Raw genomic sequence first — 72,089 nt, 5'->3', positions numbered from 1 at the left:
GGAGTGGCAAGATGGCGAAGTCAGCATCAGTGGTGCTAGTGTTGTCGGTGTTGTGGCGTCAGCTGTCTGTAAACACTGATCTGATCTGATCTGATCTGACTGGTGAGACGAGGCCCGAGGTGTGTTTGATCATTTCCCCGTTAGGACTATCGTGTGGAGGGTGTTCACTGCGTCACTCAAGGATAGACACCACCAGTAAGTTACTGTGTTATCCATGTATGATGTGCTAAATTAGAATTGTAGGGATAACCAACGTTACCAATTTTCATTGTATTACGTCCCTGAACTGTTCAAACTAAGACTTAACTTTTAAGCCTACCGGTAGTTTGAGTTGGGGGAGCAAATTTTGTAGGGTTAGTCATATAGTGGCTTAGGTTAGGCAGTCGCTCAGTAACGGATGAATGTTACGCCATATTGGCTGGTGCAGGCGTGTGCATTCGGTCTATGTCAGGCCCTAGATTAGGCCTAGGTTAGGTTAGGTTAGGTTAGTTTGGGTTAGTTTAATGCAAAATAGTGTGTTATTAATTAATCTTGATTTTGGGGTATAAACCCACTTTTGGAAATCTTACTCAAAATTCCAAAAAGGGGATTTTCCCCCAAAAATGAGGGTCAAAACTAATTAAAGCACAGTATTTTGCATTGGAAACCATAAAAATAATAATAAAAAACAACGTTAGTTCTAAAAATTTACCAAATTGTATACACAACTAATTAATTCTTTACCAAACGGGCGCCGCCTTTCTATATTTTCTGTTGAATGTTTTTCACAGGTTACTTATTCCTGGATTACCACAGCTACTGAGGATTTTTATAAGCCTGCCTCTAAAAGATATAAATGAGGATTTAGAAAGTGTAAATATTTCGCCATGTGCTGGTAGCCGGCCGTATTTAACATTCATGATGCGCACTTTTAGATTTGAAAGCTGGCTGTCAGATGCAAGTGATGTTAGGCTTGGCTGGGTTAGGTTTGGTTAAATAATTAAGTTTGCCGTCGCTTTGACACGGGATACATTGACGTGTCTAGTCAGAGAGATGGTTGGCAACGCCGGCAGTTGCAGAGACCATTGGTAAATATTGCCACGGATGACCTGGCCGCTCTTTAGTTAACTACCTGTGTTGCATGTATACCAAAATTACTTGAGATTGTGAGTTTGTTATAATACAGGTGGAATCACTGTGCCCAATTGGTAAAGAATTACCCTGTACGTTTGTTTGGATCAGGTTTGTGTTAATGTTTTGTTCCTTTTTAAAGAATTTTTAAGCTGTTGTCAATTTTTGTGTGGTGTAGCTAGTAATTATCCAGTTAAACATACGCTTTACTTGAACCAGTAGAAGGACCTTATCAGTTCAGTTCATAAACCTCCAGTTTGTTTTCTGTTTTATTATGACTGTTTTCATGGTGGTAAATTACCTTTTACTGCTGAAAAAGTTCCCACTGTTTTTATCATGGTCCTAAAGCTGTACCTACGATTCTTTGTCTTACGGTACTCTACCTGCTCAAAGGTGGTTTTCATTTCCTAACTTTCCAACTGGAGGCTGGGTTAGGTTAGGTTAGATTAATTAGATTATGGTAGGTTAGATTAAATTAAATTATTAGGTAAAATTTAGGTAGGTTAGGTTAGGTCAGATTAGATTAAATTAAATTATTAGGTACAATTAAGGGAGGTTAGGTTAGGTGAGATTAACCTGAGGCATTCCGTCGACGTATGGTTACCTTGCAACATTTTGCATTTGCCAGTCCCGTCGACATACTGGTACAGCGCGCAATTGCAAGGTTCATAATTTGCACAATTTTTAATTTTTGCGCGTGATTTTTCGTACGTATACACGGGACACCTTCCTCTATTCCTCTACAAGATGCCAAGCAGGGACAATACCTCACACCGCATAACCTCCCCCCCCCCCACTGCACGCCATTGTCTTGGCAATTCACCTGTTACCAACGGCCATACCACGTTGAGTACACCGCTTCCCGTCCGATCAGCGAAGTTAAGCAACGTTGGGTCTGGTTAGTACTTGGATGGGTGACCGCCTGGGAACACCAGATGCTGTTGGCATCCCTACGTGTCAAGTGGGGTTGGTGGAGGATTAGTGCCCCTCCCTGTAAAACAATTAACTCTAAGCCCTTGGCCACCCCGTTTGGGATACATGGCGTCTGGCAATGAATGAAAAAATGAAAAACAAGTGACACGGCCAATAATGACATTCGGGGCCAGAGTGATTCCTCAATCGATGACAATGTGGAGGACAAAGTTTATATAGCATTAGAGGAAGAAACAGTCAGAAATGATGATCAGGTAATGTAGCAATAGAAGGTCAGGTATGGTGATGAGTTAGTGAGTGAAACAATGCTTATAATGCCTATATTACTGTTTGAAAACCAATATACTCTCGTACTACATATAGATTTGTACCAAGTAAATAAATAAATACCATTTATGAGTGGTGTGAAATAGTTACCCTCCCATAGAACTCGTTTTCTTTGGTGCCAGCTTGTTAGAAAACCCAGTCAGGTAAGGAGGTACTGCTACCTGGATCGACTATTTTAAACCTCAGGGAAGCGATTTCTCTATGAAATTTCAATGTTTCTCACAAAAAGCGGAGGTTTTAGCCAAAATTTTTTTTTCGATAATACCTCAGGATTGGGGGGTGTCAGAGGTGCGAAATAGCTCGGGACATGACGGGTTAAATTAAATTAAACTGCATTATTAGGCAGACGTGGGGCAATCATAATCTGTAATCGCAGTCAATTGTAATTGATTACAGACTTTCATGTAATTGTAATCGTAATTGATTACTTAGGTATTTTTTTCTAAGTAATCTTAATTGATTACTGTCATATTCTATCTATCTATCTATCTGTATATTACCAGATGCCTCAATCCCGTATGGGGTGGCCACAAACAAATCGCCTCCACGTCGCCCTGTCCCCCGCCATTTCACGGACCTGCTCCCAACTCACACTCCCCTCTCTCATATACCTCTCCATCTCATCCTCGGCCTCCCCCTCCTTCTTCCCCCCTCCACCTCACTCACATACACTCTCTTCGTCAGTCTCTCACCCTCCATCCTCTCCACATGGCCAAACCACCTCAGTGTGTTCCTCATAATGCTTCCTGTCACATCAACATCCACACCACAACGCTCTTTTATATCCTCATTTGTCAGCCTGTCTCTCCATGTGACTCCACAGGCTCCTCGTAAATAACTCATTTCCACTGCTCTCACTCTTCACTTGTGTCCTTCCAACAACGTCCAAGCTTCACTTCCATACGTTAGAGTTGGTATCACAATATTGTCATGTAGTAACTTTTTCACTTCCATGCTCACTTCCCTGTTTCTTATCACTGCTTTCAAAGAACCAGCAACCTTTCTTCCCTGCTGTACCCTTTCAAGCACTTCACTCTCCAAACCTCCATCCTTACTCATCACACTACCCAAGTACGGTACTTAAACGTACTCACATTTTCCAATTCCTCACCATCCAACCTCGCTGTACATTCACTGACTTCACCTCTCTCAAAGACCATCACTTTACTCTTCCCTACATTCACCTTTAAATTCCTTTTCTTACACACTCTCCCAAACTCATCCACCAAGCCTTGCAGCTTTCCTTCATCTTCACTCAGCAACACAGAGTCATCTGCAAACAACAGTACAGGGAGTTTCCAAACACTATCCTCTCTCACCAGGGCCAGTGTAGTGTGATGAGTAAGGATGGAGGTTTGGAGGGTGAAGTGCTTGAAAGGGTACAGCAGGGAAGAAAGGTTGCTGGTTCTTTGAAAGCAGTGATAAGAAACAGGGAAGTGAGCATGGAAGTGAAAAAGTTACTACATGACAGTATTGTGATACCAACTCTAACGTATGGAAGTGAAGCTTGGACGTTGTTGGAAGGACACAAGTCAAGAGTGAGAGCAGTGGAAATGAGTTATTTAAGAGGAGCCTGTGGAGATGAGAGGAGGGAGGAAGAGATCAGTAGGTCGGAAGTAGTGGAAGCGATGAAGATTAAGCTGGGAAAGGCCCCAGGAATTGATGGAGTGTGTGGTGAAATGCTTAGGTATGGGGGTGAGATTGTTGTGGAGTGGATATGGAAGTTGTGTAGATTGGCTTGGGAAGAGGGAAGGGTTCCAGAGGACTGGAAATCAGGTATAATTGTTCCTCTGTACAAAGGAAAAGGGGAGAGAGAAGTATGTGGTAATCATAGGGGTATTTGCCTTCTTAGTGTGACTGGTAAAATATATGGTAGAATACTCATTGATAGGGTTAGGCATATGACAGAGGAGCTACTTGGAGAAGAACAAGGGGGATTTAGGAAGGGAAAAGGGTGTGTAGACCAGATATTTGTTCTAAGATGTTTAGTGGAGAAGTATCTAGAGAAGGGAAGGAAAGTGTATGCTGCCTTCATGGACTTGGAGAAAGCTTATGACAGAATAGATAGGCAAGGTATGTGGAAGGTATTAAGAATATATGGAGTGGAGGGGAAATTGTTGAGTGCTGTGAAGAGTATGTATGAGGGAGCTAGGGCTACGTTGCGAGTGGATGGTGAGCTGAGTGAGTTCTTTGATCTCAATGTGGGACTGAAACAGGGGTGTGTAATGTCTCCATGGCTGTTTAATATATATATGGATGGGGTTGTAAAGGAGGTTCAAGGTAGGGCAGTGGATGTGGGGGTGGCCCTAATGAATGAGGGTGAGATTTGGAAGCTTCCGGTGTTGCTGTTTGCTGATGATACAGTATTGTTGAGTGAAGATGAATGGGAGTTGCAAGGTTTGGTGAATGAATTTGGGACAGTGTGTAGGAGGAGGAAGCTGAAAGTTAATGTAAACAAAAGTAAAGTTATGGTGTTTGAGAGGAATGAAGTCACAGAGTGTGCAATGAGGTTGGATGGTGAGGATATGGAGAATGTGAATGCATTCAAGTACTTGGGTAGTGTGATGAGTAAGGATGGAACTTTGGGGGATGAAGTAAATGAAAGGGTACAGCAGGGAAGGAAGGTTGTTGGTACACTGAAAGCAGTGATGAGAAATAGGGAGGTGAGTATGGAAGTTAAGAAGTCACTGCATGATGGTATTGTGATCCCTACCCTGACGTATGGAAGCGAGGCGTGGACCTTGCAAGAAGGGAACAAGTCAAGAGTGAGAGCAGTGGAAATGAGTTACTTGAGAGGAGCATGTGGAGTGACGTGGAGGGACAGGTTGACGAATGAAGAAGTGAAGGAACGTTGTGGGGTAGATGTGGATGTGGTTGAAAAGATTAGGAGAAATACACTGAGGTGGTTTGGACATGTGGAGAGGATGGAGAATGAAAGACTGACTAAGAGGGTGTATGTAGGTGAGGTGGAGGGAGGGAGAGGGAGGGGTAGACCGAGGATAAGGTGGAGGGATGGAGTTGAGAGGTATATGAGGGAGGGGGGGGTGAGTTGGGGGGAGGGGAGTCAAATGGTGGGTGACAGAGTGACCTGGAGGCGTTTTGTCTGCGGCCACCCTTTGCGGGATTAGGGCGTTGGGCTATAGATAGATAGATAGACTGTGGAGTCACATGGAGAGACAGGCTGACGAATGAGGATATAATGGACCGTTGTGGTGTGGATGTGGATGTGATAGGAAGCGTTATGAGGAACACACTGAGGTGGTTTGGCCATGTTGAGAGGATGGAGGGTGAAAGACTGATGAAGAGAGTTTATGTGAGTGAGGTGGAGGGGGGAAGAGGGAGAGGGAGGCCGAGGATGAGATGGAGGGATGGGGTGGAGAGGTATATGAAAGAGGGGGGCGTGAGCTGGGAGCAGGGGAGTGAAATGGCGGGGGACAGGACAACGTGGAGGCGATTTGTTTTTGGCCACCCCAAACGGGATTGAGGCGTCTGGCAATAGATTTTTTTTTTTTTTTTTATGTGTCCGACTCTGGGCATAGGCTTCACAGCCTGCTGTCAAGGCCCAGCAGTCCTTCTACATACCATACACCTCAACATGTCACCACTTCGGCGCTAATACCCACTGTCCATATTGAATACATGCTAGGGCTGTCTCGTACAGGACTGGTGTATTGGTATTAGCGGGGGTATTTTTACGACATGTTGGCGGGTCTTCTGGTAGATCAGTAAAGCCTGATTTAATGAAATTCAAATCCTTAAACTGTTCCCTGCCCCAGCCGGGATTCGTTAGGACTACAGGCCACCTCTCTACCGATTGAGCCAGATAGATAGTAGGTGCAAGTGAACCTGGTAATAATAATAAGAAAGGTTCCTATACCAATGGATTTCCCCTGATGGAGACAGTGCAATATTAATGCAATAAAAGAACATAATAATGAGAAGAATGTAAGTACAACTAAAAACCATTGTTGCAATAAAAATAATAACCTTATTGACAGAATTAGTAAATAATAAAAAACAAATAACCATAAACAGCGACACAGGAAAAAAAAACTAATAGTGGTTAGTATTATAGTGGTTATTCTTTTTACTGACAACACAATGTCAGCACTCCTGCAGTGGTGTGTGAAGAATTGGTCCATTATCCATTCCATTAGCTATCAGTACTGTAGGCTGTGTCTAGTCCGAAGTCATCAACAAAAGGGTCAATCAGGTGAGGGATATGGCACTTACCCAGTGTCTGTTTCATCATAGACATAGTGCATGGTGTTAGTCTGGGTCATCCACCTCCTGGTCCTCATCATGTGCACGTACACAACCACAAAGCTGTTGTTGCCGTGCCACAAGCCCTTCCAGCCTTTGCCATTTTTAGTGGAGGGACAAAGAATGGTAGGAGTAAGTTCAGGTCGTTTGTTTTTGTCTTCTTCAGCAAACGTTCCTCCTCGTATTTTGGATTCACCGTCACAGTGTCCAGGTGGAAGTTCCCATGCACAAAGGTTTGCTGGTGAGGCTGCACACGTACTTTGGTGGCCAGTGCATCACTAGCCTTGTAGTGGTCCTTGAGGAGGTATCCTTCCTTGTACGCATATGTTATCATATTTGGGATGGCTTAGAATATTTACCCTCGGAGGCCCTCTGGATTGTTACAGCCTTAGTGAGGGCTTGGAGTTCTAAAAAGTCTTCTCACTGCAAGTGCAAGACCCTGAATTTTTTGCTTGCAGAGCAGATGATTAGTCATTCGGGGTCAGATTTACATTATGCAACCATATACATTTCTCAGTTACCCCGAACAACCTATCACACGGCATGTAAGAGTAACTAGAAACAAGAATAATGAATTCAACGCAGTTCAGTCACACGCACACTGGCCATATCCCAGGCACTTGGTAACCAAACCCTGCGCATGTTTCAGCCAAGTGCTCATGGGCATTTGAGTATCATGCTCTTCCAATATTTTTTCCAAATACAGGTTGAGCACTCTTTGGTCGAAAATGATGTTTGTTTTAATGGCTTTCCAACCTTATGGTCAAAGGTGTTCCATAACATCCGTCACCTCCACATGAAAGTACAGTAATCGCTCATTTATCCGGACATAATAGAGCCAAAGGCATGTCCTGGTGGTGGCAGCATCCGGATAATGAACACTATTCCCCCATCATACCCAGACCCTACCTATACTCAACCTCCAACTAGTACCTATTTGTACAGTACCTATGCTTCATTTGGCAGTGTTTTTGGGTCATTCAGGCATATTTAAACGTCAAAACACACTTAGGCATATCAAAAGTAATGCTAACCACCAAGAAAACCATGCAGAAAAACCACTGAAAACCAAAAAACACCCTACCTGTACAGTACTCTATGTACAGTACCCCTCCAAATTTTGGCAGTGTTTTCCAGTAAAAAACACTGAAAACAAAAAAACACCCTACCTGTACACTACTGTATGTTCAGTACCCCTCCTAATTTTGGCACTGTTTTCAGGTCAGTCTGCCATATTTAGACATCAAAACACACATAAGAATATCCAAAGTAATGCTAAACACCAAGAAAACCATGCATAAAAAACACTGAAAACCAAAAAACACCCTACCAATACACTATGTACAGTACCCCTCCTAATTTTGGCAGTGTTTTCCGGTCATTCTGCCATACTGAGACATTCAAACACACTTAGGATTATCCACATTAATGCTAAACATCAAGAAAACAGTGCATAAACAACAAAAATCCACAAAAAACCTGAAGACAGTTTGAAAATCCATTATCTTTGACGAGTGATTGCTCCAGGGGCTCAAAAAAAATTCCATGGCCAAATATGTCGCTGGAAATTGGTTATGTTGGTATAAATCGTATACCATCAGCTTTGCTGGTGTTTATACTATAAGTCAATAAAACCACACAAAACGTAAAAGTACAGATATGCAGTGAGAATAAAGTATTCAGGAGTAAAACTTACGTTCATATAACTTCCCACCATCCTAGTGCAAAATTTTGCCAGCACCCTCCGAGAGTTAAGCATATTTATATATGCAGATTTTCATGAGCTTGAGGACTTTGTGAAATTTCGATATGACCAATAGTAGTAAAATAAATTGCAAAAAAACTGTCAAAACTCACAAGTTAGTTTTATCACCATGGAGGAGGGTAGGGAGTGAGGGGGGAGCCAGGAGGGTATGGAGGAGAGACAGGAGGGGAGGGAGAAGGGAGGCTGTGGGCGGGATTCTCCCCCTTCTGTCATGAGGTGGATGAGTGCTTTTGCTGTACTTTTACTCGTGGCTTGCTGTTTGTTAGACACCGAGTGGCCATGCAGAAACAACTCACTGTGACCAGGCGACTTTGAACGTTTGGTAGAGAGGTGGATGGCCACTGTCACCAAACATGTACTTGTGGATTGTGGTCTGCTTTCGATAGTGGTAGCAGTGGGGAAAGACTTAGCCGGGTGGCCGCGTGACATTGAACATTTGGTGGGGATGCGTACGGACATTTTGACACCACTTGCAGGTTACAGTCGTATTACTCGGATGCTGGAGATTCACTGGGAGTGATCAGACGAGCGCACGACTTGGACCATTCAGTACAGGGGCGGATGGATATTTTAGCTCTGGTTGTGGGTTAAGGACTTCTTCCTGCTCACAGCTCGAGCCCAGCGGCCATGATACCGAATGTTTGAATGTGTTGGCTGGCCGGCCGATGTTCTCATAGACTTTTACGTCTTGATAATAGCAAGTAAATTTAGATAATGGTTTATTAGAACTTCAGTGTCAGGATAATGAACACGTCCACATACTGCATCTCTGGATAAATGAGGGACTACTGTACAGTCTGTCATTGTCTAACGCGGTTTTCACCAACATGAAAATGGTCTAACACGGTACAATATTCCGGAAGCACTATCACTTCTAACACGGCAATTCATGAAGCTAACACGGTTTTGAATTGGGCGGGCGGTAATGAGATGAATCATAGGAGCATTGCCGTGCCAGTGGGCATCATCTACCTCCCAGCCAATCAGAGGAAATGAAGAGATGAGGCAGATGTTAGATGTTTTCAGTGTCTACAATCATATGCACACTGAACGAGTGAGTCGACGTAAAGTCACTCATCACTCGCTACTTTGCCAGACAAGCTGCTGCTGAACTCTAGGAAGAGGATATCCAATGCCGGCAGGAAGAAGCCATGGATAACATAGATGATGGTGTGAGAAGTGTTATAAGTGCTATTGACTTTGAAGGATTTTAACCAGTGTTCTCTTCTCAACCTTCTCACTGGCATAATGTGTCTCCTCTTATCCTCCCGTAAGGTAAATAAAATGTGGCTTTCAGTTGTAATAATACTCTTTTATTATTTTTTGAACCATGTTAATGCCTTCTAGGAGGTTAAAATTGGGCGGTATAAAAAGAAATTTGCGCCACACAGTTGGAAAAAGTGGACTTTCGGCAGGGGTGCAGAAGGAAATACAGTAAGACCTCACTATAACGGACTAATTGGGGCCCAGACCATTCCGAATAATGCAAAATTCCGATAAAAGCGACATCCGGACTTCCCCCTGCTAACCCAGACTTTTTCCGTTATATTAGACATTAGTCCAGATCGCAAGAATGGTTTTTAAACTGTTTTGACTACCACTGCAGTACTGTATTGTGTTATAACTTCACTACTTTAATCAAATGGTACAATATCCTGTATATGATAATACTATACTGTACACTGATAAACATGTCTTTTGTTTACCTTATCGTGGTGAACTTAGCTGAAGTGGTCAGGCAGTCCGGACTACTTCTATGGTTTTATCGGACTTTTTCCAACATATAGGAATTTAGTCCGGTAGGTCCTCAGGTCTGATGAAAGCGAATTCCGGTCTACTGAAGTCCATTTTTACCGTAGGAGGATTCAAGAGTCCGTGTAACATGAAATTTCTCAAACATGGTAAGGGTGCAAAAGCAATTAACCGTATTAGACGAGGACAGACTGTACATACTTTGAGGGACTGTGGGATAGCATTATCTTGATTTTCAGAAGGATGGCGCTTATGTATCATACTCCACACAGGACCTTATTTGTCCTTCTTGGATAGCTTTGCCTTGTATAACACAGTACCCATAAATGGTTAAGGATTTTTTTTTACCTCACCTTTATTTTTATTTTTTATTATTGGTTCAAATGAAATGTTTTCATGTTTCAATTGTTTTAATGATCATTTGTATTGGAAATGCCTTATCTTGCCATTTTCAACCCCCTCCCCCATTCCCATGGCAAAAAAAGTTATTTCTGGCAAAAATGACGATTTAAAAATTAATCAAAACAAATGAAAACTCACTAAAAAAAGAAAAATGTCACAGCAAAACCAGGGCCTGTATTTTTCTTTAGCTGGGAACATTCACAATGGGCCTGGTGAAGTCCCAAGCCAGTGAACCGTTCACACATTTGTGAATGACCATAAGAGTTATTTATCAACCTTGTGAAGTGCTCCTAATGCTGTGAACTCACCCCAGCTGTGTGGCAAGTCTGCTCGCGGTGCGGGCATCTTTTCAGGAGTTGGGAGTCGTTCACAAGAGGCGAGTCGGCAATGGTATAAACATAAACATTTGACCACTGCATACACCAATCGTGGAATTTTCACCACAGAGCAGCTTCCCCAGTGGATGTGATGATGGAGAGTAAGGAAATGATACCATTTATACCGGGAATGAATTATATTTGTGACACACTTGGTGAGAAACGAGATGACCAACTACATACGACGATGTAATGCTGTCTACCCTAAAATGAAACTTGCTCTGACCCTTTGGTATTTGGCAAAATGTGGCAGTGCAACGAAGACAATTTTAGGTTATCACAACCAACAATCAGTCAATTGATCACACAGATGTTTGAAGCTCTAGTTATACCAGAAATAATAATTTGTTTCCAAATGGATACTAGAGGTATTCAAAGAAAGCAGACAGAATATTCAAGGAATGCAAGCAGAATTTTCAGAGTAGGCAAGTAGAATATTCAGGGAAAGCAGGCAGAATATTCAAAGAAGGCAGGCAGAATATTTGAAGAAATCAAGCCGAATATTCAAGGAAAGCAAGCAGAATATTAAAAGAAAGAAGACACAATATGTAAGGAAAACAGGCAAAATTATCACAGCTTTTAACATTTTAATTTATTAATCTGAAATGTATGTCAGGAAAGGAGATTGTGCATTTGTAACTCATAGTGTAAGCATAGAGATGCACACAAATGCACTTAGTACTGGCAGATTATGTTCTTGTGTACAGAATGGTGCTTGACAGTGTCGTGGATATGAGAGTGGTGAGAGGATGATTGGGAGGTCTGTCTTTTCATATGGCTGTGGTATGAAAGGTAAAGCTGGGAGGAATAAGACTAAGACTGAGAGAGAGAGAGAGAGAGGAGCAGTCATGGCAAAAAACTGGAAGTGAAGAAACAAAGAGACCAGCAAGTGTCTAATGAATACATGGAGGAGATGGGTGCAGCAGATAAAACGAATACTATAACATGGTGCGATAAGATATAGGGTGGTGGGATAAAGAGGGAGAAGTGGCAAGGGTGGATACAGAAAGGGACCCAAATGAAGGAAGAGAGCACACTGACAGTAAAGCATTCAAAGCGATTAATACAAAGAAAAAAAGTATAGTAGGTAAATGAGGATCTTGGAAGACAGATGAAAATAGGATGAAAATAGATGAACAGTGCTTAGGAACATCTCACAGTAGTGAATGTTTTGGAGCTTGGGAACGGACTCTTGTGGAAGGGGAAGGCCACTGTGATAAATACGGCCCCAGGTGCCTAACTGGGGGAGACTTCACCCTCCAGACTCCCTCATTACATCAACCATCTAGACTACCATTAACCCATTCCGTGCCGGACCCTATGTCAGCTTCTGGGCCCCTGTTGCCGAGGGTGTGGGAGACTGAGTGACCCCCAGTGCCGGCCATTTTCAACTTTTTTCTTTTTTCCATGAGGCACTGAGTAGGACGTGGGTGGATGTGATATATGTGCAGGAAGTCAGGAATAAGTGAGGATCGGCCAGAATGATTGCAGGGAGGGATTGTTATTACAAGTTGTTTTGGCAGGGTAGGACAGATGGATATGGTGGTGTGGGGGTGTTGGTTGGGGAGAAATGGGTGGAATATGTCATGAATGTTATGAGAGTAAGTGATAGGACAATCTGTTTATCTGTCTATCTATTGCCAGACTCCTTAATCCCACAAGGGGTAGCCACAAACAAATCACCTCCATGTTGCCCTGTCCCCCGCCATTTCACCGCCCTGCTCCCAGCTGACACCCCTGTCTCTCGTATACCTCTCCACTCCATCCCTTTATCTCATCCTTGGCCTCCCCCTCCCTCTCCCCCCCTCCACCTCACTTACATCCACTCTCCTCATCAGTCACTCGCTCTCCATCCTCTCCACATGGTCAAACCACCTCAGTGTGTTTCTTCTAATGCTTCCTATCACATCCACACCACAGCGCTCCTTCACTTCCTCATTTCTCAGTCTGTCTTTCCATGTGACTCCACATGCTCTCCTCTCAAATAACTCATTTTCATTGCTCTCACTCTTGACTTTGGTCCTTCCAGCAAGGTCCAAGCTTAACTTCCATATGTTAGAGTTCGTATCACAATACTGTCATGTAGTAACTTTTTCACTTCCATGCTGACTTTCCTGTTTCTTATCACTGCTTTCAAGGAATCAGCAACCTTTCTTCCTTGTTGTACCCTTTCAAACACTTCACCTTCCAAACTTCCATCCTTACTCATGATACTACCCAAGTAATAATAATAATAATAATAATAATAATATGGCCTTTGGTTTCTCAAAAGCGTCAGTTCTTCCTTTGGGAATTCACTAGTGCTCGACACACATACATTATTTTTACAATTACAAGAATTGTGACATTTCTTGTATATAATACAAGCTACATCATATATACATGAAAGTGGCAATAATTACACCCTATAATCATCCATCATAGTACCTCTATCCAGGTCATAGCATTTTGAAAAAAGAAAGGCTTTCAGCTGTCTCTTAAGGGATTCAACAGTAGAGAGTTGTCCTATGGACAATGGCAATCTGTTATATAATCTAGGGGCTCTATACGCAAAAGAACGATCAGAGAAAGATGACTGGTGAATGGCTCCTGGCTCGTCAAGACGCAAGGAATCATCTTCACTGCATAACATCACACCCGGGTGTGCTGATGGGAGTTTTAACAATTCAGGAAGATACTTCAGTTCACCAAACTTAAGAACCTTGAATGTAATAAGACAATTTACATTCAATTCTAGCCTTTACTGGTAACCAATGCAACTCAATCAGAAACGGGGTAGTTGAGGTTCTCGGAGGGAGACCAAAGACAGGCTGTGCCGCCCTGTTCAACACAGACTGAACTTTTGTTAGTATATTATTTGGAAGACCAACCCACAGTGAATTACAATAATCAACACGAGACAAGACCACTGCATGGACCAATGTTGGCCCCTTCTTTACCGAATTTCCGAAATGTGTACCCCTGTACTCAAAATGAAATTTCGGCAGCGGAACCGAATACGATCGTGAGTACTAGGGTACCCACGATCATTATAGGGGCCTATTGGGCTTCCTTTTCCTCGGTTTGGGTGCTTTGTGATCCCATGTGTGATGACATATGACAACTCTGTCACTGATGCCACACTCCCCTGCCATATGCCCCTGCCATGGGGCATAGTTTTAAAAAAACGGCTCAGATATGTTGTATAGGTCATTGTACCCTATATAATTTGAATTTGGTATATATAATGCCCTATAACACATGATATAATATAGCCAGATAATGCTTCTTGGTAAGGGGACTCTCGCTAGCTTAGCAATAGTGGTGGTACCGTGGAAAAGTGTGTGGGAGCACGCCGTAGTGTTTTTCAAGCAGCCACACGTGTCAGTGTTTTTGGATTTATTTCAGTGCCATGGCATCCTACGGCAATGAATCTGACTTGGATAGTGACTTAGAAGTGTCTGACGATAACGAAACACAATCTGACATAACTGTGAGCGACTCTGATGAGGAGTACATACCCGAGAATGATGGTGAAGTGAGCGATAGTAGTGGGGAAAGTGATACTGATTCTGGTATCAGATTGGCCTTGAAGCGCATCACCCCACCCTCACCTGCTTTTGACCTGCCTGCCTCCTACCTCATTCTTCATGGACCTTCTTCATACTCATATGGTAAATAATACAATCATTATTCTCTTCCCTATTCATTGATTTATATCTCTATCTACTATATTTATCTGTATATTGTATGTTTACTAAATCAGTTGGTTAGACATGTAATACTGGCATGTACATTATTTTAACATATCATAAACACATCTCGTGGTCAATATCTACTTACCAATACAAAATAAATAATATAAAGCAAATAGAAACAATGTAATGATAAACTAAATACTACCCCATGAAAGAGCCACGCCTGGGGGAAATTCGGTTTGGCAGGGGGGGTAGCTGAGCGGGAGAGGGGGGGATGCGGTAATGAAGGAGTTAAGAGGCACCGTCTATTCAGGAATTTTCTCACAGAGTACAGATTTCTAATATGCAAGTTACACCCTCTTACAACCTTATTAATATGTCCTTTGTAATTTAACTTAGAATTAAAATAAACACCCAGATTTCGAACAGAACTGACTGGATGAAGCTGTGACACACCAATGTTCGAAGCCAGGGCATTGTCATTGTCATCACCCCTTCTGTTTCCTCTGATGATGATGATTTCAGTTTTACCATCATTCAGCTTAAGTTTCCTCTTAGCCATCCAAATCTTAATATCAGACATTAGAGATTCAAACTTTGTCTTAGTATCGTTGGTATCTGACATCTTAACATAGAGCTGGGTGTCATCAGCATAAAAATGATAGGACACATCATGAGCATCAAGTAGAGATGATAAACTACTTGTGTAGATAGTAAGTAAAATTGGACCCAAAACTAATCCCTGAGGGACTCCGAATAGAAGGGGAGCAGAATCAGAGCTAGCTTAATCAACAACCTCTCTCAGAGATCTGTCAGACAGATACAACTTAAGGAGCAAAAGGGCACTATCACGAACGCCATAAAAATACAGATCATCCAATAATAGTTTATGATCTACTGTATCAAAAGCTGCAGACAGATCCAACAGAACTAGGAGAGAGGACATCCCACTACAAGTGTTTGCCACCAAATCACTCTGAATCCTTGTTAATGAAGTTTCAGTTGAATGGTATTTTCTGTATGCAGATTGAACAGCAGGAACAACTCTGTTGTGTTCCAGTAGTGATATGAGTTGATCGAGTATGGCCCGCTCAATAATTTTGGATTAAAAAGACAGGTTAGAGATGGGACGATAATTTGTCATGCTCTCAACTTCAAGGCCAGATTTCTTAATTTGGGGCCTAAGCAGAGCACGTTTCTCAGACTGTACAAAATTGCTTTCTAAGAAGCATCTATTTATTATGTTGCAGATAAAGTCTGCAGCGTGCTCATACAAATCAGGCAGTTGTGACATGTTACAGGGATCGAGTTAGCAAAATGTTTTAATAAGTTCTCTGATGTAACATTTGACTTTGTTTACATCCAGCGGATGAAATGTTGAAAGCAAATGATCCCCAGTGCACTGTTGTTGGAAGTCAACTGAGTACGCTTTACTAGGAGAACTGCTGTCTAAATCACTTCTTATGCGAGATATTTTACTTGTAAAAAATGAAGCAAAATCAGAAGCCAATTGGGCATCAGATAAAGAAGTTGGTTTCACAGTTACATTCCTCCGACCAACCAAATTGTTCATGATTGCAGACAGTTTTTTTTTTTAATCACCGCCACATGAATCAACTTTATTTTGATAATACCTAGCCTTTTGGGCTTTTACAGTGTGAACAACTGCTCTTCTCGCAAAAACGTAATGCAAACGAGTTACTTTGGTCTGCGCAAGCGCCACTCACTTTCTGCCCTTCTACGTTGTCTACGCAAAGAATTAATGGATGGACCATATCACGGAGAATTATCATGTACAGTGATTGTTTTTACTACCTCAGGACAATAATGGTCAAAAATTGACCTAAGCTTGTTGTTGTAAATATCAACCACTTCATCAGAAGAAAGACTGGAAGAATCAGTAGATTTTAAACGCTGATCAGTTTCAAGACACATCAACTGGCGGTCAACATTCCTGTAATTTCTGAACCTGATGACCTTTTTATATGAACGGGATTTCGGGACATCAAAACTAAGAGCGATCAGAGCATGATCAGAGATGAGGGGGTCAAATGAGTCAACCTCCACATCTGATACGCGCCTGCAACCAACAGGGGACAAGATCAAGTCAAGGACATGTCCTGAGACATGAGTTGGATTACTCACATGAATGAAAAAATTGTTCTGGGTGATCAACTCAAGGAATTCTGAAGAAAATGGTTTTGACTCTGGACTGTCAACCCAATAATTGTAATCACCACAGACAAGAAGTCCTCCAGGTTTAAGAGAAAACCCTTCAAGAAACTGCCCAAACTCCTCCATAAAACCTCGATCTGTGCCTGGATGACCTGGTCGATAGACATTTGCAATTCTAATGGTATTCTGATGGAAATTTATTAATACTTCCATAAACTCAAATGAAGATGGGGTCAGGTCTGAGTCAGTGAGAGAAACGTTTGCAAGTGTTGCCGAGTAGATGAATGCTATGCCTCCTCCCGGATAGTCAGCAGCAGGCCTGGGAATACTAATAATAGAATGTGTCTTAGGCAAAGCGTTACGAATAATATCGATATCAGACTTATACAACTAGGTTTCAGTCAAGCACAAAATGTCAAGCTCGTGCTGATTTAGAGTTTCATTAATACTGTATAGTCTATCTTATTACGGATAGAACGAATATTTAAAAGACCCATCCTTAACTGGTTCAAGAGGGACCTAGTCAGTTTTTTGAATGGTCAAAATTGGTGTTTTCAGTCAATCTATTCCTATGAGAAATCATAATTGGACAGTCTCTACTTGATGCAAAATGGGCAACTGACTGTGAATCTGAATTAGCAACTTGATGTCTTAAAGAAGAGCAGTTGACGCATTTGGGAGAATTTTTGTTACTACAATCCTTAGATCTATGGGCTCCAGCACAAAAGACGCATTTAGGTACATAATTTTTTCTAGAACATCTCTCAAATGTATGACCAAAGCCTTGACAATGATGACACTGTGGAATCCAGAATCTATCGAAAGCGCGGCATCTTGTAAGATCCACCTTATTTCTTTTTTGTATATATTATTCGGTATAAGAATAGGGCATAGGGCTTACTTCAATGGATGAAATCAGTGGAAAATTTCAGGGAAGATTTACTTAGCGTAGCACGGCCGGGCAGGCGAGAGGAGAGGGTAATGGAGGGAAGGTAGGGAGGGGAGTCAAGAACGGGGAGAAATGGCTAAATTGTCAACAATGGATGGGAGTACAGATGAGATTAGGAGTGCTGACTAGTGTTGGACATTGGCAGTACTGATAGATGATACAAGCGTCCACTTGAAAGCCCAGGCGAATTCAAAATAACACAGAATCGCAAAAGTGACGCCCCGCGGTATGATCCCTTGCTCCCAAGCGTCACGAAAGTGACGCCCCGCGGTTAAGAGGTTAAAGTGAATAATGGGAGCTGGCGCCTGTTTGGGAGCCGTTTACTTTTTTCTTTATTTTCTTGGCTGCCAGATTTAGCTAATATTTATTTTTTATATATGATAATGAAGGATTTATTCATTATTTACACTACAAATGGAATATGTTCATTTTTAAGTTCTCATGCATTACTAGAGCAAAGTCTTCCATGTGGCTTTTGAGTTGAAATCTACTGTATGTGGAAGGGTAATTTGATTTCACCAACTGTAAATGCTGAATAGGCATAATCTTATTGGCAATGAGAGTGTTTCAGTATTTTTAGAAAGAAAAATATATTTGTGGAATTCTTATTTTTGTGACTGCATCCATTTTTTTTTTTTTAACATAGGGTGCAATATTGATAAATTTGGGCAAATTTTATAAAAGCCATTGTGGTACTAAATGAGGAGCTATTTGGGAGCTGAAAGAGCTGCTTGACTGAACTCAGCCAAATGAGCCGGCTCCCTTGAAAGAGCCGGAATTCCCATCACTAATGAGATGCATTTTTTAAGTGAGTTATAGCAACCTTGGCTCAGTGGGTTAGAGCACTCTGCTCTGACCGAAGGGTCGGAGGATCGAATCCGCCTAAGGGTCACTGGTAGACATCAGGAAGGGCATCTGGTCATAACATGCTACACGCTCCAATCCAAAAGTCCTCTACCTAGGGGCAACGCCTTAGCCCTTCAGGGATACCAGGCGTAAAACCATTTAAGGAATTACTGGATAATTCAGTCATTAAAGTGTGTTTCTCCTCACTGTGGTGGTATGGGTGGGAGGCAAGGCTGGGATGGAGGTGGCAGGGGCCAGGCAGCTGCTTACAGCGGCAAGCAGATCATACTATGTGGATTCAGAGAACGTTGCTCCAATCCCACCTGATCCCCTTGAAAGACTAGTAGTGCAGCCCACCCACCTCCTAAATGCCTACGCCACACACTGGACACCACAGAAAATGGGTAGGAAATCAAACTGGCGGGAAATGCAAAGTGTCCAGTGCCATCATACGAACTGCCCTGACTACCCATTTCATGAGGGCTGTGGCCATCATCCGAGCTTTGAGGGTTAAATGATTGTCACATTGGTGGTTAACACCATCTTATGGTGTGCCGAAGATGGATTGACACCATCTTAGAATGCTGTTTTTGGCACTAAATTAACTTTACCATTGTTGATTTATCCAGAGCTACCCTATAATTTCGTGACAACCCAGCCTACTGTATTTCCTGCCATATAAAAAGCACACCCCACCCCACCCCCAAAAGAAAATGACACACACACACACACACACAGTAGGGTAATAGATGTCATACAAGAGAGAGAGGGATGGGCAGATTGTGTGTATCTCGATCTCAAGAAAGCATATGACAGGGTGCCCAATAGGAGACTGCTGTGGAAGTTGAAGACCTTTGGAGGGGTGCATGGGAAACTATTAGAGTGGATGGGAGACTATTTGATAGGAAGGCAGATGAGAACAGTCATAAGAGACAAGGTGTCACAATGGAGAAACGTGACTAGTGGAGTACCCCAGGGCTCTGTCTGAGCCCCAGTAATGTTTCTGATATATGAGGCGCTGAGTGGAATAACCTCTTGTCTGTCACAGCGGCCATTTTGGAGTTAAGTACACCAATATATTCCCCAAACCCTCTTCTACTAGTACAATAATAAATTATGTGACAAAATGCCCCCAATAAGAATGTAAATCCCATTTTATACAGGGTACTGACTGACCGTGCAGCACACGAAGGTGTTTATACTCTGCTAGGTGGACATTAGGTCCATTTTTGCCTGAATAATCCGGTCAGAAAATCTTTGTGGCTTAGCATTGTCTTCCCCAGGTCCTGAACCTTGGAAACCAACATCAGGCTCAGTTATTCCACTGGTGTTAAGGTCGATTTTTCTTATGTATTCACGTTAAGACATGCATCTTCTGTCAGCTCCATGTGGGGGAAGTCCCAGAATGCTAGTAATAACCACTCAAGCGCCACAGGCCACCACGCGCTGAGTTGCTGGCCAATCATTAACCCGTTAACTGCACATGAGGGAATTTTGGAGGTGTCCGTGGTGTGCAGACATAGGGGTAAAAATGAAATTTCCCAAAGGCCAAATTTTGTCTTAGGAATTGAGAGAACACATACCAAAGTATATAGTAACGAAATGTTAGCTCAATATTTACCTTGGTAAAGCCATGGATGAACATCGAAGTGTCTGATTCCCTATTGGAATGTATGGTTTTCATGTTCTTTTTTGGTTTCGGTTTCGGTTTTGAAGGCTCAAACATGTTTGCATGAGTCGACCTTGGTCACCATGGCACTATATTTGAAATTCACCTCTGCAGCCAGGGTTGTATTGAGCAGTCACACTCGGAACAGCCCAGGCTGTATAGAGCAGTTAACGGGTTAAATCCAATATTTTTGAGGATGTAAGTGTTATTCTTATAACATTGTTCATTAATTTTTATTATGGTTTTAGAATAACAATGTTGTGGGAGAAAAACGTAACTATGGGTGTTCAAGGTCAACAGTATGGTACAGGCAGCAGTATGGTACAGACAGATTTTCTTAGCCATATTTTATTTTTTTGTGCTGGTTTTGTGCTATATTAATGGATATTGTGAAAGTACATGCATACATCGTAAAGTTGGCTTGCAATAATACATTTTGGGGAAAATGCAGTTCATTGTTTTCAGACAAGAGGAGAAAGATGCTGTTAATGTATTGTTCTTTCAAAATGCCATTGATTTACATACTCTGACATGCAAGCTGATGTTTTCAGCTATATTTGAAAAAAAATTCACCAGAATATCTTTATCGGTTGAAAAGATATGGCATTTTGAAAGTAAACAAACTTTAACAGCGTTTTTTTTTTTTTTTCCCCATTTTTTATATTTGGCGCACAAGAGGTTATTCCACTCAGCGCCTCATATGTAAATGATTTACCAGAGGGTTTTAATAGTTACATGAGTATGTTCGCAGATGATGCTAAAATCATGAAACATATTAAAGGTATTGATAGTTGTAAAAAACTGCAAGAGGACTTGGACAAACTCCACAGCTGGAGCCAGACTTGGAAAATGGATTTTAATGCCAAGAAGTGTCATGTATTAGAAATGGGAATGAGTGAAAAAAGACCGCACTGGACGTATAAAATGGACAATGAGATAATTAGTAAAAGAAAAGACAAGAAAGACTTTGGAGTAATTATTCTGGATGATTTGTCACCAGAAAAGCTTATAAACAAAATCATTGGAGGAACTTATGGATTACTGACCAACAATGGAGTGGCTTTTAATTACTGTATATGGACGAGGAAATGCTGAGGGAGTTGGTAGTGACCATGATAAGACCAAGACTGGAGTATATGGCTGTGATATGGTCACCTCATTTGAATAAGCATATTGATAAACTAGAGAGGGTTCAGTTGATGGCAACAAGGATGATACCATGTAAGGGAACTCACCTACGAGGAGAGATTGGAAAAACTGGAGTAACCAACACTGCGCGAGAGAAGGGAAAGAGGTGACTTCATCACGATATTTACAAATGTAAGAGAATTGGAAAGGGTGGATAGAGAGGATCATTTTATGCTGGATGATGGAAGAACAAGAGATCATGACTTCAAGTTGAGGAAAAGTAGATGTCTTAATGATCTTAAAAGGTTCAGTTTCCTGAATAGACTTAGACGAAGAGGTGGTGCAGGCAAAAAACATTTACGTGTTTGAAAGTAGACTAGATAAATGTAGATATGGAGACAGGACAACACAAGCTTAGCTCAGTTCCAGTATACTACAAATAGTTAAATACAAATAGGTAAATACAAATAGGTAAATACACACGTACGTCCTGGTTTGGGACAGGCCTACAGGTTGAGGTGGCTGGCATGAAGGCCACCAACAGTCAGAAGTAAATTACTCAATGGTCTTACTAATTTTTAATAAAAATTTCAATAATGGAGACTTAGATGGGCATGTATTATCATAAATACACAGTAAGGTAAGCATTCTGTGGGTTAGATACCACACACATCATGGATCAAGGTACTGCACCATGCCAGGCCCATGGATAATTTTAAACAAAAAACAGCTGATCCCATTGAATTTAAGGCGGTGGTGAAAGACTTGTAGTTCTTGTAATGCCAAATTATTATCCTAACCTAATTTATGGTATTACAGTGTGTTTGGATAAGTTACCATAGGTTAGTTTAGGATAGATTAGGCTAGGTTATGGTGAAATAAAGTTAGTTTAGACTGTTAGGTTAGGTTACGGTTGGCTTGGTTAATTTGGGGTAGGCTAGTTTTGGTTGGGTTTGGTTATATTGTTAGGTTAGACAATTTAAGTTGGGTAATGAAGAGGTTAAGAGAGCAGTGGAGGAAAAGAGAAAGAAGTGGCTAGAGTGGTTACAGGATAAGGGTTCAGTTGAAATGAGAACTGACTATATTGAGAGCAAGAAGCATGTAAAGAGACTAATGAAGAGGAAAAAGAAGGAGGTAAATGATGATCTAGGAAGAAAAATGGATGCAAATTACTCTGAAAATAGGAAGTTATTCTGAAAAGAGGTGCGGAAATGTAGACGTGAAAGCAGAAGGAAATGTCATGGTGTGAAGGATGTAAGTGGTAGATTATTAAGCCATGGGGATGAAGTAAGGACCAGATGGAGAGAATATTTTGAAAACCTGATGAATGGGAATAGAGAGAGCAGAGCCACTGGAAACATGATTGGTTTTGGGGGTGTGCAGAGAAGGAATGCAAAGCCAGGAAATGTGACCCTTGCACAGGTGAAGAGTCCTGTGAAACAGCTGAAAAATGGCAAAGCAGCTGGGGTTGATGAGGTGTATGCAGAGATGATCAAGTGTATTGAAGAGAGCTGAATTCAGTGCTTGTCGGAGATACGTGGGAAGGTATGGATGAGGGAAACTGTGCCAGCAGAGTGGAAAAAGGCTGTGATTGAACCCCTTACAAAAATAAAGGTGTGCGAAGTGAGTGCAAGAATTATCATGGCATAAGTTTATTGAGTGTGGTATGAAAGGTATATGGAAGAATTATTATAGAGAAAGTAAGAGAGATATCAGAAGTCCTAGTGAGTGATGAACAGGGTGGCTTTAGGAGTGGCAGAGGATGTTTGGATCAAATATTTGCTGTGAGACAGATAGTGGAGAAGGCTTGAGAGAAGGACTATAAGGTGTTTATGGCATTCATGGATCTGGAAAAAGCATATGACAAAGTAGACAGAGAAGGATTGTGGAAGATGTTGCGGATGTACGGTGTAGATGGTAAGCTGCTAGGTGCTGTCAAGAGTTTTTATGATGGTAGTGAGGCATGTATTTACCTAATTGTGATATACAGGAAATGAGCTACGCTCGTGGGGTCCCATCTCTGTTTCATGATAAGTCAAATTTAGCTTTAAACTCGTTTAAGTTTTTTGAGTGGACGATCTCTTTGTCCAGACTATTCCACAGGTCTGTACATCTATAACGAAAACTATATTTCTTGATATCCTTCGAGCAGCTTGGCTTCTTCAGTTTCATTCCGTGTCCTCTTGTTACTCTCTTATCCCATAAAAACAGATCTTCTTTGTCAATTTTATCTACTCCCACCATGGTCCTGAACTCTGCAATCATGTTGCCTCTCTTTCTCCTTTCTTCTAAAGAAGACAAATCCAGCTTATCCAGCCTCTCTCTGTATGACAGATCTGCCAGACTGGGGACCATTTTGGTTGCTGTTCTTTGTATTCTCTCAATTTTGTTTATATCTTTCTTTTTGTGTGGGGACCACACTACTGCTGCATATTCTAACCTGGGGTGAATTGTGGCCACTATCAATTTTTTCATCATCTCCTCATCCATATAATGAAAAGCTACTCTGATATTCTTCAGAAGTTTATACGTCTCTCTAACTGTCTTGTTAATGTGTTTTTCAGTTGACAAACTCTCCTGGACCAGCACTCCCAAATCTTTCTCTCCTCTCGCTTTTGTTATTGGTTCATTACCGATCAGATAATTCAGTGATTGCCTCTTGGTACTTTTACCCATTTCCAATATTTTACATTTCTTTGCATTGAATTTCATTTCCCACATCCGGCTCCAATCGTGTATCCTATCCAGGTCCTCCTGCAGCATTTTACAATCCTTCTCAACCTCTACCTTCCTCAAGATCTTTGCATCATCAGCAAACAGACTTTCTTAACTGTTCACTCCATCTACCTTATCATTTATGTAAATCAGGAACATTGCTGGCGCCAACACCGAGCACTGTGGGACTCCACTTGTTACTTCCCTCCATCCAGGCATCATATCCTTTATTACTGTCCTCATTTGTCTGTCTCTCAAAAAGTCTCTCATCCGTTCCAGGAGGTTCCCCTTCAGTCCTTCTATATGCTGTAGATTCCACAATAGTCTCTTATGGGGTACCTTGTCGAAGGCCTTCTCCAAGTCTAAATACACACAGTCCACCCAACCATCTCTCTCCTGTAGCACGTCAGTCGCTCTTGAGTAAAAACTCAACAAGTTGGAAACACATGACCTTCCACTTCTAAGTCCAAACTGACTATCAGCCAAAATATTCATCTCTTCCAGATATTTTATCCATCTATCTTTCAGAATTCTCTCACACAATTTTGCCACTATGCTGGTTAGGGACACTGGCCTAATTCAGGGGTTCTTCCCTGTTTCCTCCCTTATAAATTGGTACCATATTTGCCCTCTTCCATTCTTGAGGCACTTTCCCCTCTTCCAGAGAACACAATTAAACTGTGAATTTTATCCACCAGTTGTTTTCTGCATTCCTTCAATACCCAATTAGAGATTCCATCTGTTCCTGGGGCTTTCCTTACATCTTGATTTTCCAGTAATTTATACACTTCCTGTACGTCCACTTTTATATCTTTTATCACTACATTTCCAGTCACTCCCTCCCCTTCCACAAACTCCTTTTCATTAGTGAAAACTGATTGGAAACATTTGTTCATTATTTTCGCTTGCATTGTCGCATCTTTATAGACTTCTCCATCTACTTTCAGTTTGGTGATTCCTTCCTTTTGTTTCAGTTTGCCATTAACCAATCTATAAAACAGTTTGGGTTCATCCTTACATTTATCCATTATACCTTTTTCAAAATTCCTTTCTTCCTCTTTACGTACTCTTGTACAGTATATTCATTTCTAGTTCTTTTATATTCTTCCTTTGTACTGTTGTTACCTCCCTTTCTCCAATTGTTCCACGCCGTGTCTCTCTCTTTTTTTGCTATCATACACCTTCTATTAAACCACTCCTTTTTCCTGTTTTCTTTCCCCCTTACTCTTGGCATAAATTTTTCCACTCCCAAATTATAGAGGTCTAGAAAGATATCCCACTGTCTCTGTATCTCTCTTGTTCCTCTGAATTTTCTCCAATCTGCATTTTCAAAAAATTTTCTCAATACTGTAAAATGTTCTTTCCCAAAGTTGTATCTTCCCTGCCTATAAAGCTCGTCTCTTGGCTCCACGTTCCCTGTTATCATCTGGAACTCAGTGACCATATGATCACTTTTTCCAACAGGACACAGATATTCCAATGATTCTATTACATCGGGTTCTTTGGTGAACAGTAAGTCTAGTCTTGCTGGTGTGTCCTCACCTGGGAACCGTGTCTCTTCTTTGACCCATTGTATCATCATACTGCTCATTATTATATTTAATAATATTGTGCCCCACAAATCTTCGCTGCCTCCTGAGTCCCATTTTCCCCAGTTCACCTCTTTACAATTAAAGTCACCCATTAAAATTACAGTACAATCCCTGCTATCCGGTATCCAGACAAACGGAATACTCAGAAAAACGGGAAAATTCAAGGGCTGGTGAATGTGTCAGTAAGTTATAACTGTACGCCAATTTGAATGGACTGCCAAACCACCATTTTATCGTGTCACGCGAGGCAGGGTGAAGTCAGGCAAAGCGAGTTGAAGTCATTTCCGGCTAATGTAAATCCCTAGTAAATCCTCTTAACCAGCCCTCCTCTCCCTCTGTTTCACCTGCTTTAATTCAGTCATCCTCCACACCCTCCACAAATCACCAGTGTGCTTTTTACCACCAGACAGTAAACAACTAACTAAAAAAAACAAACAAGAAGCTTCGGACAAGGACTGACCAAACGATGACGACCCAGGACCGGACAAAGGACTTGGTAATGGCTACGTGGAATGTAAGAAGAGTGAATGATGAGGTGAAAGAGAGAGAGATTGTCCAGGTGCTTGAGGGTGCAAAAGTGGATGTATGTGGAATGACTGAAACAAAATGGAGAGGAGAAAGTGTGAGAGAATGGGAGTATGGATGGGGTATATGTGCAGGAGTAGGTGAGAATGAGAGGGCAAAGGAAGGAGTATGTATAGTTGTGAGTAAAAGATGGAAGAAGAGCATAAGACAGTATGGATCAGTTGGGTCAAGGATTGTGTGGGTAAAGTTGAAAGTTGGAATACAAATGTGGGCGATTGTGTGTGTGTATGCGCCAACGCAAGATCGTTCTAGCAGAGTGAGAGAAGAGTTCTGGACAAATGTGGAAGTGTGCATGGAAAAGTTTGGAAGGAATGAGAGTGTTTTTGATCGGTGATATGAATGGTAAAGTAGGGAATGTGAAGGTGGATGGAATAGTTGGTGAGTGGGGTGTGCCTGCTGAGATAGATGAGAATGGGAGTGCGTTAGTGGACATTTGTGCTGGGAGGGGGTTGGTGATAGCCAGTACCCTCTTCAGGCATAAAATGATCCACAGGTATACATGGCGAGTGATGAGAAGGGTGGGTGGTGAACTGAATGAAAGGAAGGCAATGATTGATTATGTGTGTGTGGATGAAAGGATGCGAAGATGTGTAATGGATTCAAGAGCGTATAGAGGTTGGGGGAGTGGACTTTCTGACCACTACTTAGTGGTGGCCAGAATTAGGATACAAGTAAGATGGAGGAATAGAAGAAGGGAAAGACGAGAGGAAGGAGTAGTTGCAAGGAGAGTGGAAAGGTTACAAGAGGATGAGAAAAAGGCAGAGTGTGAGAGAGAAGTGGAGGAACGATTGGGCAAATATGAATTGGAGCAGATGGGGGACGTGGAAGGTGTGTGTAGGATATTTACAGAAGAAATATGTGCAGCATGTGATGTGGTGTGTGGAAGAGAAGACGGAGAGGGGTGCAAGGAACAGCGTGGTGGACTGAAGAGGTGAGACAGGCTGTGGTACAAAAGAAGAAAGCATACAATGAATGGATGAGAAATAGGGGCGTGGAAGAAGTTGAGAGGCGGATGAGAGAGTTATATGTAGAAAGAAAGAGAGAGGTGAAAAGATTAGTAAGAGAGAGTAAGAAGAGAGTGGATGAGGAATTTGGAAGGAATTTGAGTGTAAAGTGGAGGGACTGTAAGATGTTCTGGAAAGAGGTGAAGACAGTAAGACAGGGTGGAAGTGAGGTTAGCAGGGGAGTGAAAGATAAAAATGGTAGATTACTAGTGGAGAAGGGAGAAAAAGTGAGCAGATGGAGAGAACATTAAAAGGAATTATTGAACATACAGGATGGAAGTAATGCGAGTATAAGTGGCTGGGGAATGGCTGGGAGAAGGAGGGAGGTGAGAAGACAGGAAGAAATCAGTAGGACAGAAGTTGTGGAAGCAATGAAGAAAGTTAAATTGGGGAAAGCCCCAGGAATTGATGGAGTGTGTGGTGAAATGCTGAAGCATGGGGGAGAGATAGTAGTAGAATGGATGTGGAAGATGTGCAGATTGGCCTGGGAGGAAGGTAGAGTCCCGGAGGATTGGAAGTCAGGTATAATTATTCCCTTGTACAAAGGAAAAGGGGAAAAAGAAGTGTGTGGTAATCATAGGGGCATTTGTCTTCTTAGTATAATAGGAAAGTGTATGGTTGGATACTTATTGACAGTTAGAGAAAGAACAGAGGAATTAGTTGGAGAAGAACAGGGAGGCTTTAGGAAGGGAAGAGGTTGTGTAGATCAGATATTCATTCTTAGATCTTTAGTGGAAAAGTTTCTAGAGAAGGGAAAGAAGTTGTATGTGGCTTTCATGGATTTGGAGAAAGCATATGACAGGGTGGATAGACAAGGATTGTGGAATGTATTAAGAATATATAGAGTAGATGGAAAGTTGTTGAATGCTGTGAAGAGTATGTATGATGGTGCTAAGGCTGCAGTGCATGTGGATGGTGAACTAAGTGAATTTTTATCTTTGGAGGTTGGGTTGAAACAGGGATGTGTCATGTCTCCATGGTTTGTTCAATCTGTTCATGGATGGGGTAATAAAAGAGGTACAAGGTAGGGTAGTGGATGTTGGAGTGGCCCTGGTGAGAGAGGATAGTGTTTAGAAACTCCCTGTACTGTTGTTTGCAGATGATACTGTGTTGTTGAGTGAAGACGAAGGGGAGCTGCAAGGCTTGGTGGATGAGTTTGGGAGAGTGTGCAAGAAATGAATTCTAAAGGTGAATGTAGGGAAGAGTAAAGTGATGGTTTTTGAGAGAGGTGAAGTCAGTGAATGTACAGCAAGGTTGGATGGTGAGGAATTGGAAAATGTGAGTACGTTTAAGTACTTGGGTAGTGTGATGAGTAAGGATGGAGGTTTGGAGGGTGAAGTGCTTGAAAGGGTACAACAGGGAAGAAAGGTTGCTGGTTCTTTGAAAGCAGTGATAAGAAACAGCGATGTGAGCATGGAAGTGAAAAAGTTACTACATGACAGTACTGTATTGTGATACCAACTCTAACGTATGGAAGTGAAGCTTGGACATTGTTGGAAGGACACAAGTCAAGAGTGAGAGCAGTGGAAATGAGTTATTTGAGAGGAGCCTGTGGAGTCACATGGAAAGACAGGCTGACGAATGGGGATATAAATGAGCATTGTGGTGTGGATGTGGATGTGATAGGAAGTGTTATGAGGAACACACTGAGGTGGTTTGGCCATGTGGAGAGGATGGAGGGTGAAAGACTGACGAAGAGAGTGTATGTGAGTGAGGTGGAGGGGGTAAGAGGGAGGGGGTGGCCGAGAATGAGATGGAGGGATGGGGTGGAGAGGTATATGAGAGAGGGGGGTGTGAGTTGGGAGCAGGGCAGTGAAATGGAGGGGGACAGGACGACGTGGAGGCGATTTGTTTGTGGCCACCCCAAACGGGATTGAGGTGTCTGGCAATAGATAGATTGATAGACAGTAAAGCTCTCTTGCTGTTGTGTTTCTCTGATAGACGGTATTTCTACACTCCAAAATGCCTAGCAAACTAAATGTAAGCATGTCATGCTTACTTTGAAATAGAAGCTAGACATATGCAATTGTCTTGAAAAAGGCGAACAATATAAAACACTGATGACTGAATATAATGTGGGAAATTCAATGATTTATGATATCAAGACCCAAGCTCAGTGAATTTTTCATGAAAAGTGAAACAAGTAAATCCATTGAAAAAAGGCATACTCTTCATTGTACGAGTGGTTTTGCTTAGGAAGATTTAAGGAATCACGTATTTCTGCTCCTCTCATACAAAAAAAAGCAAGAGAGTTTCACAATAAAATGAATATAGAAGTCGAGTGTGATTTCAGTATTGGATGGTTAAATCATCTCAAAGACAGGCATGGAATTTGTAAACCAGACACCTCGGGAGAGCAAATCAGCAAACGGCAAACGCCGGTGCGTTTTTCTTCCTAACCGACCTACTCTAACTTGCACCACATCAGTTCATCTTAGAATGCATATGTAGTGGCATAGTTGAAAAAAAAAAAAAAATATTAATAAGAATGAATGCTTACTTTGTTGGAAGAAAAAAAAAAATATCCTTGCACTTTGTACCTCATTTATTTTTGTGCTAAACAGCTGATTGGCATGTGAGAGGTACAATGGTGGTGGTCAGGTGGGGAAGAACAGTCGGGGCCGGGACCATAAACAATGCTCATGTGGGGGCACAGGTGTCATGATAATTCTGCAGTGCAGTCTTAACATCAGTTCACCAATAAATGTTCAAGATTTTATTTCTTTATTTTTCCATTTTTATGAGTACAGTACATACAACGAATACTTCGGTAGTTAACAGAATGGTGCAAAACAGCTGACTGGTGGGTGAGGGTGGCGGTCAGTTGGGGCCGGGACCATAAACAAAGCTCACGTGGGGGCACAGGTGTTAATTCTACAGTGCAATCTTAACATCAGTTCACCAATAAATGTTAAAGATTTTATTTATTTTTCCATTTCTGTGAGTACAGTACATCTATCTATATACCTAGGCTGCTTCCCTTAAGGAAAGGGAGGTAATACACTGAATAATTAGGTAGTTAACAGAAAAGAGTTGTGCATTTTGCAGTACTGCTAGGCATTGCATGCATGTGCGTTATGACCATGGTGTGTGTTTACGAGGCAATTTTTCAGGTGGAATCTCTTAATGTGGCCCCTGATGTGAGTGGTGAGTACCTGAATTATATTTACTGCTGTGATAATTATATCCCTTGTATAGATTTGAATATCAGAAATACGGGAAAAATCTGTAACCGGGAAGGTAAATTCCCCAAGCCTCCCGGTTAACTGGGATTGTAATGTGTATTGTTGCTTTTCTCAGTAATTTTCTGTAAATAACTAGCCATGTCTGACAACATCTTCTGGTATTCATCATCACTCCATGCTCCTGTCTTAGGGGGAACATACACTGCCATATCTCTCTTGCTATTCTCTCCAGTTTCTAATTTCATATTTATCACTTCAGCCCTGCCTTCTCCCATTTCCACGGTATCTACATTTATGCTGTTCTTCACTGCTATCATCACTCCTCCTCCCGTTGTTTCTTTTCTGTCTCTTCTCCACAGTTTGTATTTACCATCTCCCATGTGAACATCAATATCTTCTCTTAACTTGGTCTCTACAAAGCACATAACATCAGGTTCATGTACCCTCAAAAAATCGTTGATTTCTAGCCTTGCCGATATTAAACCATCAACATTAGAATATGCCTCCTTCCAATTATTTTTGATGTTTTTTTACCCTCTTTTCTCCTTCTGTCCCCTGGTACCACTTCCTTAATTTTTTATCCATGACTGTCAGATAAAACACTGTCTTCTCTTCCTCCATTCTCTGTTCGTTTTTTACCTTTGCTTCCTTTACTAACTCCTTTATTTTAGCTCTTTCTTCCTCATTTGCATCTCTTCTTATCCAAACATTTTTGAACACTTCCTTGTCTGATAATTTCCATGTTCTACTGATAATTTCGTTTACTGTTGCCTGAGTCTTAAATTTTACCTTCAGTGGCTTGCCCCTCCTTCCATGACTACTGATATTATTTCTTTAACATTACTCAGTTCTTCTCTTTCTCTTTCTGATCTTATTGTCATACATTTTTCTTTAACTCCTGAAATTGTTACACATTTTTTCTTATCTGCTACATCCCTAACTAAAGATTCTCTGCTTTTCAGCACCCTGACCACTTCCCTCTCCACCTTTTCCTTGCTTTGTTGTTCAGTAATCTCTTTCATATTTACATTTCCCTCTTCCTGAATTTTCTTCCACCCCTTATGTTGCTCCTTGATTTCTTTAATGTGCTCGTCCTGTATTCTTGATTTGGATTCATACTCATCTAGTTTGCTTTTCATCCTGTCCCTTTCTTCTTCCAACCTCTTATTCTCCCTCTTAAGCTGTTTTATTTCATTAGAGGCTGATTCATTGCTCACTTTTAATTCAGTAACTTCTCTTTCTTGTTCGTCACTGCGTGTACGAGTTTTTTCCGGTTTATTCCGTAAATTTTTGATCTCGTTTTCCTGCTCTCTGGTCCGTTCCTGTAACTCTTTAATTACTGCCCATACCTTTTTATCTCGTGGATATTCCTCTCCGCTGTTTTCTCTACACCTGCTATTCTTGTTTAGTTCAACTTAATACTTCCATTTCCCACATCCTCTTCGGAGAAGCCCTCAAACTCTCTCTCGCCAGTTGTAAACAATGCACCGTCCCTTTCCGCCATGATTCAACCATATGGAGACTTTCTATCTTAACTATGTCTTGTTCTTTTTATGACCGAAACCACGGTTTTTTCAACTACTGTCTGACGGGACCACTACTCACGCACTCATTAACATAATCACAAATAGACTCTCTTCTTTTCATCGCTGATTCAGTGATTATTTCCTCATGATCCAGGGAGAGCTCCGTCTCTGTCGGCGACCTGTGTGTAAGGGTTAATGGGCATATAAGTGAATGGTTCATGATCGGTGTGGGCGTGCATCAAGGTTGTGTGACATCCCCATGGTTGTTCAGTATACTGTATATAGTATATGGATGGGGTGAAGAGAGAAGTAAAAACATGAGTAATGGAGAGCAGGATGGCATTGGTAATGAATGGTGATGGATGGAATATCTCAAATTTGTTATATGCTGATGATGCAGTACTTCTTGCAAATAGTGGAGAAGAACATGGTAGACTTGTGCAGAGTTTTGCTGATGTCTGAGAGCATCATGCCTTGAGAGTAAATGTAGAAAAGAGTAAGGTGATGGTTACTGAGAGTGAAGGTGACTCCCAATGCGATGTTACAGTGAATGGAGAGAGACAGGAATTGGTGAGAGAGTTCAAATACCTGGGTAGAGTGAGAAAAGAGAGGAAAATGTGCAAAAGAAGTGGAAAGTAGAATGACACAAGGAAGGAAAGTAGCTGGTGCAATGAAGGCATTGATAAGAAACAGACACTTGAGTGTTGCAACTGCACGAGGCTTTCATGAAGGAGTGTTAGTGACAGCTTTAACATATGGATATGAGACTATGATGTGGCATGAAAATGAAAAGTCAAGAGTGAGAGCAGTGGAGATGGGACTGCTGAGGAATGTATGTGGAGTACAGAGAGTGGATAGGATATGAAATAATGTGATTCATGAAAGATGTGGAGTGAGGAAATCTGTGGACACCGGAATTGAAGAGAGTGTACTGAAATGGTATGGTCATGTGGAGGGAATGGATAACAAGAGTGGTGAAAAAGGCATATCTGAGCGAATTTGAAGGAGGGAGGAGGCAAGATAGGCCAAGGAGAAGGTGAAAGGATACGGTGGATGAGTGTGTGAAGACTAAAAGTTTGGAAGGCAGTGAGGCTAGGGAACTGACAAGAGATTGAGCTGGCTGGATGAATCTTGTGAGAAGCTTATGATCAGGGACTTGGCACCCCTTTTTAACGTGGCAGCTTGCGAATTGACTCTGTCAGATAGGTTTATGTGAAGCTACAGAATGTGGTGAATGTTTTTGGCATACCAGATAGAGCCAGGATTCCGGGGGCTTGAATGGTAAGTGAATGGAAGTGTGGCCCATTGGATTGGGCAAATTTGGGCTGACTGGACCTACTCCTCACCCTCCCCTAGGGTGGGAAAGGAGGTCCAGATGATGATGAATGATGAAACATGTGTGTTTGAATAGGTACAGTATGGTTTGGCTTGTAATAATAGGTATTGAACTAGGCTCATATTGTCCTTTGTACTGAACTGGAGGGGCTATATATGAGGTGCTATCCATAATTTTCTGGACTAATGCTGTGTAAATTTGAAAACTCACCATAGCTCCTATTGGCCACCATCACCCTCAATGTAGTTCCCTTGTGCATTGATACACCAGTCCCAGCCCTTCCTTCATTGCTGGAACACTCCCTGAAAGTCCTTTTTGACAAGAGTGTCAAGCACTGCCTGCTGTTCATCCTGGATGTCCTCAGTGGTATCAATGTTCTCGCAGCTTAATCTTCATTTTTGGGAACAGAAAAAAGTCACAAAGGGCCTGGACAAGAAGGTTTCATCTTCTGAGGCGAGTTCAAGAAGCTCAGTGGAGACATCAGTGCGTTGCTGAATGTGGACAGCCGTCAGGAGCCTGGGGACATATTTGGCTGTGATGCAGTGCTTGTCCAGTTCTTCAGTTAGAATCTTGTGACATGTCACAAAACCAATTCCCACCTCCGCACCAATATTTTCAGTGCTCTGACGTCGATCCTCGCAAATGAGCTGCTGAATTTTTGCGGCATTCTGAGGAGTTGTGCTGGTCGAGGGCCTCCCTGTGTGGTTGTCATCGTCAGCCAGTGTTCAACCAGCCTTGAACCATGCCTGCCACTGAAACACCTGTGTCTGACCAAGGGATTGCTCACCAAACACTTGCTGAATTACTGTTAGGGTCTCTTTTGCATTTTTCCTGAGATTTGCAGAAAATTTGATGCAAATTCACTGTTCCTTTTTCATATCGATCTTGAAAATCACCTAATGACATATGCACAAGAGCAGACTGTAGCACTGTAACACCAGTCGAGCAGGGCAGTACTCCCAAGGTGGATGGAAAGCTGATGACAGGGAGAGCTGGAGCTCCTGTTTCATCAGCCCTCAGGACTAGGTCCTGACCATCCCCCTGTGCTGAACTTTTTCAGTGTCTCAGTAACACAGAAAGTAGACCAGCATGCTCTCCAATACAAGTTCTCCAACTATCAACACCAAACTGCATGCACAGTACACACCACACTTTCTTTTCAAAATTTTCAAAAATGGAGTTGAATAACATAGCCTCGGAGTCCCCGGGGGGGGGGGGCCATAACTGCCCCCACTTTCAGCCCCTCTCCCGGTGACGACTCAAGGTGCCTGGAACCACTGTCTGACTCTCTTCTTCTTCATTTCTGCAACATTCGTGGCCGTTCCTCTAACTTTCGCTCTGTTGAGCACCACCTCTCCTTCTCTAAACCTCACCTTTTCCTAACTGAGACTCAGCTGTCTGAGGCAACTGACAGCAAACTCTTTTCTGTATCCTCCAACTTTCTCTATACTCATTTCAAAGCCAAAGGTGGCTGTTGTGTATATATACGCAACAACTTATCTTGCTCTCGTGTTCCTGAACTCGATTCTTCTGAATTCTCTACACTCTAGCTCCGGCTTTCCTGTCATTCTCTGACTAAATATATCTGTGCTGTTTACTTATCTCCTAATTCTACTGACTATCAAAAATTCTTTGACTATCTTACTTCTATGATGGAACTTATTCTGTCCATCTCTCCTTTCTATGAAATCTCCATTCTTGGAGATTTCAATATTCACCACCACCTTTGGCTCTCCTCTCCTTTCACTGATCCACCTGGTGAACAAGCCTACACCTTTTCTATCCTTAATGACCTAGAGCAGCTTGTACAGCACCCTACCTGTATCCCTGACCACCTTGGAGAGAGCTCCAACATACTTATTCTCTTCCTTACAACTAATCCTTCTGCTTACACTGTTAATCTTTTCTCTCCGTTGGGCTCCTCCGATCATAACCTTATCACCTTAACCTGTCCTATCGCTCCGGTACGGCCTGTGGACCCTCCAAAAAAAACGTCGTCTCTGGCACTTTGGAGCTGCGGATTGGGAGGCCCTCAGGCAGTACTTCTTTGATTTTCCTTGGAATGATTATTGCTTTCATGGCAGGGAGCCATCTGGGTGTGCCTTGCGCATTACGGAGGTTATTCTCTCGGGCATGGAAGCATACATTCCTTTCTCATATCCTTTGACTAACACAAGAAAGCCTTGGTTTAATCACGCTTATTCTAATGCTGTCCGCAACAAGGAGAGGGCCTATAAAAGGTACCGGAGCCAACCCACCCCTGAATCACATCTTTTATACATTTCTGCCCAGAATCGTGCTAAGTCTGTTCTTCACTCTGCTAAAAATAATTTCATCCGTACAAAATGCTCTCAACTCTCCAACTTGAACTCTTCCCGCTCCTTCTGGCACCTTGCCAAAAACCTTTCTAAGAACTTTACCTCATCATCCTTCCCTCCTCTTTTCTACTCTGATGGCTCTGTAGCTATTTCTTCTACTGATAAAGCAGATCTCTTCACTCAGACTTTCTCTTCCAATTCCACCTTAGACGATTCCGGTGCTTTTCCTCCATCACTTCCCCCCTCTGACTTCCTCATGGCTGACATTAAAATTTCTTCAGCTGGTGTATTTTCTGCCATTGCTGGCCTCAGTACTAATAAAGCATATGGGCCTGATGGAGTCCCTTCTGTTGTTCTCAAGAACTGTGCTTCTGTGCATACACCCTGCCTAGGCAAACGCTTTCGCCTTTGTCTGTCAACTTGTACCTTTCCTTCTTGCTGGAAGTTTGCTCTCATTCAGCCAGTCCCAAAGAAGGGTGACCATTCCCAACCCTCTAACTATTCCCCAATTGCTTTAACATCCTGTATCTCAGAAGTTTTTGAGTCTATTCTTAATAGAAAAATTTTAAGGCATCTTTCCTATCACAACCTTCTTTCTGATCGTCAGTATGGGTTCTGTCAGGGACGTTCCACAGGCGATCTTCTCACCTACCTTTCAGACTCCTGGTCATCCTCCTTTCGGGACTTTGGCGAAAGCTTAGCCATTGCACTTGACATCTCAAAGGCTTTCGATCGAGTCTGGCATAAATCTTTATTTTCCAAAGTGCCCTCTTATGGTTTCTATCCTTCTTTCTGTGCCTTCATCTCTAACTTCCTTTCTGGTCATTCTGTAGCTGCTGTTGTAGACGGCTATCGTTTTTCTAGATCTATTAACAGTGGTGTTCCTCAGGGCTCTGTCCTATCACCAACTCTCTTCCTTTTATTCATCAATGACCTTCTAAGCTGTATATCTAACCCAATCCACTCATACGCTGATGACTCCATCCTTCACCTTTCCATTCGATTCCCACAACGTCCATCTCAGCAGTTACTTCAACTGGCAAGGGATGAGGCTATGGCACACCTAATATCTGACTTGGCACGTATCTCTGACTGGGGTAAAAATAATATGGTTGTTTTTAATGCATCAAAGACTCAGTTTTTGCAGCTATCAACCTGACAGAATCTTCCACGGCAGTACCCACTTATGTTTAATAATACTCAACTTAATCCTGCATCATCCTTGAACATGCTTGGGGTTTCATTTGCTCGGGGCTTGTCTTGGAAAGATCATATTACATCTCTTGTAAAATCTCGCTTCCAAGCGATTGGGTATGCTAAGCCGACTCCGTTCCTTCTTTGCCCCTGCACAATTATTGACTCTATACAGGGGTTTTATCCGCCCCTGTGTGGAGTACAACTCTCATGTGTGGGGAGGCTCCCCACATACAGCTCTTCTCAATAGGGTGGAGTCAAAGGCTTTTCATCTCATTAACTTTCTCCCTGTTACTGACTCCCTTCCACCTCTGTCTCTTCTCGGCAATGTTGCATCTTTATCTCTTTTCTATCGCTACTTCAATGGTCACTGTTCCTCTGAACTGACTGCATGCATTCCTTCACTTCTACGACGGGCGCGTAGCACCTGTCTAGCAGCAAACTCTCACCCCTTTTCTGTCCAACTCTCTAATGCAAGAGTTAACCGTTACTCCCTGTCCTTCATTTATGCAACAGGTCAACTCTGGAACTGTCTCCCTCTGTCTGTATTTCCTGCATCCTATGATCTCCAGTCTTTCAAACACAGTGTGTCCAGGCATCTCAAAATGAATGGATCTTGAATTTGGCGCTCTCTTGTATTTTGTTTTTCTCTTGGAAGGAACAGTTTTGCGGGCTCATAGCCTTTGGTTCTTTCTTCCTCACAAAAAAACAAAACAAAAAAAAAAGAATGTCACAAATCCCCCCATCCACCTTGCTCCTCACCACGTGACACACTGACTCAGAATTCGCGTTAATACTGCCTCATAGAGGTGCATCACGCTACTACGGTCCATTTAGACGTCGTGATCCTTGTCCTGAGAATTTTGAATAGCACCTCATTTGACTTTGAATCCAGTGCAGTTACCATTTTTAACATCCAGTGATTCTAAAGGGGTTTGGCAATGACAGAATGTAAAATGTCAGTCCTGTGATTCTAGAGAGTTTTCGCAGACAGAACATAGAATAAGTCAGTGTAACAGCACTAGGCTGGTACTGGAAACATCCAGTCTACATTAGGAAACAAATATGAGAACAATCAGCAGCTACCTATTGCTTAGTCGTGCAGAGGTGGCACTAGGTGGAGTAACTTGGCACCCATATTCACCACATAGGACTTGCCAGATGTGTGAGACAGTCAGTGGTTGTTTTTTGTTGCTGATCAGCCCCAGACTGTCTGACCAAGCAGACCCATCAGCTGCAGGCAAGCAACACCATAGGGTTGTCCCATGCAATGACCTGATGTTCCTTTGTGGATGACAGTGTCTAACCCATGCAAGGTGCGGGGAATAGTGTGGAGGTTTGGTTCCTGGGTGAATGCCACCTTTGCATCTCTCCACCCAGTTAACAGGGGCACCATAGCAGGCCCCAGTTTACCCTATGGTTTGGTTATATTGTTACCAACCAGAGTTGTAATGGTAACCTGGGTTACAGGGAACTGTTAGGCTTGTCACTGAGCATAGAGCCACCTGATATGGAAAAAAGAGTCATAAAAAGTAACAGAAAGGGAAGGGAGAAGTAAGATGAGAGGAAGGCAGACAAATAAAATGAGAAGGGGGTAGGGAGAAGATCGGTACTACCATACATCAAGTGAGTGGATGATTGTTGCCACCACCTCATACTTTCATTGTTTAAATTATGTCATTACAATTGCTGTATGTTTCTTTGTTTTAGGAATACTTTACATTTAAGCACTGGTTTCTGTATTTCCTCAGGAAGTACACATTAATCTGTTGATTCTAGGCCAGTGACTCAAAAAGTATTACATAGTTGCATTGATGTAACATTAAGTACTTGTCCACTAGATAGTCTACTGTTGTGTATGTAATGAAGTGATCTGTGATTCAGGTGTGTGGTGAGAAAGCAACTGGACATGCACAAGGCAGCTTGCAGTCAGTTCATCAGAGGAGCTGATGTGGACTCTGCAGACCCCAGCTGAAAGGTAATGATTGTGCCAAGACTCAAATCTTCATGTTGATGTTTCTAGCTTTGCCTTAATAAAGTTTGTACTGTAAACCATTGTTTTGCATGGCTAGTTTATTCCCAGGTTATACTGTACATTGTGCAAATGGAATCTGCACAAAAAGAAGCTTAACCCGCCCCATCCCAACGTTTTTGGACCTTTTTTTTTTTTGGCTCAAACATCCGCTTTTGGTGAGAAACATCGAAAATTCATAGAGAAATTGCTCACCTGAGGTTTAAAATACCCGATTTAGGTGCAAGTACTTCCTTACTTGACTGGGTTTTCTGACAGGCTGGCACCAAAGAAAACGAGTTCTATGGGAGGGTAACTATTTTATCTACTCATAAACAGTATTTATTTATTTACTTGGTACGAATTTATATGTAGTACAAGAGTACCATATTTCGCGGCATGTAAGACACACTTTTTTGTCTCAAAGTTACATTAAAATATCCCCACGCGTCCTGCACGCTAGACTGAGGCAGGTTAGTTTGGCTCCATTGAGAAGAAACTCATAAAGATCATCATCTCACTGCTTAGCAACCATAGGAGTTTTCTACAGTATGCAGATTTGATTTGATTTTTAAAAATAATATACACTAGTGTATATATGCAGCAGATTTAACCCTCTCGCGCACGATAAGTTTCAGTAAGTTTTCTGGCTCACGATTTTATTTGACCAAGCCGCCCGGCGCGGGAGCACGCGCGCGGCAAATTTGGGCGAATGAAACACATTCTTGCCTTATTTTCACCACCCAAAAATCCATTTATTCCCATCAAACCTTCTCAAGGTAGGCAGAGATGTTTGTTCTATCTGATAAATAGGACCAAAACACAGGAAAACACCAAAAAAAAAAGTTATTAGCCCTGGAAGCATGGTAGAGTGAACTGTTTTCACTTCCCAACATCGCCGTTTGAATGTTTTTCATCATACAGGAAAATGATTGAATAACTTTTTATAGAGAATTTCATCAGCTTTCTAACAAAACAAATCCGGTTGTGATACGATGTATACTTTTCGAGAAAATGGCCAAAAACTGAAAGCCATTTTCGGAAAAAATTCACTGACCTCTGATAGCTAAATTTTCCCAGACACCTTATGTTTTTATTACATAGTGATATGCCCAAATGTTGGGTCTGGTTAGTACTTGGATGGGTGACCGCCTGGGAACACCAGATGCTGTTGGCATCCCTACGTCAAGTGGGGTTGGTGGAGGATTAGTGCCCCTCCTTGTAAAACAATCAACTCTAAGCCCTTGGCCACCCCGTCTGGGATACATGGCGTCTGGCAATGAATGAATGAAAAATGAAATATGCCCAAATTCACCAGCTTTCCCCATCTCAAAGAAGAACCCCATACGCCTCATAGTTCTCGAGTAAATCGAAAGAAAGTACTAGGCACTCCGTCCGTGATTGACTTTCGTGATGCGTGCACGGCATACGCAATGTTCCCGCCAATGTAACAGCGAATTCTTATCATAAATATTACGTAGTTATGTATTGTACATACGTAGAATTTACTGCTCTTTATCATGGTTCAAACGTGAAATCGATACGTCCAATAGTTTTCGAGTAATTGGCCGACAAAGTGAGAGTATTACTACGAGCGTTAATCAGTGGTAACAGCCGCGAAGAGACACTCATTTCCACCGCCTTTTCTCGCACAAAACGTAACATAATGCTTACATTTTGGTATTGATCATACGTAGAATTTAGTGGTATAGATCAAGGTTGTTACAGAAAATCGATAAGTCTAATAGTTTTCGAGTAATTGGCCGACAAAGTGAGGTTAGTACTCCGATCGCTTGTCACTGATAAACGCGAGGAAAAAGAACATTTCCCTCACCTTTTACCCCCCAAAACGCTACCAAAGGCTTACATTCTGGTATTGATTATACGTAAAATTTAGTGGTATTGATGATGGTTGTAACAGAAAATCGATGTCTAATAGTTTTCGAGTAATTGGCCGACAAAGTGAGGTTAGTACTCCGAGCGAATGTCACTGATAACAAAAGCGAGGGAAAAAAACATTTCCCTCGCCTTTTATCCCCCAAAACGCTACCCAAGGCTTACATTCTGGTATTGATCATACGTAGAATTTAGTGGTATTGATGATGGTTGTAACAGAAAATCGATGTCTAATAGTTTTCGAGTAACTGGCCGACAAAATGATGTTATTACTCCGAGCGCTTGTCACACAACAACCGCTAGGAACAAAAACTTCTCTCGCCTTTTACCCCCAAAAACGCTACCAAAGGCTTACATTCTGGTATTGATCTTACGTAGAATTTAGTGATATTGATGATGGTTGTAACAGGAAATCGATAAGTCTAATAATTTTCGAGTAATTGGCCGACAAAGTGAGGTTACTCTTCCGATCGCTACCAACTTTTACACACGCTGTTTTTTCCTTGCGCACCTGCCTGAAGACTATCCTACCAACTTTTTTTCCCCCTATCTGTACAGACTGTTACATCTTCCATGGATGTTTTCCTATTGTTATAACCTACTACACATAAACATAACTCTTCTATAGTTACTGCTGTGGAGATTTATTTTCTTTCATATGTGTAATCTGTAGGAGAAAATGGTTATTTGTCTGAAAGTTGGAGAGGTAATGGTAGTAGATTATTATATATATATATCAACAAAATTTGCAGAACTCACTTCCTCCAGGGGTGTTGATCCAGTTAGACCAGGGATTTGAAGATGAGGAGTTATGTAGTGTGTGTGTGAGTCAGCCTCTCCCTGAGAGTATGAGGCAACGCTATTTTTAGCACACACCACACTCGTTCACGGAAACTCGCAGCTTGTTTGACGTATATTTCATACAATTCCATACGCATTTACACTATCAGAATCACAATAATTCCGGCCCTAAAACACCGGTAATTCTCCCCTCCCGACTTCAGGTTTGCCCCTTCACAACACTCTGTTTCATGCTGTACGTAACGCTTGCTGGCTCCATAATTTCACCAAGCCATCCACAGTATCTTTCACACAATATATATTTATGCCTTGGCTTCATTTATATATGTATTTCCACTCACGCCATACGGCCTACGGGGGGCGGAGTGGCGAAACCCCGCTACACTGACCATGCGTCTGGCTCCAAGGCCCAACGATTGCTAACGGCCAGAATTGCTTTTCAATACATATATGTATGTTCCATCGACAGTATCACGTCACTATATGTTCACATACAATGTATTATCTCACTGAGTCAGTAGGGCCTTTGCCTCAGGTGAGAGGGGGAGAATTATGGACGATTTAAAGGGAACCACGAGCTGTCAAACACCACCGCCTGACTGCACGACAAACACTGAGGTTGGAGGGAGCGGGCTGAGGTAGATAAGGCAAAGCAGCATTGCCAATGACTTGCCTCCAGGGAGTACTGGCAGCGCTATCATGCATCAAAAAATCACGCAAATCTGCCGAAAACTTTTTTTCTGACGAATATTTTTGTGCTTAAACCACGTGATTCGAGTGACTGTGCTTTTTCAGGAAGCACACCACGTCACGCGAATCGCGTGAACGTGCCGGAGAGGGTTAAGAAACACGCGAGATCAGAAACACACAAAACTTTCGCGGGTTTGTTTACAGCTCAACTGGCAAACATCGTGAAGATATTTAGCGGTTTAGCATTTTAGCATCCACACTATTCCAGCAAGCAAACGTACATGATCACTGGTGAACTGTCTGCTAACCTTCTGAAAGGCAATCATGACCACTTTGCTTGCCATCTATTCACTAACTAGCAAAGCAAACATACTGGAGAGATGCTGGCTAGTGAAACTGCCAAGTCATCAAAGCAAACTTTCGTCACGTATGGAAATTCAGTAACCCTAATTAGGTCAGTTACTTTTGTGACATTTTGTGAGTGTATATATGCAGCAGATATTAAAACACGCAAGATCAAGAACACAAAGCATTCACTGTTTGTTTTCAGCTCAACTGGCCAATACCGTCAAGGGGTTTAGCGGTTTAGCAACTTAGCAGGTTAGCATCTAGCGTACACCCTACTCTAGCAAGCTAATTGCTCACTGGTGAACTGTCTGCTAACCTTCTGAAAGGCAATCATAACCACTTTGCTTGCCATCCACTTACCAACTAGCAAAGCAGTCATACTGGAGAGATGCTGGCAAGCGAACCTGACAAGTCATCAGAATTGATTTTTGTCGCATATGGAAATTCAATCACCCTCATATGGTTGGCTTCTCTTAGTGACATTTTGTTTCATGCCTGACAAGAGTATCATAGAAGTGAACAGTCTTATTATACCAATAGCGAAGAACAGGAAAAACAATTGTAACGTTAAACAGTACTGCCTGAAGTTACAGCTTCACTTTTTCAGCCAAGTGAAGTACTTCAGCAATGTCTGTGCAACTCAGGGCACACCCAATTACAGTATTTTGTAATGAAAATAGGATAAAATTCACTGAGTAGCATAACTGATACAATATCTGAAATAGCGTGCCTGACGGGCATTCATATCAGCGTCCGCCATTTCTGCTGTATTCTTAGCAGACGGAGCGATCAGAATGATTGACAACGTTCACTTTCTGCATCTCTGCTGCCTAAGCAAAGCTCTCATGATCGGCAATGGCGATCATTTAGGCCGTAACGTCCAAATTGGTTAGGTTAGGTTAGGTTGTAAAGTCGTTTGCCATTTTGGACGTTACGGCCGAAACGACCAGAATCCTAAGGTGTGGGTGAGAGTTTGGTGTGGGTGTAGTTAAGGAAGTAGGAGTGGGAAGAGTCAGGCTAGGGAACTGATAATCCACTTATTATAATCCCTTCAGCCCAGCAATGTATTTTATAGGGTAGTTTATTCATGCTCGCCATATGATTTTATTCAGTTCAGGAAACATGTACTGAGGAGGTTAATGTGGGCTGTATCAAATGCCCCAAGTCTGAATAGCGCCTGTGCTCAGTTAAAACGATTGCCAAGTTAAAGTCGTATGAAGTGTGGTATAAGCAATTCAGTGGATGGTACTGAGGACCATTTACTGTATGAGAGTGACAGTGAAACAGTGATGATGACCGTGGTGATGACTTCCAGTGATGCTTCAGGACTTGGGGAAAGTACTGATGAATTCTCAGGATTTGAAGAAAAGTGAAATTTTCATCATGTCAGTAATATGAAGTGAATATAGGTTTTAGGTGATCATGACAGATGCAACCATGGAAAATTTAGGATCAATGGTGCTGTACACCTTTAGTCTTGCACTGACGATGTTTGGATGAATAAATTGTTTGAGATGTTTCATGTCCTTAAGTGATGATATTTATATTGAACAACCAAATACATTTTGATGTTTTTGGCATATAATAAAGCCACTGGGTACTCCAAAACTGACTGATGTAAATGTTTCAGAGGCGAGCGAGTATTGCATGTGGTGTGTACATGTGTGCGTGTGTGTGTGTGTACCATAGTGACTAGGAGGCAGCAGTGTTAAGACCACAAATGGATGTTTTCACAGTACTCGAATGTTTTGAGATGGATGTCTGTTTTTAGCAAATTCTGATAAGACAAATATGCATTTTTATTTGTTGATGCTGCAAGGAAAACTGCTGACAGTAAGGGAGTGATACTGGGAGAAGAGGGTAGAGACAGTTGTCTAGCGCTTGGTATGCAGCAGTGTTGCTAAGGGAGAGTTTCACCATTCTCGACATGTTTTGAGATGAATGTCTGTTTTTAGTAAATTGTGATCAGTGAAGAACATATTTTTAACTGTTGATGCTGCAAGGGAAACATCGCAGACAGTGAGGAAGTGATACTGAGAGGAAGGGGTAGAGACTGCTGTCTAGCGACTGGGAGGCAGCAGTGTTACTAAGGTGTAACAATGGATGTTTTCACCATACTCAGTATGTTTTGAAATGAATCTTTATAGTAAATTATGATCAATGAAGCATGCATTTTTAATTGTTGATGCTGCAAGGCAAACATAGCTGACAGTGAAGGAGTGATACTGAGAGAAGAGAGTAAACACAGCTGTCTATCCTGTTCCCAAGCAACCTTGCTATATTGAACTTTGGTTGTGAAACATTGTAATTTGTGTATTTACAAGTGCTACCTTTTTATATTATTTGTGGAGGTAATTACAGGTTAGTTAGAGTGCATGATTAATGATGGTAGTAGTCTGATATTGTGCTTGAGTCAAGGCATTGTGAGGAAATTCCGTAACAGGTGTGGAATATGACGGGGTTCTTTTAGGATAAATGAACTGATGTGAACATTCATTGTACTTTATGTTTTCGTCAGTGAATGAAAGAGCAGAGTTTATTTACTTCATTTGTGGTTTTAAATTCATAAAATATTAAAAACAGTGTTTATATCAGTTTACTGATACACATTTATCAACAAAGTTGAGATGGCCTCGTGGTTTGAAGTCACGTTTTGTTAACCCCTTAAACGCGGATCGTCTCGTTTGCGACGCTCGGCAAAAAGGACATAACGGCGGATCGTCGCATTTGCGATTCTAGTAAATTTTGAATAACCGCGGGCAAGCAGGCTCCAGCTGGTATTGTCTATCAGTACCACCACCCTTCAGCTACAATTAGCATACTTTACCTTTGTACTACTGACCTCAGTTGTTGCCAAGTATCGCGTTTTTCCCCCGTCCCCCCCCCCCACGGCCCGGCCAGCCTGGCTGTGATACATGGCAGCGCTCTGAATGCTCAGAACTGTAAATCTGCGCTCTCCTCTCACAAGCAGTTTATGCTAATAGGAAACGCTTGTTTCCCCAGTTGTAACACTAGCTTTTTTTCTCACGCTTTGCCCCTGTTTAGCGTCAGTTTACCGCAGGCTTTCAAAGTGACATTATGGCGAGTTCTAGCTCTTCCGAGTCAGTGCAAGCGGCCGACAGGAACGAGAATAAAGTGGCGGGCGTAAGGCAGAATAAAAAGCGCGCCGTGGTGATCTTTTGGGAACTAATATGATTGAAAATAATGTAGTATACATGTTTTTAGCTATGAAAATGGAAATGTTTGTTGAGTGACGGGAAGACCGCCGCCGCGGTGCATGTCGGCCGTACGCTCCGTTGATTTTAGCCTTATTTTCAGTGCTTATTGTACAAATATGGATTCCAAACTACCTTTACGTTGTAGTATAAAGTTTACTGTGACAGAATGAGGCTGTGGTAGAGGGGAAACCGGGTTGCTGGAGGTGTGAAAGTGAAGATTTGGTTACCCAACTTTGCAAGTCTCCACAAGTCCTTGGGTAGTCCACGAAGGCTCAACACCTATCTCTGGAGAAAGCTGAATGTAAGTACTATCTGCCATACCAAGTATAATGTTCTAGGGTTAATCTTTGATTTTTGGCTAATATTTTCCTACAGGTACTCAGACCGCGATACAACCCCGCCACTCGGGGGGGGGTCGACTGTTCACGGCCGCGTTTAAGGGGTTAAGATGGGGTTTTGTTTTCTTTTCTCTTTTCCTGTATAATTCTTTGTACATAAATGAAGAAACTAAAGGATGATGAGCAGTACTGAATAGATTCTGAAAGGTGAGTGTGTATCTAAGTGATAGTGGCTCATATCAGTTACGTTTTGTCAAGAAGGGGCATTGTTTTCTTTTCCTGTACCATTCTTTGTATTTAAAAAAAAAGAAACCAAAGGCTGATGATCAGTAATGAATAGATTCTGAAAGGTGAGTGTATATCTGTGTGGTAATGGCTCTTATCAAGAAACCTTACTGCAGTCTTGGTTGGGGCAAACTTTTTTTTCACAGAACTGCCCTGCCAGAATTAGGGTGCGTCTTTCACAATGCTGCGTCTTACATGCCGCGAAATACGGTATATTGGTTTTCAAACAGTAATATAGGCATTATAAGCATTGATTCACTCACTAACTCATCACCATTCATGACCTTTTTTTTCCCACATTTCCTGATCATCATTTCTGACTGTTTCTTCCTCTAATGCTATGTAAACTTTGTCCTCCACATTGTCATCGATTGGGAAAACACTCTGGCCCTGAATGTCTTTATTGGCCAGGTCACTGGTAACAGATGAATTGCCGAGACAATGGCGTGCAGGGGGAGGGGGGGGAGGTTATGCGGTGTAAGACATTGTTCCTGCTTGGCATCTTGTAGAGGAATAGAGGAAGGTGTCCCATGTATATGTGCCAAAAATCACTCGCGAAATCACTCGCGAAAATTGAAAATTGTGCAAATTAGGGACCTTGCAATGTTGCCGCGTTAATTCACGTCGCCGGGACAGCGCGGGTTAATAATCCTCCTGTTTTGGTATTGGGGAAAAGTGAATCAGAAATTTTTGCAAAGGTCCCTCTTTTGGCTCTTTAAAAAGTTGTCTGTTATCTTCAGTACAGGAATGCTTACAGTATACTCAGGCTTACTGTCAAACTGTGCCACCATTGATGGTATCCATGTCTCTGATGCACAATAATGAGGTGGCAGGAAATTCAGAATACATTCCAAAAGTAACATAGCAGTTACTTGATGATTACTTATGGAAGGAACATCACATTTTAAGGGTTAAAGATGTATTGATCATGAATGTCACAGTAAAGTGATATTAAATGTTAAATAAATTGTATTTTTTGTTTATAACAGTTCATGTTGTACACTGAGATTTGCAAACAAGCCCTTAGTAAGACAAAGACACAGCATTTTTTTCTTTCGCTTTTTTTTTTATATACATTTCCGTATGTCTTTCATTGCTGTGCAAATTGAATAACCATAAAAATGAATCTGAACTTTTTTTTTTTTTTTTTCCCACAGCATAAATGAGCTCCATGCAAAATTAGGGTTCACTGGACAGTGTTATTAACTTCATGGAGATGCTGGTCTAATGGCAGCTGTTGTTTCAGGTTCACAGCTGGAGTCAGAACAGCAAAGCAGTCATAAACACTGTTGTCATCAGGGTGCTGCCTGAGTAATGGATAATAAGTACAAAACAGGACTGAGGGCACATCTTATGTTGTGTTAACACATCCAACAAGAGGTACCTCAGCCAACAACTTGTGGGTTATTATCCATGTAGTGTCCTGTGGAAGATTTTTTTTTTTTCCACAAAGGAGCTGATTTTGGATGATACACCTGGTGTGGTAACCTTTGCAGTATCTTTTACGGCAGAGACAATAGGTAACAGCATTTGAAATAAGGAAGACGGTGGTAATATGCTTGAACTGACAGCCTGACTCAGCAGTGATGGCCTGTATGTTTAAAGTTATAGTTCAGAAGCATTCACGTGTTAGCAATATTTAATCCTTTGGCCGTGTTAGGCCACTGTGGTTGCCCTGCTAATTATTCTTTGTGGCAAGTCAGGCGACCACGGTCCACAGCCGAAAAAAACACATTTCCATCTACAAGTTTGTTGTTTTTCTCTAAATACAGTAAGTTTTGATTTCTTTTATGTGCCAGCAAACAGTATACATGTGTCTAGAGTATATGTACAAGTGGAAAATCTTGCTTGAAGTTAATATCTTGTCGTTATAGCAAAATTAGAGAATAGCACAAATTAATTATTTTTTCATTTTTTTTCTCAGAAAATTACAGTGGTCTTGAACAAATACGGTTAGTTTTGATTTCTCTATGTGCCAACAGAGAGTTAACTATACATGTGTCTAATGTAGATATACAAGTGAAAAACCTTGTTTGACATAAATAATTTCGTCATTATTGCAAAATTACGCAACAGTAAAAATTATTTATTTTCACATTTTTGTCTTATAGCATAAAAGTTTTTTTTATAGAGAAATGTGCATTTTTGACCATTATCACACTAAAAAAATAGAACTTCATGGTCATTTCCCATTGGAAAAGTAACCACAAATTTATAATTAGCACAAATTTTTAGGGACTTAGGCCGCCACCAGGGGAATGACCAAGAAATGATAGGTCGCAGCCAAAGGGTTGAAGGAATAATAGTCTGTGTTGAAATTTTATCCATTTTATATGTGTTGAAATTTTATCCATTTTATGTATTTACTATTATTATCCAGTAATAGTGATGAATTTTTGACATTGTTCATTGTAATGGGAGCATCTTATGACTGAGCATTGGTACAGTGAAAGTAAGTCTTCCTATTGGTGGTAGACGGTAACATTAACACCAAGGTAGAGTAACTGAAGTATAGTGGAAGTTGAGAGAGGTGAAAGGAATGATATAATGGAGGTGGTAAAGGAAGAACCAAATGTTAAATTAGAGTGTGAGGTGAGTTATAAAATATTGGAGGTAGTAAAGGAAGAACCAGATGTACAGTCAGATTGTGAGGTGAGTGACAAAATAATGGAGGTGGTAAAAGAAGAACCAGATGTACAGTCAGATTGTGAGGTGAGTGACAAAATAATGGAGGTGGTAAAGGAAGAACCAGATATAGAATCCGAATGTGAGGTGGGTGACAAAGTATTGGAGGTGGTAAAGGAAGAACAGTCAGAGTGTGAGGTGGGTGACAAAGTATTGGAGGTGGTAAAGGAAGAACAGTCAGAGTGTGAGGTGGGTGACAAAATATTGGAGGTGGTAAAGGAAGAACAGTCAGAGTGTGAGGTGGGTGACAAAATATTGGAGGTGGTAAAGGAAGAACAGTCAGAGTGTGAGGTGGGTGACAAAATATTGGAGGTGGTAAAGGAAGAACCAGATATAGAGTCAGAATGTGAGGTGGGTGACAAAATATTGGAGGTGGTAAAGGAAGAACAGTCAGAGTGTGAGGTGGGTGACAAAATATTGGAGGTGGTAAAGGAAGAACCAGATATAGAGTCAGAATGTGAGGTGGGTGACAAAATATTGGAGGTGGTAAAGGAAGAACAGTCAGAGTGTGAGGTGGGTGACAAAATATTGGAGGTGGTAAAGGAAGAACAGTCAGAGTGTGAGGTGGGTGACAAAATATTGGAGGTGGTAAAGGAAGAACAGTCAGAGTGTGAGGTGGGTGACAAAGTATTGGAGGTGGTAAAGGAAGAACAGTCAGAGTGTGAGGTGGGTGACAAAATATTGGAGGTGGTAAAGGAAGAACAGTCAGAGTGTGGGGTGGGTGACAAAATATTCCTCAGTGACAATGAGACTGTCCTGGACACAGTGTCCTCAGCTGAAGTCAAGCCGTTCAGATGTTTAGAATGTGGTAAAGCATTTCCTTGTAAGAACAGTCTTATCCAACATGCAGTTATTCATTCAGGAGTGAAGAATTTCAAGTGTGATGAATGTGGTAAACGATTCACACAGAAGGGTAGTCTCACCAGACACCTATTATTTCATTCAAGAGTGAAGAATTTCAAGTGTGATGAATGTAGTAAACAATTTGCACAGATTAAACATCTCACCAGACACCTATTAACTCATTCAGGAGCGAAGAATTTCAAGTGTGATGAATGTGGTAAACGATTTACACAGAAGGGTAATCTCACACAACACCTGTTAATTCATTCAGGAGTGAAGAATTTCAAGTGTGATGAATGTGGTAAACAGTTTACACTGAAGGCTGGTCTCACTCAACACCTATTATTTCATTCAGGAGTGAAGAATTTCAAGTGTGATGAATGTGGTAAACGATTCAAACAGAAGGGTAGTCTCACCAAACACCTATTATTTCATTCAGGAGGGAAGAATTTAAAGTGTGATGAATGTGGTAAACTATTTGCACAGAAGGGTCATCTTTCTGAACACCTGTTAATTCATTCAAGAGTGAAGAATTTCAAGTGTGATGAATGTAGTAAACAATTTGCACAGATTAAACATCTGACCAGACACCTATTAACTCATTCAGGAGTGAAGAATTTCAAGTGTGATGAATGTGGTAAACGATTTACACGGAAAGGTAATCTCACACAACACCTGTTAATTCATTCGGGAGTGAAGAATTTCAAGTGTGATGAATGTGGTAAACAGTTTACACTGAAGCATGGTCTCACACGACACCTATTAACTCATTCAGGAGTGAAGAATTTCAAGTGTGATGAATGTGGTAAACGATTCATACAGAAGGGTAGTCTCACCAGACACCTATTATTTCATTTAGAAGGGAAGAATTTAAAGTGTGATGAATGTGGTAAACTATTTGCACAGAAGGGTCATCTTTATGAACACCTGTTAGTTCATTCAGGAGTGAAGAATTTCAAGTGTGATGAATGTGGTAAACAGTTTACACTGAAGCATGGTCTCACACGACACCTATTAACTCATTCAGGAGTGAAGAATTTCAAGTGTGATTAATGTGGTAAACAATTTGCACAGAAGTTTAATTTCACTCAACACCTATTATCTCATTCAGGAGTGGAAAATTTCAGGTGTGATGAATGTGGTAAACGATTTACACAGAAGTGTGATTTAAACAGACACCTGTTAATTCATTCAGGAGTGAAGAAATTCAAGTGTGATGAATGTGGTAAACTATTTACACAGAAAGGTAATCTCACATGACACCTGTTAATTCATTGAGGAGTGAAGATTTTCAGGTGTGATGAATGTGGTAAACAATTTACACAGAAGGCTGGTCCCACTCAACACCTATTAATTCATTCAGGAGTGAAGAATTTCAAGTGTTATAAATGTGGTAAACAATTTGCACAGAAGCATGGTCTCACACAGCACCTATTAACTCATTCAGGAGTGAAGAATTTCAAGTGTGATGAATGTGTTAAACAGTTTGGTCAGAGAAGCAGTCTCGCCAGACGCCTATTAATTGTGGAGGGAAGAGTTTCTAGTGTGCTTAATGTGGTAAATGGTTGACTCAGCTGATGTCATCCAACACTGTTTAATTCATTAACCCTTTAAACACGGATCGTCACGTTTGCGACGCTCGCCGAAAAGGACATAACGGCGGATCGTTGCGTTTGCGATTCTAGTTAATTTTGAATAACCGTGGGCAAGCAGGTTCAAGCTGGTATTGTCTGTCAGTTCCGCCACCCTTTTGCTACTATTAGCACACTTGACCTTTGTACCACTGACCTCCGTTGTTGCCAAGTATCTTTTTTTTTTTACCCACCCACGCACCACGGCCCGGCCACCCTTGCCGTGATATATGGCAGCGCGCTGACTGCTCAGAAATGTCAATCTGCGCCTTCCTCTCGCAAGCACTTTATGCTAATTGGAAATGCTTGTTTCCCCAGTTGTCACACTAGCTTTTTTTCGCGCGGTTTGCCCCTGTTTAGCGTCAGTTTACCGCATTCTTTCAAGGTGACACCATGTCAAATTCTAGCTCTTCCGAGTCAGTGCCTTCAAGCCCTCCGAAAAAGGGCTTTTGCGACCTCTACCCCGTCAAAACCCTTACTAGGGAGTGCAAAGGGCCTGAGTGAGTCTGCTATAGGCCTAGAATTACTGAAAGCCTCTATGGACTACGGTAGTGACGTTGCGGTGTTATCGAGCCTTGCTGAATCAGACACTTTATCGAGTGCTGAGTCTGAGGTGCAGGAAGAGACAATTCCTGTGCCTAGCACCTCGTCAGGCAAGGCTCCAGTGCAGAAGGGAGTGGCGTATGGCAAGGGGGCCAAGAGGAAGCGAAGTGGTGACCCTGGTTCCCAGCCATTGTTCTCCTCAGGCCAGCCATTGTCCCCAACCCCAGGTCACGCCGCCGCCATACCGCCTCGCACCCCCAGCTCCATTCTCTCGTCATCTTCATCTGCTGTGCTTTCTCCTGAGTCTTCGGAGTCTCCTTCACCACCTCGGAAGGGAAGTAGGCAGTCTGGTATTCGTAGAGGTTTCCGTAGGCCCCGTGTTCGTGCTGGCATGAGTAGGAAAGTGTCTCCTAGTGGTAAAATTAGTGGTAAGGTTTACCTCACTAGGCAACTCACCACCCAGCCTACTGCGAGTGACCTTGAACCTTCTCCAACTCTCCCCACCACCACCACCACCACACAGGCACGACTTAGCTCACCCACTGCCACACGGCCTGCCTCACCCACTGCCTCACCGCCTGCCTCACCCACTGCCACACGGCCTGCCTCACCCCCCGCCGCACCCACCCACTCCCAGCCTAGGCAGGGCACTCTGGACGCCTTCGTGTGGTCTGAGAGCTCTGATTTTGTGCCAGAGGATCTGCCCTTTGATTCCACTGGGTGTGGGATCCAGGCTGACTTCCCTGTCCCCGAGGGTGGTGAATGCTTGGACTATCTGTTAGCCTTCCTGGATAACCAAGTCATGGAGCAGATTTGTACCAAGACAAACAGGTACGAAGGACAATGTGCTGCAGTTCATCAAGGTGAAGGTGCAACGCCATCCACGTCGCGGATGGCAGCATGGGTTCCTATGACGATCCGGGAACTATTTATATTCATCGGCTTGATGCTTCTGATGCCACATAACTGGAAGCACAAGCTCGAGGAGTACTGGAGTGCTGACGATCTTTGCCCCACACCCATCTTCAACAAGTACATGACTCGGGATCATTTCAGGCAACTCATGACGTACCTTCACTTTTCCAACAACGATGAGCCTTCCCAGACTGACCCCCTATGGAAAGTGAGGGAAATCCTGAACCTGATCAAGGACAGGTTTATGACGTTCCTTCGGCCCTTCAAGAAAGTAGTGATCGACGAGTCCTTGGTTTTGTTCATGGGTCGTCTTCGGTTCGAGCAGTATATTCCAAGCAAACGCCACCGCTTTGGAATAAAGTTTTTCGTGCTGTGCGACTGCAAGACGGGGTTTATCCTAGACTTCGTTATCTACACCGCCAGCAATGTGGACTTGGACAAGACTAACCTCCTTGGATTCTCTGGCTCTGTGGTGAAAGTGCTTCTGGAAAAGTACTTTGGCAGGAATCATGTCCTGTATACGGACAATTATTATACAGCTCCCAAACTCTCCAAGTACCTTTCAGAGCATGGCGTCGGATCCTGTGGCACTGTCAGGAGCAATAGGGCACACTACCCTGCCTTCCCCGAGGCTGAAAGATCAAAGCGGGGAGACGTGCACCTGAAAAAATCCGACAAGATGCTGGCGATACGGTGGCACGACAAGAGGATCGTCATTATGCTCACCACAGTCCACAAGGGGGAAATGCAAGCCACAAGGAAGGTCGACAGAAGGACTGGCGATCCTGTGATCAAGCCTGACGCTGTAATTGACTACAACGTCAATATGCGGCTGGTGGACAAGTCCGATGTGATGATCGGAGAGATTGACTGCCTGAGGAGGAACTGTCGCTGGTACAGGAAGGTGTTCTTGCACTTGCTGGATATGTGCATGCTGAACGCCTTCATCCTGTATAAGATGAAGAACAGGAAGCCAGCTAACTACTCTCTCAGGTGGTTTTCTAAGACTTGTGTCTACCAGCTGCTTCAGCGTTTTGGGCAGGTACTGCCATCAGGTCCCAGGCGCCACTCACAGACACCTCCAGACTGCCTGCAGTGCCAGGACTACCTTCAGCGACACCGCCTGGAGCCACTGCCTAGCACTGCCAAGAGGGGGAAAGCACGGAGGAGGTGCCATGTTTGCAGCCACACTAACCAGCAAGAACGAACTTTTAGACGCACCTCCTTGCAGTGCAGAGTGTCAGATTCCCCTGTGCGCTTACCCGTGTTTCTTTGACCACCACAGCCTGAGTAGATATTGAAAATAAGGGTAAAAATATGTAAATAATACTGAGAGTGACAGTGATACTAGTGTTTAGTTTTCTTGTACATACTGACAGTGACAGTCTGTTGATTGTAAATTAGTGTATGTAGTTGTAAAAGCACTGACAGTGACAGTGATTTCAGTGTAAATTATTGTACATAGTAATAATATCAGTATTGAGAGTGACAGTCACTCCAGTGTAAGAAGTTGAAAGCATATTTTTCTATTCGGTGTTATGACAGTGACAGTTTGGTGTGTAGAAAATATTATTTTTATAAGTAATGACAGTGACACTGATGAATAAGGTACTAAACTGACAGCGAGAGTGAAAGTGAGCGATAGAAATGAAGTGCGAGTGGCCGACAGGAGCGAGAATAAAGTCATTCCTGCTTCACAATGCTGGCAGTGACAGTGATTTTTATGGCTGTAATAGTGCCATGCGAGCCTTTGGGAAGTACTGTGAAGGAAAATAATGTAGTATACGTGTTTTTAGCTGTGAAAAGGGAAATGTTTGTTCAGTGACGGGAAGACCGCCGCCGCGCTGCATGTCAGCCATACGCTCTGTTGATTGTAGCCTTATTTCCAGTGCTTATTGTACAAATACGGATTCCAAACTACCTGTACGTTGTTGTATAAAGTGTACTGTGACAGATTGAGGCTGTGGTAGAGGGGAAACCGGGTTGCTGGAGGTGTGAAAGTGAAGATTTTGTTACCCAACTTTGCAAGTCTCCACAAGTCCTTGGGTAGTCCACGAAGGCTCAACACCTGTCTCAGGAGAAAGCTGAATGTAAGTACTATCTGCCATAAGAATTATAATGTTCTAGGGTTAATCTCTGATTTTTGGCAAATATTTTCCTACAGGTACTCAGACTGCGATACAACCCCACCACAAGGGGGGGGTCGGCTGTCGACGGCCGCGCTTTAGGGGTTAAGGAGTGGGGAAATTCATGTGTGATGAATGGGTAAATAGTTTTAAGTCCTCTCCAGTAGCAGTTCAGGAGTGAAAAAAATTTGAAATGTGGTGACTGGAAAACTGTTCAGAAAAAATTCTTATTCACTTGGCACCTGACAATTCATTCAGGTGTGAGAACAATTATATAGTTATGATGAATGAGGCAAAGCTTGAAGAAGAAATCAGGCTTTAAGCAGGCAAGGTGCCATTCACTAACAAGTGAGGGAGAAGACATGTTTTATCTCTTATCCTGGATTGCCAATTTAATAAAAAGTGGGTTGTAGGAAAAAAAAAAAAAAAAACTGCTTGTGAGTGCTTAGTTCTGAAGTGCCCCTTTAGCTACTGTTGGTACTTGTGGCAGGCCACACCTAATGCAGCATGTCATATTATGATCTACTGAGCTAAGACATTATTAACCATGGGTGATAATCAGTGGTACATGGGGGCACTCACCATCCACTCACTCGATGTAGTGCTGCTCATGGGTGTCTGCCCTTTCCTCTCCTCCATCCTTCATTTCTTCCATCCTCTTTTCTCTCTTTTCTTCTTTCTTTTGTTTTTGATTGGAGGTATGAATGGAAAAGAAGGAAATGCAAAGGTGGAGGGAGTAGTTGGTGAGCGAGTTGTGCTTGCAAGATGGATGAGAATGGCAGTGTTTTAGTGGACATTTGTGCCAGGAGGGGGTTGGTGATAGCCAATACCCTCTTCAGGCACAAAATGATCTATAGGTATATGTGGGGAGTGATGAGAAGCATTGGTGGTGAACTGAATGAACAGAAGGCAATGATTGATTATGTGTGTGTGGATGAAAGGATGAGAAGATGTTTAATGGACCCAAAAGTATATGCAGGTTGGGGGAGTGGACTTTCTGAATCAGAGTCCAAATGAAATGAAGAAATAGAAGAAGGGAAGGACAGGAGGAAGTAGTGCATACAAGGAGGGTGGAAAACTTACAAGAGGAGGGAGAAAAGGCAGAATTTAAGAGGGAAATGGAGGAGTGATTGGGTAAATATGGATTGGATCAGATGAGGACGTGGAAGGTGCGTGCAAGATATTCACAGAAGAAATCTGTGCAGCAAATGGGGTGGTGTATGGGGTGAAAAGACGAAAGAGGGTGCAGAGAACAGCATGGTGGAATGAAGAGGTGAGACAGGCTGTGGCACAAAAGAAGAAAGCATATAGTGAATGGATGAGAAATGGGTGTGGAAGAAGTTGAGAGATGGAAGAGGGAGTTATATGTAGAGGGGAAGAGAGAAGTAAAAAGATTAGTAAGAGAGAGTAAGAAGAGAGTGGATGAGGAAATTTGAAGGAATTTGAGTGTAAAGTGGATGTAATGTACAGTAAGAATATATTCTGGAAAGAGGTAAAGAGAGTTAGACAGGGTGCCAAAGAAGTTAGGTGGGGAGTAAAAGTTAAAAATGGTAGATTACTAGTGGAGAAGGAAGAAAAAGTGAGCAGATGGAGAGAACACTTTGAGGAGTTGTTGAACATAGAGAATCAAAGTAATGCAAGTATAAGTGGCTGGGGAATGGCTGGGAGAAGGAGGGATGTGAGAAGAGAGGAAGAAATTAGTAGGATGGAAGTTGTGGAAGCAATGAAGAAAGTTAAAATGGGGAAAGCCCCAGGAATTGACAGACTGTGTGGTGAAATGCTGAAGCATGGGGAAGAGATAGTAGTAGAATGGATGTGGAAGATGTGCACATTGGCCTGGGAGGAAGGTAGAGTCCCAGAGGATTGGAAGTCAGGTATAATTATTCCCCTGTACAAAAGAAAAGGTGAAAAAGAAGTGTGTGGTAATCACTGGGGCATTTGTCTTTTTAGTGTAATACGAAAAGTATATAGTAGGGTACTTATTGACAGAGTTAGGGAAATAACAAAGGAATTAGTTGGAGAACAGTGAGGTTTTAGGAAGGGAAGAGATTGTATAGATCAGATATTCATTCTTAGATCTTTAGAGGAAAAGTTTCTGGAGAAGGAAAAGAAGCTGTATGTGGCCTTCATGGATTTGGGTAAAGCATATGACAGGGTGGATAGACAAGGATTGTTGAAAGTGTTAAGACTATATGGAGTAGATGGGAAGTTGTTGAATGCCATGGAGAGTATGTATGATGGTGCTAAGGCTGCAGTGCATGTGGATAGTGAACTGAGTGAATTTTTCTTTTTGTAGGTTGGATTGAAACAGGGATATGTCATATCTTCATGGTTGTTCAATCTGTATATGGATGGGGTTGTAAAAGAGATATAAGGTAGGGCAGTAGATGTTGGAGCAGCCCTAGTGAGAGAGGGCAGTGTTTGGAAACTCCCTGTACTGTTGTTTGCAGATGATATTGTGTTGTTAAGTGAAGACGAAGGGGAGCTGCAAGGCTTGGTGAGTTTGGGAGTGTAAGAAACAGAATCTATAGGTGAATGTAGAGAAAAGTTATGGCCTTCCAAAGAAGTGAAGTCAGTGAATCTACAGTAAGGTTGGATGAGGAGGAAGTGGAAAATGTGAGTGCATTTAAGTACTTAGATAATGAGTATGGCTGGAAGTTTAGAGGGTGAAGTGCTTGAAAGGTTACAACAAGGAAGAAAGGTTGCTGGTTCCTTGAAAGGAGTGATAAGAAACAGGGAAGTGAAAATGGAAATGAAAAAGCTACTACATAACAGTATTGTGATACCAACTGTAACGTATAGAAGTGAAGCCAGGACCTTGTTGGAGGGACGTAAATCAAGAGTGAGAGCAGCGGAAATGAGTTATTTGCGAGGATCATGTAGAGTCACATGGAGAGACAAACTGACAAAGAGAAAGTAAAGGAGTATTGTCATGTGGATATGGATTTGATAGGAAGTATTAGGACAAACACATTTAGGTGGTTTGGCCATGTGGAGAGGATGGAGAGTGAGAGACTGATGAGACAAGTGTATGTGGGTGAGGTGGAGGGAGGGAGTGGGAGGCCAAGGATGAGATGGAGGGATGGAGTGGAGAGGTATATGAGAGAGGGGGGTGTGAGCTGGGAGCAGGGCAGTGAAATGGCAGGGGACAGAGCGACATGGAGGCAATTTGTTTGTGGCCACCCCTTACAGGATTGATGTGTCTGGCAAGAGATAGATAGATTCTTTCATCATCCTTTTGCCTACAGTTAACTTTACACTCCTTCTTCTGTCTTTCTTTCCTTCATTCTTTCCTCCTCCTTCTGCTTGTGGGTGACTCTACACTGAGTGACAAGCCAAATGGTTTCCTGTACACCACAAAGCCATTTACTTTGCTGGGTGGTAACCATATAACCAAATTATGGCACCTGATGGTTTAGTGGGTAATTACGGCGCTCCAGTTGAGCCGGTGAAGGTTTATATCCAATAGGTGGTTGGGGTTTATTGCTCACGTAATGCCACTCAGGGATGAGTGAGGCTGATCACTCCTATCTTAAATGTCAGGACCAACTTGTCAAGCCCCGGACTCCTATGCTTCTCATGGGGCAGCGTAGAATTGGATGACGGAGGAATGAAAAAATGAAATAATAAAATAATATGAAACTCTAGGTACAGTAAACCCTTGATATACTGAACCGTCTTTTAATGAATTTCAGTTTAATCGACCACTACTGAGTTGGGTGAACACTATGTTCATTTAACGGGTTTTGTTTGGTAATAGGATGGACACACAGGAAACACCTACCAGCATGGTGTCCCCCCCCCCCCCACACACACACACTGTGTGTGTGCATTAAACACATGTTTAATGTACATGCAGCTGTTATGTACTGTTTGTATTGGTATTTGCTAATATGTTGTACACTAGTTACTGTAAGTCACAGTTAATGTACAGTGATTTTTCTTTACCCACACTTTCCCTGTAAATATTGAACAGCAAGTGTACAGTAATGTATAGGCAGTGTACAGTATACTTCAGGATTGTGGTGGTTATCAGTGACTATCTGTGCCAGTGGTGGAATGCATTTTTTTTCTTTTATGTTTATTGTACATGCAGCTGTTCTGTACTGTTTGCTTTACTATTGTCTAATATGTAGCATTTACTCTAATGTAACAGGTAATGTACAGTGTGAGTTCCCTTTACCCACATTTTCCTTATAAATACTGAACGACGAATGAACATAGATTTATCCAAGGCCTACTTGCAGTCTTTCATTGCAGTGCAATTACTTCCAGAAAGGTTAGAATAAACATATTATTTATCTAAAATCTATTTGCAGTCTTTATCTGCAGTGCAGTTACTCCCAAAAAGTTAAGAATCAACATATCAGTTAGTAAATAGAGCATTTATTGAGAAAAAGAACCATTTAGACCTACCTGATGTTTTTGTGTATGAGTATACAGGCAAACTATCTATCTATCTGTCTATTGCCAGACGCCATAATCCTGTAAGGGGTGGCCATTGACTCTGAGTTATTTGTTTTATGGGGAGGGGCACTAACCCTCCACCAACCCACTTCATGACATGTAGGGAGCATGTATGGGTTGGTTATATGGTTCAGTGCTGTATATTTAACAATTTTTGTTTGGTAAAAGTCATAACGCCTGGGAATTTACTGAACAGCATGGTGTTTGGCTTTAACGTCAAGGGTTTGGTACCAGTTTCAGTAGTTGGTTATATTGAGGGTGCACTGCATTAGGAGAGGGCTGTTCACTGTGATAGTTCTACATCTGTACACAAAAATATTGTACATGTATGTACTGTTGGTTTTCTGAGCAGCACTTACCTTTTTTTTAATACATTTTACTAAGGGATAATTGTGTTTAAGCATATGGCAAGTGCTCCACCTTGTAGTGAGAGTGTGCTTTAAGTGTTTTCAATTTACTTGGGCAGGTCTAATGGAACACAATTTTTACAGTGCTTTGTACTCAAGTTTTTCCTTTATGGCGGGGGAGCGGGGGCACTTTAACTGCAAGATAGAGCACTGGCCGGGTGCTTAGATCACTAATGTCAAGCATGTCATGAAAAATAAAAGGCAAAAATCAAGTAAGATATGTCACCCTTAATAGCATTAGTACATGATATGTTTGCAATGCACATTTTTCACCAAGTGTATTTTTTCACCCCAATTACCATGCACTAGATGTCCAGTGTAATAGGAACAGCTTACATCCAAATAAATGCATATTATCCGCCGTTTTCTCAGTCGCCTCTGACTCCACACCCGAGGTCGTCTGCTAGCTCCCGGGAACGATTTGGTTATCTCAGTGGCATTTCCGAGGCCTGTGACCCGGCCATTATTGGAACAATCGGGTGGAAGCACCCGACTGTTAATCGGGCAGGGTACACCATCCGAGCTGGGCAGGCCGCTGTAAAATTTATGTTTATTTTTAAAAATAATAGGTGAAAATACGTGTGGTATGTACTGGGTAACGTCAGTACATATTATTTCGATGTTTGATGCAGAGTATTGTTAAAAATTTGTACACTCCCAAATGTTTTACAAGAGTATGGTGCAGCCACAATAATACTAGCTATCGTCAACAAACCAGCTCCATCGTCTGCCTTGGCTGATGGTAACCACTGCAGGTGGATGGAGAAAGTATTATGTACTTGTTGTACATTCAGATAGACGCTTAAAACAATACCAAATCATGTTTCCTGCCTTAATTAAGATACTTTAAACCATTGGTAATGTGGGTAAATGTTCCGTAAGTGAGTGACCTTGGCTCCTCTTGCTGACCAATCATTCAAAACACACTTTTAAAATGATTTTGGCCATGCCAAAAACTACCCAAAATATAATATACCTATATTTATGCAAAATTAAATATGATTGGTCACCATTTGGTAGTAAAGTACTGCTAACTACCATAGGTGGGCCTGGTCAGTATTGCCAGCTCAGTGCAGGTCACTCAGGCGCTAGGTTCCGAGGCTCGGGCGCTCGCACCCAAGAAATTCATTGCCTGAGAAAACCAATCTCAGTTTTCGGGTGCTGGCGTCCGAGGCTCGGGAGCGGGTGCCCGATTCGGGTGCTTAGGCGACTGAGAAAACGGCTGTATGAAGGCATGTAATCAGAGGGCACGATGGAACTGGGCAGAAGGGCAAGATATGATAAAGTTTTAATGGCTGTGAAAGAAAAAGATGCAGGAATGTGTTGAAAGTATATTAATTCATTCATTCATCATACAGTCAAGTGTTGCCCCATGAGAGGCATAGGAACCCTGGGCAAGGCAAGTTGGTCCTGACAATTAAGATGTGAGTGACCAACCTCTTTCATACCTGAGTGTAATTATGTGAGCAATAAACTCCAACAATCCTGTGGATGTAAACCTGCACAGGCTCGGTCCAATTGGAGCAACTTAATTACCCACTAAACCACCAGGTGTCATAATTTGGTTATAAGGTTACCACCCAGTATAGTAAATGGTTTCCTGATGTACAGGAAACCATTTGGCTTGTCACTCAGTGTAGGGTCACCCGTGGACAGAAGAAAGAGGAATGGTAAGTATAACCATGTTATTTTTGAGGTAGGATGTGATGATCATTTATGATGGCTGGATGACACCAATTGGTGGGAAGTGAGGCACTCACCATCCACTCACTCGATATAGTGCTGGTTTGGATGTATGCCCTTTCCTCTCTTCCTTCCTCTTCTGTCTTTCATTCCTTCATTCATTCCTTGTCCTTCTGCCTATGGGTGACTTTACACTTCCTCTTCTGTCTTTCTTTCCTTCATTCTTTCCTCTTCCTTCTGCCCATGGGTGACTCTACACTGAGTGACAATCCAAATAGTTTCCTGTACACCAGGAAACCATTTACTATGCTGGGGTAACCATATAACCAAATTATGGTGCCTGGTGGTTTAGTGAGTAATTAAGGCGCTCCAGTCACATTGAGCCTGTGTAGGTTTATATCCAATGGGTGGTTTGGGTTTATTGCTCATGAAATGCCACTCAGGGATGAGTGAGGCTGGTGACTTTTAAATGTCAGAACCAACGTACCTAGCCCCGGGCTCCTACTCTTCTCATGGGGCAACAAAGGATTGGATGGTAGATGGATGGATGATTTTTTTTTTTCTTTTTTCAATGCTAGGAAGAAGGAACCAAAGACCAGGAGCCCACAAACTTCTCCATCCAAGAAAAACACAAAATACAAGAGAGAACCAAATTCAAGATCCAGTCATTTTGAGATGCCTGACACACTGCGTTTGAAAGACTGGAGATTATAGCTAGCAGGAAATACAGACAGAGGGAGACAGTTCCAGAGTTGACCTGTTGCATAAATGAAGGACTGGGAGTATCAGTTAACTCTTGCATTAGAGAGTTGGACAGAAAAGGGATGAGAGTTTGTTGCTATACGGGTGTTATGCGCCTGTTGTAAAGGTGGAGGGATTCAGACAGTTCAAACGAGCAGTGACCATTGAAGTAGCAATAAAAAGGAGATAAAGATGCAACAGTGCGGCAAAGAGACAGAGGTTGAAGGGAGCCAGTAAGAGGGGGAGAGTTAATGAGACGAAAAGCCTTTGACTCCACCTTGTTGAGAAGAGCTGTACTTGGGGAGCATCCCCACACATGACAGTCGTACTCTACACGGGCAAATAAAACCTGTGTATAAAGTCAAAAACTGTGCAGGGGTAAAGAAGGAATGGAGTCAGCTTAGCCATCAATAGGTTTTCAGAGTGTGATCTACTAGACACAAGATGTGCTGTGCCCATATTATGATGGGACAGTCATTCACAATGGGATGGCATCACAAACAAGGATTCAGAGTGTGATTCAAAAGACAGTGCCCATGTTAAGACAGGACAGTCCTTCACAATGGCTTGGTGTCAACTAATTATGTCCAGTCAAGAGGTTACTTGTAAGGATAGATTAATCACTAGGCTGGATACCTCACAGTCAAGGCCCCCACCATTGAAAACAAAAAAAAATTAAATAAAAATTCAAATAAATTGATAAATGATAACATTACAGTGACTGGCATCACACAAGACCTCTTGATGGGGGCTGCTTCCCTGGGTAGGAGCCGCAATATCTGGTTTAGCCTACAACTGGTGGTCTTGCTACAGCCCCCAGAAAGTTAATTTGGCCCTGATTACTTGGGCCTTATCCAAGGAGAGGATCTTAACCTTTTCCCGTGAAGGGAGGAGCATAAATTCTGGCTGTGCGCATAACTCTCGCTTGAGAGCCTTCAGAACAGTCGCATAGAGACATTTTACTTCTAACGCTCATAGGAAAGTTAATATTCATCTTAGAAGGCCACTTTGGTCTCATTTTGAAGATGAAGAGTTTTGCTCTGTCATACATTGTCCAAAAAGACAATACAGGTATATTCAAAATAAAATGCAAAAAAAGTGAGTAGAAGTTAGCTGACATGCTAGTTTTACACTGTCCTTTAAAAAAAATATTCGCCAAAAAAAAAAAAATATTCAAAAAGTAATAATATTTTGTGCTTCAATACGTAGCAGAATAAATTTCCTTTCCAATAATCCATTATTTGTTGTAATTTCTTAAATAATAATAAGGCATATATATGCGAGAAAAAGGAGCATAAGTGTTTGGCGGGAGGTCAAGAGGTGTACATCCTACCAGTGAGGAACCTCACACCACACTGAGCCAAGCAAACCAAGTGAGCACGCACGTGCCAGCTGTGGTAGGCTTAGCTCCACCCACTTTAGCCCGTCATCTAACAAAAATGACGACTCCCTAAATATTTCTTTAGAGATTACATTGGATGATGGGCAAAGTCGTCATACTGACATCAGAGGTTGACAAACGCATGACGACCCAGGTCGTCATTGGTAAGTCTAAGGGTTAATCCTCTGGACAGGGTCAATCCTAGGGTGGGATGGGTCGACCATCAGTGATCTGGGATGGTACCAATGTGTCTACTCTCAACAAGGTAAAAGAAATCCTGGTAAAAGGATGGGCTACTAATCTGAAGACTGGGAATGGTGACCCAAGGTTAGGGCTGACCCAGCAAAGGTGGTAAGAGTCACTGCTGTAAAGATCTGGGAGGAATGCTAAAAGCTGTTAGTCTGTCACAGGGCTGAAGCAATGCTCCTGCATCCATATCTACTCAAGGACATCCCAGCGGTGTTCACAGGTGAAGAGATAAAGGGAAGTTCAGAAAACTATCTCAGGATAGCTGTGGCCAGGCATGGCAAAAATGAGACCGTGGTATCTATCATGTGGTTCAGCCACGAGACAGTGTTATCCACCCCATGTTTAACCCATTCATGTCTCCAGGCCACGATCATGGCTGTATCAGTATGGGTCTCCTGGCCATGATTGTGGCTGTATCAGTACGGGTTTCATGGCCACGATCGTGGCTGTAACAGTACGGGTCTCATGGCTCGCCTATTTGCCAGCGACTCAAAACTGTGGCATGCAGCAGGTGAAGGTTATCAGTATTTCTTTCAATATTTATTCATTTCCTAGGTATTACACAATCCAGTTGTGAAGAAATAAACACAGATTTATGATTTTAGGTTAGTAGGAGTGTTTCTCTGTCATTTTGTGTACAGAAATCCACTGGCTTGAGACACCACACACCACTTGCTCTGCAGCTTCCCATGGTTATTCCGGCTCTTATGTGGTAAGTAGAGCACTAATATTTTGTGGACAGATGAGTATTAGTTCCTTATGCATGAATATTATGTGTCTAAATTTACAAACCTTGATTTTTTGGTAAAAAAAATGCAGCTTCTCAGGCTGGACCTATTTGTGGCCTGAAAGGGTTGAGCCACATGATGGTGCTATCCAGCCTGTGGTTAAGCCACATGATGGTGCTATCCAGCCTGTGGTTAAGCCACATGATGGTGCTATCCAGCCTGTGGTTAAGCCACACGATGGTTTTAACCAGCCTGTGGTTAAGCCACATAATGATGCTATCCAGCCTGTGGTAGGCAAGACCATTGGAGGCATAAAATACAGCTTAGATAACAAAGAAATTAGCAAATTGGAATGCGAGAGGGATCTAGGAGTTATGGTTAGTAATGATCTTAAACCAAGGCAACAGTGTATTGATGCGAGAAATAAAGTAAATAGGGTCCTAGGATTTATTTCGAGAAGCTGAGCAATAGGTCATCAAAAGTAATACTGCAACTTTACCTGGCATTAGTAAGGCCACATTTAGACTACGCAGTACAATTTTGGTGTCCTTACTATAGAATGAATATTAACTCGTTAGAAAATGTACAGAGAAGAATGACAAAATGATACATGATGTTCGGAACCTATCGTATGAAGACAGACTGAAAAGACTGATCTGCATTTGCTAGAGAGGCGTAGAGTAAGGGAGGACTTAATTGAGGTATTTTGGGAGAGGTCTAAGAGATGTAGGGAGAGGAAGAGAGAGATCTAAGAGATGTAGGGAGAGGAAGAGAGAGGCCTAAGAGATGTAGGGAGAGGTCTAAGAGATGTAGGAAGAGGAAGAGAGAGGTCTAAGAGATGTAGGGAGAGGAAGAGAGAGGCCTAAGAGATGTAGGGAGAGGAAGGGAGAGGTCTAAGAGATGTAGGGAGAGGAAGAGAGAGGTCTAAGAGATGTAGGGAGAGGAAGAGAGAGGTCTAAGAGATGTAGGGAGAGGAAGAGAGAGGTCTAAGAGATGTAGGGAGAGGAAGAGAGAGGTCTAAGAGATGTAGGGAGAGGAAGAGAGAGGTCTAAGAGATGTAGGGAGAGGTCTAAGAGATGTAGGGAGAGGAAGAGAGAGGTCTAAGAGATGTAGGGAGAGGAAGAGAGAGGTCTAAGAGATGTAGGGAGAGGAAGAGAGAGGTCTAAGAGATGTAGGGAGAGGAAGAGAGAGGTCTAAGAGATGTCCGAAGCAAAGGGAGGGAGAGGAAGGGAGTGGGTGGTGGCTAGAAGTTGCCTATCTGTCTGTATCTATCTATCTATCTATCTGTCTATCTATCATCGTTTCCATTTCAGTCAGGTCATGTTTATTCCGATCCGTTTAAGTCTACATGGATCGAATTAGGTAAGGAAGCACCCTAACACCTTTTCCTAAGCATCTTATTATGCTTATTACACCTGACTGCCCTTCTCCGTGTTACATAGTCCAGTATCGCCATTCTCTGCATCACTAACGTGCAAAAGAATATCAACCAGCCATATCTAAAACTAAATCGCTAAGGAAGAGGTGTTAGAGAGCGTCCATACCCGACAAGAATATCGGGTTAAGTCTGTCCACATCCACTCAATACACCTCAGCTGCAGTCCAGTCATGCTACCTCATTCTAACCACGTTCAGATTAAAGTTATCAATCCAGGGCCATTTTCAGTCGCCATCTCTCTCTTCCAATCTGAATTCACGTCATTCAGGCGAGACAACAGAAACAAGTCGTACATAAAATCAAATCTATTGTTGGAATAATTTTTGAACTGCCAGCAAATTTTTGATGCAAGGAAGAAGAAACCAATGGCCAGGAGCCCGCAAACCGTTCCTTCCAAGGGAAAAAAAAAAAAAAAAAAAAGAGCCAAATTCAAGATCCATTTATCTCGAGATGCCTGGACACACTGCGTTTGAAGACTGGAGATCATAGGAAGTAGGAAATACAAACAGAGGGAGACAGTTCCAGAGTTGACCTGTTGCATACATGAAGGACTAGGAGTAACTATTAACTCTTGTATGAAAGAGATGGACAGAAAAAGGATGAGAGTTTGTTGCCAGACGGGTGCTACGCGACCGTCGTAAAGGTGGAGGGATGCAAGCAGACAGTTCAGAGGAGCAGTGACCATTGAAGTAGCGATAGAAAAGAGATAAAGATAGGGTGGACGAAGAGTAATGGGTGGCCGTGTAGGTAAAAGAGGAGTGGCTTTCTTAGTGTGCACTAATGTCCTGATTATGTTTCTCAGCCAGTGGTTCTTATAAATGACTTGTTTAATTATCAGTCTTTGAAGTACAGTAATCCCTCTAATATCCGAACGCCCAATATCCGAGCATCCCCACTAACCGGACATAATCCTCCTGGGATCCAATATTCCAAAAATGGGCTAAAAACAGCAAAAAATTCGAAAAAAATCTGACTTTTTTCCCTCCCATAATTTGAAATTCCCGCCTGGCGCCAAACAGCTGTTACACCATGGTCCCTTCACCCCTTCCTTCCTCCCCCTCCCCCCTCCCCTGTCAGGTTGCCATTTGGTATTTTTCATTACCAAGTGTGGGCCAATTTGGTAATGAAAAATTCGTTTGGTAATGAATTAGAAAAATGCATTACCAAATGGATTTTTCACATGTATGAGGATACACAGGATGGAGATGGTGGATTGTTTGCTCTCTCTGATTAACCTGCTACCCTACATAGTGTGAAAATAATCAACATGGTGTTAGTTATAAGGAGAGTGATTACATGTATTTCCACTTGTATATATACTGTAATTAGTGAAGAATATATGCTAGCTTTACGAATTTGGTAATGAAAAGTTATATTTGACAATGAAAGTTGAGGAGATTGGTAATGTGGCTGTTGCGATCTGGCAACTCTGTTACCCCACCAACATCAACAGTCACAGCTTAACTCCGATGGAGAGCAGATACTCATAACAGTGCAAGCCACAGGTGCTTGTTTTTTGTGAATAAACAGTGAATAAACTGCAATACCTTGCCACTAGAACACACAGGAATTTACAGTGTTGTGCAATGTTAAGAAATTAGAATTTAGAGTGCAGAGGATTAACTGTGGACTGTAAACTGGCGGTTCAAACCAGTCTAGGAGCCAGGGACTTGTAAGTACCCAGAATGTTTAATATTGTATAAACTCACCTCTAAAACCTCATTTAATGGTTCTTTTGCATTTATTTCAGTCTTTTATGTCCCTTATTGGTGTGATTTGGGTCTTAAATAGGTGCAATGCATGTCCAGAGGGAGTTGTATAGGTGTTTTTCAGAGTTAGGGTCCATAAGTACAAGTCCATAAACTGGGGCCCAATATCCGGACAGGACCACTATCCGGACCTGCCTATGGCTCTATTGATCCGGATATTGGAGGGGTTACTGTATTATCATTAACTTCGGATCTGCCCGCCTTTCTGAAACGTAGTGATGTTTTTTAATGTCATGGTGTCGATTGTGCATGTGTGTGTGTGTGTGTGTGTGTGTGTGTGTTTTACAAAGAATGAATAGAGGAAGGAAAAACTTTCTATTGCCAGGCGCTTAATCCCGTCAGGGGTGGCCACAAACAAATCGCCTCCATGTCGCCCTGTCCCCCGTCATTTCACTGCTCCGCTTCCAGCTCATCCCTCCCTCTCTCATATACCTCTCCACTCCACCTCTCCATCTCATCCTTGGCCGCCCCCTCCCTCCCTCTCGTGGATTAAATTTCAAAGCTCAGAACTATCATGAAAATGGTGTTGAAACTGAGGAAGACATCAATGCCCATTTGAGTAATTAGACTTTTAATATTGCAGCCATTTTTATCGATTAGCTGTGAAAGACCAGAAGCACCCCAATTATCAGTTACCCCTGGATCAAAGACTTGTGTTAATGACCGCAGCTTAATGAAAAGAGGTGTGTGTCTGTGTGTGTCTGTTTCTTTGTGTGTGTGAGTGGGTGTATGTGTTTGTGTGTGTGTATATGTTTATGTGTGTGTGTGTGTGTGTGTGTGTGTGTGTGTGTGTGTAGCCAATCACAACACCGGCGAAAAAGGGCCACCCACACATAATAACCACTCGCGTTGCTCCATTGGATTTCTTTAATTTTATCCTTCAGTTTAATTACGTATTCTCTCTCTCTCTCTCTCTCTCTCTCTCTCTTGTCAGACACCTTAGTCCCGTAAGGGGTGGCCACAAACAAATCGCCTCCATGTCGCCCTGTCCCCCGCCATTTGACTACAATGCTCCCAGTTCACACTCCCGTCTCTCATATACCTCTCCACTCCATCCCTCCATCTCATCCTTGGCCTCCCCCTCCCTATCCCCCCCTCTAACTCGCACACACTCTCCTCGTTAGTTTCTCGCTCTCCATCTCATCCTTGGCCTCTCCTTCCGTCTCCCCTTCTCCACCTCACTCTCATACACTCTCCTTGTTAGTCTCTCACTCTCCATCTTTCCATCTCTCCCTTGGTCTTCCCCTCCCTCTCCCCTCTCCATCTCACTCACATACGCTCTCCTCGTTGGTCTCTCGCTCTCTATCCCTCCATTTCATCCTTGGCCTCCCTCTCCTCCGCCAACCCACTTACTGACACGAAGGAAAATATTAGTAACATGGAAAGTAATATCAAGATGAATGCACATAAGAAATTGCAAAGAAGCTCCCTAACACCTCCTCTTAAGTGATTTATTTTTGGATATGGCTGGTTTATATCATTTTGTATGTAATTTATGCAGAGTATGGATATAGCAGAATGATTTATATAACACAGAAGAGGAGACCAAGGTGTGATAAAACAAAATAAATAGCTTAGGAAAAGGTGTTAGGGAGCTTCCTTACTCAGCGGGAATATGGGACAAAGGGCGGTATATGAGAAGGGTGTGTGAGCTGGAAGCAGGGCAGTGAAATGGCGAGGGAGAGGGCGACATGGAGGCGATTTGTTTATGGCCACTCCTTACGGGATCAAGGCTTCTGGCAAAAGATAAATAGGTAGAGAGGGCGGTATGCTGGCACGATTAGGAAGCTCCCTGACACCACTCCCTTACCGATTTATTCCTGATTCTGCTCCGTTTCTGTATTCCTGTATGTTATTCATGCAGTCTTTGTCGACAATGAAAGCTGTAAGAAGCATAAACGATATTAATGGGTGGTCTGAAAAATAAATTCATGCAGTCTATGTCGAGATTAGAAATATATATGAACTGAAAACGATATTGATGGGTAGTTTGGAAAATAAATCGCTAAGGAAGAGGTGTTAGGGAGTCTCCTTACCCTACGAAAATAGGAACCAACGTCTTCAACGCCAAGGAAACTTCCGGGCCGTGTGGAGGGTCAGGTCGGGGCGCTGACGCAGATTAGCGAAGGAGGCGATGAATAATATACACATGAATAATATACTCATGAATAATATACACATCAGTATACACATGAATAATATACACATGAATAATATACATATGAATAATATACACATGAATAATATACACATGAATAGTATACACATGAATAATATACACATGAATAATATACTCATGAATAATATACACATGAATAATATACTCATGAATAATATACACATGAATAATATACTCATGCATAATATACACATGAATATTATACACATGAATGATATACACATGAATAATATACACATGAATAGTATACACATGAATAATATACATATGAATAGTATATACATGAATAATATACACATGAATGATATACACGTGAATAGTATACACATGAATAATATACACATGAATAGTATATACATGAATAGTATACACATGAATGATACATCCATCCATCATCCAATCCTACATTGCCCCAAGAGGAGCGTAGGAGCCCGGGGCTAGGCAGTTGGTCCTGACATTTAAGATGAGAGTGACCAGCCTCACTCATCCCTGAGTGGCATTACCTGAGCAATAAACCCCAACCACCCCTTGGATATAAACCTTCACCGATTTAATCCGATTGGAGCACCGTTATTACCCACTAAACCACCAGGTGTCAAAATTTGGTTATATGGTTACCACCCAGCGTAGTAAATGGTTTCCTGGTGTACAGGAAACCATTTGGCTTGTCATTCAGTGTAGAGTCACCCACAGGCAGAAGGAAAAGGAAGGAATGAAGGAAAGAAAGACAGAAGAGGATGGAAGGAAAGAAGGAAGAGAGGAAAGGGCAGACACCCGAGAGCAGCACTACTTCGAGTGAGTGGATGGTGAGCGCTCCCACCTGCAACTATGAATGACACACATGAATATTATACAGTATACATGAAAAATATACACATGAATAATATACACATGAATGATATACACATGAATGATATATACATGAATAATATACACATGAATAATATACACATGAATAATATACACATGAATGATATACACATGAATAATATACCCATGAATAATGTACACATGAATAATATACATATGAATAATATACACATGAATAATGTACACATGAATGATATACACATGAATGATATATACATGAATGATATACACATGAATAATACACATGAATAATACACATGAATAATATACACATGAACAATACACATGAATAATATACACATGAATAATATACACATGAATAATATACACATGAATAATATACATGAATAATATACACATGAATAATACACATGAATAATATACACATGAATAATATACACATGAATAATGTACACATGAATAATATACACATGAATAATACACATGAATACTACACACATGAATAATACACATGAATAATACACATGAATAATACACACATGAATAATACACATGAATAGATAATGTATACATGAATAATATACGTGAATAATATACACATGAATAATACACATGAATAATATACACATGAATAATTCACATGAATAATACACATGAATAATATACACATGAATAATATATACATGAATAATACACATGAATAATATATACATGAATAATACACATGAATAATATACACATGAATAATACACATGAATAATATACACATGAATAATATATACATGAATAATACACATGAATAATATACACATGAATAATATATACATGAATAATACACATGAATAATATACACATGAATAATACACATGAATAATATACACATGAATAATACACATGAATAATATACATGAATAATACACATGAATAATATACATGAATAATACACATGAATAATATACACATGAATAATACACATGAATAGATAATATATACATGAATAATATACACATGAATGATATACATGAATACTATACACAATAATAATATACATGAATACT

At 41.9% G+C, this 72,089-nt stretch overlaps 1 non-coding gene and 1 pseudogene across 1 annotated transcript; both read left to right on the top strand.

The window, feature by feature from the left end:
• The first annotated feature begins 1,938 nt into the window (after positions 1-1,938).
• Positions 1,939-2,057, top strand: LOC145407588 (5S ribosomal RNA). The gene has a single exon (XR_013898739.1). It is a non-coding gene; the product is annotated as a 5S ribosomal RNA (ribosomal RNA).
• Positions 2,058-13,880: 11,823 nt separating this feature from the next.
• On the top strand, positions 13,881-51,221 carry LOC145407407 (uncharacterized; annotated as a pseudogene).
• Positions 51,222-72,089: the final 20,868 nt, after the last annotated feature.

The sequence above is a fragment of the Coenobita brevimanus genome, chromosome 73 (genome assembly GCF_032717465.1).
Source record: "Coenobita brevimanus isolate Jiangsu-jjx chromosome 73, ASM3271746v2, whole genome shotgun sequence".
NCBI lineage: Eukaryota > Metazoa > Arthropoda > Malacostraca > Decapoda > Coenobitidae > Coenobita > Coenobita brevimanus.
This window is presented reverse-complemented; position numbering and strand designations above follow the sequence as displayed.